The sequence below is a fragment of the Suncus etruscus genome, chromosome 5 (genome assembly GCF_024139225.1).
Source record: "Suncus etruscus isolate mSunEtr1 chromosome 5, mSunEtr1.pri.cur, whole genome shotgun sequence".
Taxonomy (NCBI): domain Eukaryota; kingdom Metazoa; phylum Chordata; class Mammalia; order Eulipotyphla; family Soricidae; genus Suncus; species Suncus etruscus.
Genome location: NC_064852.1, coordinates 55964041 through 56029930, shown reverse-complemented (window position 1 = coordinate 56029930; position 65890 = coordinate 55964041). Strand labels below are relative to the sequence as shown.

The window sequence follows — 65890 nt, the reverse complement described above, 5'->3', positions numbered from 1 at the left end:
GTTTAACATATCTTCAAAAGTGTATTGCTTTTAGTAGTGTTTAGAAGATAGAAGAAAGGTACAGGGAGAGAAAAGAAAGCAGAGGAATAAGGAAAAGAGGAAAAAGAGAATAAAGCAGAAAATCATCAATTATATGACCTCAAATAATTAACAAGGGAAAAGGGAGGGGAGAGGTGGAGAGGGAAGAAGAAATAATTTTAGTGTATTTTCAAAATATTTCCAACTAAAATGAAGATGTTGCACTTGAAATTGCAAATTAGAATACTTGCTTAAGTAAAAATTTTATTTGAAATAATATGGGACAAAGTAGTTCCTTCATTGCTTCATTTCTTCCTTATATCTTTCCTTACCTTCACATTTTTTTATTTTATTTTGTTTTGAGCCTACATTCAGCATGTAATTCTGGATCTTTAATTTAGAAAACACACTCCTGGCAAAATTTAAGAAACTATCTATCTCTCTGGCCCCCTAAAGAAGTCACTTTAGTTATTTCACCAGCACATATTTTTCTTAATAATAATGTACACAATTAATATTATTCTGCATTATTTATTTCATTATTTCATATTAACTCTGGGATTCCTGAAACTAGACTTGGAAAACGTCAATGAAAACATCTGCCTTTCTGCCCACTGAATCACCATTACCTAGACTAGCTGGACCTAAATAAAGCTTAATCGCATGTGAAATTAACAAGCCTTACATGCTCACCTGGGTTTGATCAATCTCTGGTACCCATATGGTCCCCCAAGTCCTGCAAGATACCTGAGCACAGTGCTAGTAGTAGGCCCTGAGCACCTCTATATGGTTAAAAAAAAACAAACAATACACACGTGTGCACACACATGCAGTACTACTGAAGTGACTGTAAACTACAGAATCTGACAATGTACATCTAGATATTAAAAAATTCAGGCAATGGTGTACAAAACATATAAGATTACATAAGCCTGGTTGCTGAGACAGGAAAATGTAGCAGAAGGCCAGTGGATGCAGTCATTTCAGCTTCTTCAGGAGCATAAAACATATCCAGCCTGCTCTCCTAAACTACGTCAGATCCAAAAACTATTGTTGGAGGCCACATGAGAAATTCAATGAGAGATTAAAAAAAACTAAGAGGTGGGAAATATGCACTGATTAAGAGATGGATGTTGAATATTGTATGACTGAAACGTAATTCTGAATAACTTTGTAACTGTGTATCTCACAATGATACAATAAAAATTATAAAAAATAATAATTTTGGTAGGAAAAAAGATTAGCCTGAGAGTCAACTACTAATCATTTTCTACAGATGAAGGAACTAAGACTCAGTATGCTGTTTTAAATATATCTATCTGACCACACTAAAAACTAAACAAATGTCTTATTCATGAAAAGTGCAATGTGTCCTTAGAACAAAGGAGAGGGTGTGCACAGGTAGGGCATTTGCTATTACTTCACTGTACAAGAGGATTTTAAAAAAAAGTTATATTCTTTGGAAAATAAGTGCATACACATGGATATATACATTTGCTTTAAAACTTAAACTGAGGGCCCGGAGAGATAGCACAGCGGTGTTTGCCTTGCAAGCAGCCGATCCAGGACCTAAGGTGGTTGGTTCGAATCCCGGTGTCCCATATGGTCCCCTGTGCCTGCCAGGAGCTATTTTTGAGCAGACAGCAAGGAGTAACCCCTGAGCACCGCTGGGTGTGGCCCAAATCCCCCCCCCAAAAAAAACAAAAAACTTAAACTGAAATGAAAATATTTTATATTCTTATCATATGGTACTGAATACGAACTATTTAATGGATTAATAAGATTGAGGGATAAGTAATTACTAAATTTAACCATAAAAACAGACATTCTAAACTATAAGGTATATTTTATCCATCTTGACAGTTGTAGTTTAATTTTAAATATTTGTGATATTACTTCATAGTAAATATATCAAATTCATAAAAGGTAATATGAATCTCCATTTTGAAATGTAGTGAAGTTTTTGCCACTCAAGTTACATACAAATAGATTTTGTGCAAAGAATAATGGGTTTCATGTAACAATAACAAAATATCATCCATATTAAACTCTACTCTGAAGTTACTACCTAGGTAAGATAAGATATTTTGTGGTATTAGCCAATATATCCTATATTTTATTTATGTTGAATTTAATATGAAACTACAATAAGGAATGATTGTTATATTGTTTTTATTATTTTAATTTACTATTAAAATATATGGTATGATTGTATCATTTCTTATATCTTCATGATCCACTCATCTGTTGATGGACATCTAGGTTGATTCCAAATCTTGGCTATTGTCCTGAGTGCTGCAATAAATATCGGTCTGCATATATACTTTTGAATGAATGTCTTTCTATCCCAGGGACAGATACCAAGAATCGGAATTTCTGGGTCATATGAAAGCTCAATTATGAGTTTACTGAGAACACTCCATACTGTTTTCCATAGGGGTTGGACCAGACAGCATTCCACCAGCAGTGAATGCTGCATTCCCAACAACAGAAATTGGTCCCATTATTTTTGATATGTGACATCCTCACTGGTATAAGACAATACTTCATTATTGTCTTGATTTAAACTTCTCTGAGGATAAGTGATGATGAACATGTTTTCATGTTGGCCATTTACTAGTCTTCTAGAAAAGTATTTGTTCATTTATTCTCCCCATTTTTCTCTGTTTTAGTTTATTGGGTTTTTTTTTAAGGTTTTCTGGAGCTAACCTTTGTGAGTGCCTTGTATATCCTAGATTCAGATCTTTATCTGATATATCAAGTGCAAAATTTTTTCCCATTCCATTAGCTGTTTTCTAGTTTTAGTCTATGTTTTCTCTGCCATACAGAGAATTTTTATTTTGATGTAGTCCCGATTATTTAGATTTGATGCTATAGTTTTCGTCAGTGACATTTTATTGTGAAAAACGTCTTTGAGGTATAAATCGTGGAGTATTCTGCCTATGTTTTCCTCAGTGAACTTTAAAACTTTGGGTCTGATTTCAAGGTCTTTAATCCATCTTGAATTGACTCTTGTGTAAGGTGTGAGGTATGGATCAATCTTTAATTTCTTACAAGTGATTATCCAGTTGTTCCAACACCATTTATTGAAGAAACTGTCTTTGTTCCATTTCAAATTCTTGGCTCAATTATCAAAGATTCATTGACCATGTATTTGGGGATATGTCACTCATTATTCCATTCTTCTGACCCATTAGTCTGAGAATCTGTCTTTGTTCCAGTACCATACTGTTTTGATTACTATAGCTTTATAATAAACCTTCAGATTACGTAAAGAAAGGCCACTCAATTTATTGTTTTTCAATATGGATCTGGCTAACCTAGATCTTTTGTGGTTCGACACAAACTTTATAATTTATTTTTCTAAGTCCTTAAAAAATGATGTCTGGATTTGTGTAGGGATTGTATTGAATCAATATAGTGGTTTAGGTAAGATGGTCATTTTGATGATGTTGATTTTTCTACCCATTAACATGAGAGGTTCTTTCAATACCGTAGGTACTCTTCAATTACTTTCTGAAGCATTTTGAATTTTTCATGGTATAGGTCTTTTACCTCTTTTGTTAAGTTGATTCTTACTTACTTGATGTATTTAGATACTATTTTAAATGGTATGGACTTATTTATCTCTTTTGCCTCTTTTTCTTTATATGTATAAAGGAATGCTACTGATTTAAGTATATTGACCTTATAGCAGAACAATTTGCTGAACTAGTTCATTGTTATTAGGAAATTTTCTGTGAACTTTTTAGGGTTTTTGAGGTATATCATAATGTCATCTGCAAATAGAGATAGTTGACTTTCACATTCCCTATGTAAATTTCTTAGATTGCTTTCTCTTGTCTGATTGTTATTGCTAAGACTTCTAATACTATGTTGAATAATAATTGAGACAGTGTACAGCCTTGCCTAGTGCCTGACCTTAGTGGAAATGCTTTCAACTTTTGCCATTAAGAATAATGTTTGCTGGGGCCGGGAAGGTGGCGCTAGAGGTAAGGTGTCTACCTTGCAAGCGCTAGCGTAGGACGGACCGCGGTTCGATCCCCCAGCGTCCCATATGGTCCCCCCAAGCCAGGGGCGATTTCTGAGCGCATAGCCAGGAGTAACCCCTGAGCGTCAAACGGGTGTGGCCCAAAAACCAAAAAAAAAAGAATAATGTTTGCTTTTCCTGTGGGCTTTTTACAGATAGCTATAACTATCTTCTGGAAGGTTCCTTCCAAACCTATTTTGCTAAGTGTTTTCATCATAAATTGGTTTTGAATTTTGTCAAATGCCTTCTCTGCATTGATTGATATGATCATGTATTTTTTGTCTTTCTATTATTTTGATGTGGTGTATAATGTTGATTGATTTGCATAGTTGTACCATTCTTGCATCCCTTGGATGAAACCCACTTGGTCATGGTGAATAATATTCTTGATGTGTTGTTGAATTTAGTTTGCTAAGATTTTGTTAAAGGCTTTTGCATCCATGGTCACTAGTGAGATTGGTCTTTAGTTTTCTTTTTTTGGTGGTATCTTTGTCAGCTTTGGGAATGAACATGATATTAGCCTCATAAAAGGAAGTAGGAGTCGCCTGTGTTTCTGAATCCCTGAAGGTCTCCTCAGAGACCTAGGGAGTGCACCACCATAAAACTGCATTTTGAAGCTGCCCAGTGAGTAAATTCTGGCTGTGGGGGTCGCAGTCTAATAAGCTGAGCTCTCTGGCCCGCAGAGGCTCCGCCCTGCTGTGCCTTTCTTCGCTTTGAGGACTTCAAGGAAAACTTCTCCTGTGCCTGTCTGACTGTGTTTCTGAATCCCTGAAGGTCTCCTCAGAGGCCTAGGGAATGCACCCCCAAAAAATGCATTTTGAAGCTGCCCAGTGAGTAAATTCTGGCTGTCGGGGTCTCCATCTAATAAGCTGAGCTCTCTGGACTGTGGAGGCTCTGCCCTGCTGTGCCTTTCTTCACTCTGAGGACTTCAAGGGAAACTTCTCCTGCGCCAGTCTGCCTGTGTTTCTGAATCCCTCAAGGTCTCCTCAGAGGCCTAGGGAGCGCACCCCCAAAAAACTGTCAACTAGAGGCAGCAAAAGAGCAATCCGCTTCATGGCCGCACACTCTTTCTAAACAATGAACCCCACCACAAAATGCAGGAAAAACCACACTACAAGCGTGACAATGGGGAAACCTCGCAGGCAAGCACCATGCACAGAGAATGAAGATGAAAGCTCGGTTGACCCAATAAATTCCAACCACCTGATTAACCTCTCGAATAAGGAACTTAAAATAGCAATATGGAAGATGTTTGAAGAACTCAATAAAGCATAGATCGATCTGAACAGAACACAAAGACAAAAATCAGAAAACTCCAAACTGAAATAACAGATCTGAAAAACATGGTAGCTCAACTGAAAACATCAATGGATGGCCTCGCCAGCAGGGTATCAGCAGCTGAGGAAAGAATCGAAGTACTGGGGGATGTGATGCAGAAAAACTCAACACAACAGAAGAAATTGGAAAAGAACATTAAGACAAATGAACAGGCAATAAAAAAGTACTCAAGGAATGCGAACAGATGAAAATAGAAGTCTTTGATAAACTCCACAGAAACAACATAAGAATCATTGGAGTCCCAGAGACCCAGGTAGGAGATCTCCAGGAAGAATCAACTGTCAAAGACACCATCAAAGAGATACTCCCAGAGTTAAAGACTACATGCAATCAAATCCTGCATGCCCGAAGAGTACCAGCTAAAAGAGACCCAAAGAAAAACACCCCAAGAAACACCCTTGTTACAATGACAAATCCCACAGATAGACATAGAATACTGAAAGCAGCAAGATTAAAAAGGGAAATTACATTCAAAGGAGCTTCCCTAAGACTTACAGCAGACATGTCACAAGAAACTCTCAAGGCCAGAAGACAGTGGTCGGATATTGTGACAAGACTGAATGAAATGAATGCCTCACTGAGAATACTGCACCCAGCCCAACTCACAGTCAGGTTTGAAGGAAGGATACAAATCTTCATGGATAAACAACAGCTCAGAAACTTCACAGATGATAAACCAGCCTTAAAGGAAAAACTGACAGGTCTACTCTAAGACAAGAGAGACCAACAAACACAGCAAACTTATCTACAAAGATGACATTAAATCCTATGACAATCATCTCCCTCAATGTCAATGGACTAAATTCACCAATTAAAAGACACAGAGTGGCAAAATGGGTCAAAAAGGTGAATCCAACCTTCTGCTGCCTACAAGAAATACATCTGAATAGTCAGAACAAACATAGACTCAAAATCAAAGGTTGGAGGCAAATCATCCAAGCAAACAACACCCTCAAAGCTGGGGTGGCCATATTAATTTCTGATGACACCAACTTTATACTCAGAAAATTGGTAAGGAACAAAGATGGACACTATGTACTAATCAAGGGATATGTGCAACAGGAAAAAATCAGACTATTAAATATATATATGCATACAATGAAAGACCTGCAAATTATCTAATATAATTACTGACAAATCTAAAAGAAGAAATTAATAATAACACAATAATTGTGGGAGACCTCAACATGGCCCTATCAACACTTGATAGGTCAACCAGACTGAAACCCAACAAAAACATACTAGCCCTGAAAAGAGTTATGGAAGAAAGAGGACTAGTAGATATATACAGGACACTCCATCCCAAAAAACCTGGATACACATTCTTCTCCAATGTACATGGGTCATTCTCCAGGATATACTACATGCTGACACATAAAACATACCTCCGTAGTATCAAGAGGATAGAAATCTTGCAGGTTACCTTTGCTGACCACAAGGCTCTGAAATTAGATGTGAACTACAAAACTACATAGAAGAAAAACTTTAACAATTGGAAATTAAATATCCTGCTACTGAACAACCAGTGGGTCAAGATGAAATAAAAAATGAAATCAAAACTTTCCTGGAAACAAATGATAATGAAGACACAAACTGTCCTGAGAGGAAAATTTATAGCTCTACAAGCACACATCAGGAAGGAAGAGGGTGCATACTTGAATAACTTAATGATGCAGCTCAAAAAATTAGAAAATTACCAACAAAAGGAACCAAAAATAGGAAGACAGAAGGAAATAGCAAAGCTGAAATTGGAGCCAGAGATATAGCATGGAGGTAAGGTGTTTGCCTCTCATGAAGAATGTCAGTGGTTCAAATCTCAGTGTCCCATATGGTGCCTTGAGCCTGCCAGGAGCTATTTCTGAGTGTTGAGCCAGGAGTAACCCCTGAGCACAGCCGGGTGTGACCCAAAAACTAAAACAAAACAAAACAAAAACAAAGGTGAAAGCAGAACTCAATGAAGTGGAAAACCAAAAAACAATCCGAAAGATCAACAAAAGCAGAAGTTGGTTCTTTGAAAAAATAAACAAGATTGATTGACCACTGGCAAAACTCACAAAGTAAGAGAGAGAAAGAAATCTGATAACTCGTATTAGAAATAAAAAGGGGGAGATCACAACAGATATTACAGAGATTCAAAGGGTAATCAGAGACTACTTTGAGAAACTTTATGCTACTAAACATGAGAACCTAGAAGAAATGGAAAAATTCTTGGACACTTATAACCTTCCACAGTTAACTGAGGAGGATGTAGCATATCTAAACACCATCATCACTACTGAGGAAATTGAAACTGTAATCAAACATCTGCCCAAAATAAAAATCCCAGGCCCAGATGGCTTTCCTAATGAATTTTTTCAAATCTTTCAAGAGGAGCTACTACCAATCCTAGCCAGGCTCTTCCATTAAATTGAAAAAAAACGGGAACCCTCCCAAACAGTTTTATACAGATTTAGTGCGATCCCCTTAAAAATACCCATGATATTCTTCAAAGAAGTGGATCAAACACTTATAAAGTTTATCTGGAACAATAAACACCCTTGAATAGCGAGAGCACTCCTAGGGAAAAGGAAAATGGGAAGTATTACTTTCCCCAACTTTAAACTGTACTACAAAGCAATAGTTATCAAAAGAGCATGATATTGGAATAAAGACAGACCCTCAGATCAGTGGAATAGGCTTGAGTTCTCAGACTATGTTCCCCAGACATACAATCACCTAATCTTTGACAAAGGAGCAAGAAATCCTAAGTGGAGCAGGGAAAACCTCTTCAAAGGTGGTGCTGGCAGAACTGGTTAGCCACTTGCAAAAAAGCGAACATAGACCCCAGTTAACATCATGTACGAAGGTAAAATCCAAATGGATTAAAGACCTTGATATAAAACCTGATACCATAAAGTATATAGAACAGCACATCGGTAAAACACTCCATGATATTGAGACTAAAGGCATCTTCAAGGAGGAAACTGTACTTTCCAAACAACTGGAAGCAGAGATCAACAGATGGGAATACATTAAGCTGAGAAGCTTCTGCACCTCAAAAGAAATAATGCCTAGGATACAAGAGTCACCTACTGGGTGGGAGAAACCATTCACCCATCACCCATCAGATAAGGGGCTAATATCCAAAATATACAGGGCACTGACAGAACTTTACAAGAAAAATACATCTAATCCCATCAAAAAATGGGGAGAACAAATGAACAGATGCTTTGATAAAAGAGAAATACAGATGGCCAAAAGGCACATGAAAAAAATGCTCCCATCATGTTTGTAATCACAGTCATTAAATAAAGATAATTGAAAAAAGAAAAAAGAAAAAATGCTCCTCATCACTAATCATCAGGGAGATGGAAATTAAAACAATGATGAGATACCACCTCACACCACTGAGATTGACGCACATCACAAAGAATGAGAACTATCAGTGCTGGCGGGGATGTGGAGAGAAAGGAACTCTTATCCACTGCTGGTGGAAATGCCTTCTTGTCCAACCTCTATGGAAAGCGATATGGAGATTCCTCCAAAATCTGGAACTTGAGCTCCCATTCGACCCAGCTACTCCTCTCCTATGGATATACCCTAAGAAAACAAGAACACAATACAAAAACCCCTTCCTCACACCTATATTTATTGCATCACTATTCACAATAGCCAGGTTCTGGAAACAACCAAAATGCCCTTCAACAGACGAATGGCTAAAGAAACAGTGGTACATATACACAATGGAATATTATGCAGCCATCAGGAGAGATGAAGTCATGAAATTTTCCTATACATGTATGTACATGGAATTTATCATGCTGAGTGAAATAAGTCAGAAGGAGAGAGAGAGAGAGAGATGCAGAATAGTCTCACTCATCTATGGGTTTTAAGAAAAATAAAAGTAATTTTTGCAACAATCCTCAGAGACAAATGAGAAGAGGGCTGGAACTTCCAGCTCACTTCATGAAGCTCACTACAAAGAGTGGTGAGTGCAGTTATAGAAATAACTACACAGAGAACTACCATAATCATGTGAATGAATGAGAGAAATGGAAAGCCTGTCTGGAGTATAGGTGAGGATGGGGTGGGATGGAGGGAGATTTGGGACATTGGTGGTGGGAATATTGCACTGGGTGTCTTTACATGACTGAAACCTAATCACAATCATATATGTAATCAAGATGTTTAAATAAAGAAAAAAAGTTTCAAAAAAATAAAGAAGTTGGGGCCGGGAAGGTGGCACTACAGGTAAGGTGTCTGCCTTACAAGCGCTAGCGTAGGACGGACCTTGGTTCGATCCCCCGGCATTCCATATGGTCTCCCCAAGCCAGGGGCGATTTCTGAGCTCATAGCCAGGAGTAACCCCTGAGCGTCAAATGGGTGTGGCCCAAAAACCAAAAATAAATAAATAAATAAATAAATAAAAATAAAAAAAATAAAGAAGTTGCTTGGTGCAATATCTAGAAAATCTTCCAAGGGGTCTGGTTTGGCAGGCATCCCTTTTGCTTCCCCTCTTAAAAAAAAAAAAAAAAAAAAAGGAAGTAGGGGAAATTCCTGTCTTTTCAATGTTTTGGAAGAACCTAAGGATCAATGTAGTAATTCTTTTCTGAATGCTTGATAGAATTCAGCTGTAAAACCATCTAGTCCTGGACTTTTATTTTGTGGAATTTTATTAATTACTTTTTAATTTACTTAGATGTGATTGGCCTTTTTAGGCTTTCTACTTCCTCCTTATTAACTCTCCAGGGATATTTATCCAGGAATCTGTCCATTTCTTCTAGGTTGCCTAACTTACTTGAGTACAGTTGTTCGTAATAAACTTTCACAATATCTTGGATTTTTTGAAGTTCTATTGTAATCTCTCCCCTTTCATTGGTAATCTGGTGTAATTGGGAGTTTTCATTTTTTCCTTGTGATTCTTTCCAGTAGTTTGTCTATCTTGTTTATTCTTTAAAAAAAAAAGGAGCTCCTGATCTTATTGATTCTTTGTATCATTTTCTTTGTTCCTTTGTTGTTCATTTTAGTTCTAGTTTTTATTATTTCTTGTCTACTACTTGTGCTTGGGTTTCCTTGCTGCTGGTATTCCAGATAGTTAAGGTGTCCCATTAAGATGTTGATTTTGTCATTTTCCTTTTTCCTAACATAAGCTGGTACTACTATAAGTTTCTCCCTATTTACTGCTTTTGCTATGTCCCATAGATTTTTGGCAATTTGTTTTTTCACTGTCATTCATCTCGAGGAATCTTTTCATTTCTTCCACGATTTCCTTTCTGATACAGCTGTTATTGTGCAGCATGTTTTGTTTTCAGATGTTAAATTTTCTCTGCATCCTTTTATAGTCAATCTTAATCTCTACTACATTGTGGTCTGATAGTGTGCTTGGTATAATTATTATAGTTGTGATTTTATGTAAGTTAGTTTTATCTCCTACGGCATGGTCTATTCTAGAAAAGGCTTCATGTGCACTTGAGAAGAATGTGTTTCCTATTTTCTGAGGATGAACGTCACTGTATAAGTCCTTTCTTTCTGTCTTTTTCTGTCTTCTTTCTTTCTTTCTTTCTTCCTTCTTTTCCTTCCTTCCTTCCTTCCTTCCTTCCTTCCTTCCTTCCTTCCTTCCTTCCTTCCTTCCTTCCTTCCTTTCTTTCTTTCTTTCTTTCTTTCTTTCTTTCTTTCTTTCTTTCTTTCTTTCTTTCTTTCTTTCTTTCTTTCTTTCTTTCTTTCTTTCTTTCTTTCTTTCTTTCTTTCTTTCTTTCTTTCTTTCTTTCTATCTTCTTTCTCTCTTTCTTTTTAGCAGAGCCATAGAACATGAATTATTTTGTTCAGCCTCATATTTCTATAGCTTCCTACACATTGAGTAAAAATAAGTAGAGGGTACTAGGGTCAAAGCGGTCTCATGAGCATTGAGAGGAAATAAAAAATGATCAGACCTAAATACCCAATCCAAAGTAAACAACAATAGAATCAACAGAACCGCACTACAACAAGCTATACACAAAAAAAGACTTGTTATACTAGTAGTCCAGGGGCTAAGAGTAGAGGTACAAAATATATGCTGGGAACAGTGGTGGAGGGAGGTCAACACGGGAGGGTGGGAATTGCCCTAATTCACTATCATTATGTACCTTAAATATAACTGTGAAAGATTTGTAATTCATATTGATCTCAATAAAAAAAATTTAGAGGCCAGAGCAGTGGCACAGTGGTAGGGTGTTTGCCTTGCACATGACTAACCTGTGCAAAGGATACTAAAGGACAGACAGTGGTTCGATCCCCTAACATCCCATAGAGTCCCCCAAGCCTAGAGCAATTTCTGAGCGCATAGCCAGGAGTAACCCTTCGACATCACCAGGTGTTGTGCAAAAAATAAATAAATAAAAAATAAAACAATTTTTAAATGTGGTGAGATTTGTGACTTTAACAAGTCACAATTATTTTTTAATTTGGGGAGCACACTTAGTGTTGTTCAAGGGTCTCTCCTAGTAGTGTTCAGGGTAAAATATGTGATGTCCAGAATCAAACTAAAGTCAACAGTGTGCAAAGTAAGTTCCTTATCTCTTTTTCTATTTATTCAGCCCAGAGTTACACATTCTTAAGTAAAAAATTTTTGAAATAAAATTCCTTTTCTTATAGGAGATCATAATGTAATCTTTTTCATATTTGAGGTTAAAAATCAATAAATTTTAAGTGGTTTATATCTTAATAAATACCACAACTCTGATTCTACCACCAGCTGTGAAGAGACCTGGTCTCTGAGCCTAGTGTACTATGAAATATTTTAGAAAAGAAAGCAGAGAACATAACCTTTGACTTCACTGAAAATTCTTACATTGAAAATTTGGCTGTGATTTAGGAAAAGGCAGTAAGGAATCATCACAGGGGTTCTGACTATGTTCACATTTATGAGAGGTTGTTAGTCATATAAACCTTCTGAGGGCTGTAAGTCACATCGTAGATACCAAAGTGAAGATCCGTAGGGAACAGAAGTCTATTTTGACAACACAATAAAAAATGAAATAAGAAAAGTCTTGAAATGCTGTTTTTTGTTAAGAATTAGAAGACAGAGAAGAAATACAAAATAGGATAGCAGTGATATCTACTTCCTTCATTTCATCTGAGAGCTTTTCTGTTTTAATTTTGTTTGGGGAATTTCCAGTCTAAAATCTCTTCATCAAATCCATAGGAAAATACCATGAAATTATTCTTAGTAGACTAAGAATAAGATAATTAGGGAAGTGAAGGAATATATTCCCTCATGTGAATGCACTGTTAGAATTTATATAAAACTCAGAATCATAAATATAAGAAACTCAATGCTTGCTTTAGCAGCACATATAATACAGTTGGGCCATTACAGAGATGAAAGCATGGTTTCTGTGTAAGGAGGACATGACAAATCATGAAGCATCCTATTTGTAGCCTTAATATGGTAAGAACTTAGAAGCAGAGAGACATAGTTAGTGGGAGTGTACTAAAACTGAGGTATCCCACATAAAATGCAAATAAGTACCAAAACATTCTAAGCAGATGACTCCTCAAAATAAAACAAAACAATCAGTGTAGCTTATATCTGGGACAAAAGAATCATGTTATCAGGCTTTGTAATATCAAGAAGCTTTCAAATTAAGAAATGTAAAATCATCTTCAAAAGAAACTATTTTAGTAGTTACATAGAAGCACTGAAAAGAAGAAAGAGGAGGCCAGAGCGATAGCACAGTGGTAGGGTGTTTGCCTTGCATGCAGCTGACTCAATCCTCGTGTTCCATATGGTCTCCAAGCCAGGAGTGATTTCTTAGTGTATATCAGGGAATAACCTTAAGCATCACCAGGTGTGGCCCAAATCCTCACCCCGAAGAAGAAGGAGAAAGAAGAATAGAAGAAGGAGGAGGAGGAGGAGGAGGAGGATGAGGAAGAAGAAGGAGGAGGAGGAGGAGGAGGAGGAGAAGGAGAAGGAGAAGAAGAAGAAGAAGAAGAAGAAGAAGAAGAAGAAGAAGAAGAAGAAGAAGAAGAAGAAGAAGAAGAAGAAGAAGAAGAAGAAGAAGAAGAAGAAGAAGAAGAAGAAGAAGAAGAAGAAGAAGAAGAAGAAGAAGAAGAAGAAGAAGAAGAAGAAGAAGAAGAAGAAGAAGAAAAGAGGAACATCATATAGCTTAAAGTTTTTTCTACTGGCTATACCACAACAACCACTTCTGGTTAAAAGTAAATTTAAAGAAGCATATATGTTATGCAGCTGTAAGGAGAGGTGAAATGAAATTTTCCTATATATGAATGGACATGGAAATTATGCTGGGTTAAATAAGTCAGAGATAGGTAGGTAGGTAGATAGATAGATAGATAGATAGATAGATAGATAGATAGATAGATAGATAGATAGATAGATAGATAGACAGACAGACAGACAGACAGACAGACAGGTAGGTAGGTAGGTAGGTAGATAGATAGATAGATAGATAGATAGATAGATAGATAGATAGATAGATAGATAGATAGATAGATAGATAGATAGATAGATAGATAGATAGATAGATGATAGATAGATAGATAGATAATAGATAGATAGATAGATAGATAGATAGATAGATAGATAGATAGATAGATAGATAGAGACAGAATAGTCTCACTTATCTATGGGTTTTAAGAAAAATAAAAGACATTATTGTCATAATGCCCAGAGATAAGGGCCAGAAGGACCAACTCGCAAAATGAAGCTCACCTCAAGGAGGAGAGAGTGCAGTTAGAACACTAACAACTACCATGACAATGTTAATGAGTGAGAGAAGTAGAATGCCTGTCTTGAATACAGGCAGGAGTTGTGGGTGGAGGGGTATAGGGAGCATTGGTGGTGGGAATGTTGCACTGGTGAAGGGGGGGATGATCTTTTTTGTGACTATAACCCAACTACAGTCATGTTTGTAATCACGGTGTTTAAATAATGATTAAAAAACAAACAACAGCAAAGCAAATATACAGGGCCAAAGTGGTAGGGCATTTGCGTTGCACGTGGCTAATCTAGGATGGACTGCGGTTTGATCCCCCATTGTCCCAAACCAGGAGTAATTTCTGAGTGCATAGCCACATAGCCAGGAGTAACCCTGAGCATCACTAGGTGTGGTCCCAAAACAAAACAAAAACAAACAAAAAAGCACATATATACAGCAAACTTCCTAAGTATCTCTTGTTTTTAAATAGTTGCTTAAAATTTAAAGATAAAAATATTTCTTAACATACTAGACTATTCAAAAATATCAAGAATGAACAAAAAAATGGAGCTATGAATATATTTGCATAGAAGATACTCTTAACAGGAAGTATTCCTTCTCAGTGATGTTAAGCAAACCTAACCTTCATATAAACTATATAACTTGAGACACAATTGACTTTTCTCTCCTCGAGTTATTTTCTAATTCTTTATATATTTTAGGTATTTAGATCATCCAATATGGTCAAGTGAACTTCCATTTACTCCCTATCTGCCTGGCCAAATCCTACTCTGGATTTAAAACCCAGGTCAAGTATTTCCTTCTCCAGTTGATTTTCTAGGACCCATCACTCAACTCTAATCTCCCTAATTGTCCTTCAGTGTACATCATTAGGATAAGAACACTTCAATTTCTACCCTTGACATGGCAGATAAATGATTCATTGTGTGTGGGTCTTGCTAGGTTGCAATCTTTTTTGAGACAAGCATTCTATCTTAAGCATCCCCCACCCCATCAGTGTACCCTGTAGACAGACTCAGCACAGTGTCTTATACAGTTGTAAATCCTAGAAGCTTATAAAACTCCATGCTCTACTTCCAATATGTCATGTCTCCTTTGTTCCACAAAGTTAGATAACTTGAATCTCTCTTTGTTTCACAAAGTTGGATAAATTATATCTAATCAGACAAATATTTGTTACTATTGACGAATAAAAGCATTCATAATTGTTGAATGTGAATGTGTGAATGAATGAATATTTTAACCCTATATTCCAACTATAAATTACAGTGAACACCAAATACATAAAAAATTGTAACAAAGTTTTTTTATTAACAACTTTTATTAAAATTTGCTCTCAAAATGATAACATAAATTTTGGGGGTGATTTTCCAAAACAGAACACATGTGTTAGCCTAGAAAAAGAATGTGTCTGTGATCACAGGTGGACATCAACTTGAGAATTTTCAGATACTTCACAGATCACTGGTTTTTAAGTGTACAGGAAGTCAACAATAAAAGGTACTCCAAGTACAACAATAATACTATCAGATAAGATGAAAAAAAAAACATTGCTAATCTTCATTCATTCGTTCATAATGTTAAGCTACATACATTTGGGGCCAGAGAGATAGCACAGCGGTAAGGCGTTTGCCTTAGATGCAGAAGGACAGTGGTTCAAATCCCGGCATTCCATATGGCCCCCTGAGCCTGCCAGGAGTGATTTCTGAGCATAGAGCCAAGAATAATCCCTGAGCGCTGCTGGGTGTGTCCCAAAAACAAAAACAAACAAACAAACAAAAAGCTACATACATTTACTGAATTTCTCCCTAGGACAGGTGAGGCTCTGTGACAGCTGTTAGGGTAATGAAGATGATCACAAACACTAGCACTTCATGACTTCAGAAACTAGAGGAAATTTACATCAATAGAACCATCTTTATTCTGTATGGTAAATGCAACTTTCACAAATGAAGGCTATAAAAGCAAATATAGACTTAATTACCCTGGAAAATTCTCTTACTTTCTAAATAATCAGAGCTCAATGTAAGAGTATGAATGTAAAAGATATCTGAGCTGGCCACTGTCTTGATTGAAAATCTGATTGCAGTAACATAATATGAAACAAGAATGAGAAGGTTATAAATTATTATGTATATTAGTATTGTACATAGGATGAAACCTGGGAGATCATAACTGTGCTCCTACATGCTGTGAGATTTTATCTGCACAATGTAGGAACTAGTCTCTTTTTCCTGATTTTCCAGAGAGCATGGTTTTAAGGTTAAGGTGAAATATATTCTCTCTAGAAAAAGAAGTAATTATAAATCTTTCTGTCTTTTTTTAAAACGATGTATTGGTTAGTTGGTTTGCTCTTCTGAGAGATCATACTTGGCAAAATTCAGTGACTAAGCCTGGCTCAGTGCTAGGCAATCATTCCTAGAAGGACTCAGTGAACAGTGTGGTGATGTAGATGAACAAAGCATCTTCATGCAAAGCATGTTCCTCAGACTGTTGAGCTATCTCTCCACTCTCTTGTCTTTTGCCACCGAAAATAATTTCTGTAACAGATATTGAAGTAAAATAGTTTTAATAAGAGAAGCACTGATTAAAAGGAAGGTAAAAGTAAAGTAATGCACAATGTAAAAATATAACATGCTTTTATTAATATGTTCTTAGGTTCCACCTTTTTTACCCCAAACAAAGAATATCCCTGGTTCCATTATATCTATTTGTTTATGACTTGGTTTTACCCCAAAAGAGTGATTGTCTTACATGTACACTTGGGTGATACTGCCTCAAGACAGTCTGAGTTTTCTGTACTTACTCTGTCTTCACTCCTCTCATGTGGGTATGGTCTCTACTTAATAAAAATGACTATTCTGGCAGGCATCTCACTCTTAATACGAGGAAGAAGATCGCAAGTCTACACATGTTTCATCCTTAGCTGATTTTGATTATTTTCTGTTTGACTCTGCTTTAGACTCATTCACCTAAGGTTGGAGAAATGGTACATGGGGTAGTTTTACAATATTTTAATGACTCCAGAATGTAATGGGTAGGAAATTGCTTCAGTAGTTTCCAAGATGCCTGAGCCTAGGGTTCTATGTAAGGAAGAATCCTGAGATGTCCTGTACATTCAACTCTCGGGGTCTTCATTCTGAATTTTAGTAGGCCTAATATTTCTGCTATGTTGCCCCTGGAGTGGTCAAACCTACAGGTTTGGGATGATTTAGACATAGATTAGAGCCTTAGTCGGGTCTAAAAGTTGGGTTGCTAATCTTACATCTTAAATTTAAGGTTTCAGGTCTAGATAATTCCTTTTTTTTTTTTTTGTTTTTGGGCCACACCCGTTTGACGCTCAGGGGTTACTCCTGGCTATGAGCTCAGAAATCGCCCCTGGCTTGGGGAGACCATATGGGATGCCGGGGGATCGAACCTCGGTCCGTCCTACGCTAGCGCTTGTAAGGCAGACACCTTACCTCTAGCGCCACCTTCCCGGCCCCGATAATTCCTTCTTAAAGTAATTCTTTGTCTCATGGATTCTGAAAATTCATTGCCAAACCCCACCCACAATCTCTTACTTTATTGGGATTTTCCTTTAATAGTCAGAAGATATAAACAAAGACTTCTGAAGCTTCTAGGCAGCCCGGTAATAATGCAGATATTCTTTGAAAGGAAAGGAAGGAAAAAACTTGAGATTCTGCATTTCCAATAATTTACAATGTGATGCTAATACTGCTGATCCCCAAGCCAGTCTTAGGAGCAAGAATACAGAAAACTCGGTATTCATTTTCAAAGACTAATGGACCTGTACACAAACCCCAAATGTATCACTTATTATTTGTATAGATCTTGCTGAATTACTTTCGCTTTCTGAGCTTCAATTTACAACATTAGTGAAGAGGTAATAAAGTACACATATTTAGGTTGCTGAGAATCAAATGAGATTATTTAAAATAGTCACTGAAAATCATAATGGTATTTATTATTCAGAGATTTTTATGTTTTCTTCAAATACACTGGAAAATTACCAAGAAAAAATACCTTTAACACTCAGAATTTGACTTACTTTTTGATCTGTATTCTGTTATGTGGGCCCATTGTCTGAGATTTCCTTTTTAGTCCCAACACCTCTCCAAGTAATCTAAGATGCTATTCCTGAACTAAATGACTTGTTTATCTAGATTATTAATGAACTTGTTAAGTGAGGCTGTAGGGGAAAGCCAGAAGCATCATCCTCCTTGCCTCCCAATAAATCACCACCCTGAGCTGAGTCGATTGCTGCCACTTGTCAGTTCCTATCATCCTACTCATCTCAATGAATCAGAATAAATTTCATGATTAAGCTTTCATGAGATTCTACAGTAAACATTCTCTAAATCTCAAGGTCTAATAGTTCAACTGCACTTGTTCATTGTATTCACATTTTCCAGTATTATTACAAAGAAAAAGATACTGAAATTCTTTATAGGAGAAGATTTTTTTCTTCAGACACCCCCATGGTTAATTCCTTATAAAGCTGTTATCTCTTCACTGAGGAGCAGCTAGCTTTCACCCTCAAATCTCTACCTAGCAGATGACCAGCTGGCTGTGTATATAATGTATGACTTTTACATCAGTAATAAATCTGTTGGCCATGTACATGACAGCCTGCTCAAGGCTCCTTTCACCTGCATATTCATGTTGGAACCAGGCTGGCTTTCCTCATCTTCCTTGTAACACAAGCAACAAACTCCTCCACATACATACAGTCTTTGACTGCAAGAGACACAAGATGACATTTCTGGTTTTGTAGTCAAGAACTGGACAGTACCGACTGATGAAGGATCTGAAGTAGGTTAATAAGATGACTGAGGACATCTATCCAGTAGTCCCTAACACTTTTACTGTGCTTTCTCTCTTAAGGCCAAAGAGGACAGTCTATATTGTCCAGGTCCTAAAGGATGCATTCTTCTGCCTCCCACTGGCTATGTGCTCCCAGTCAAGCTTTTTATTCCGAGTGCATGGATCCTGATGAGGACTATAGTGAATAGCTAATATGGACTAAGTTGCCACAGAAACCCAAGAAACCCTCACAATATTTGAGGAGCCCTCCATGAGGACCTTGGAGAATTATGGGATGAAAATTCTTATATAATCCTCCTCCAATATGTTGATGAATTATTGTCTGAAGAGGATGTGAGCCCTCCTACAGACCTTGCAGAACAAAGATTATAAGGTGTCAGTGAAAAAGGCTCAGCTCTGCCAGGAGAAAGCTTTCTACCTTGGCCATAAGCTGCCTGGAGTTGTGAAAATGCTATCCTCTTTCCAGAAAGCTGTCATCACACAGTACCCTATTCCCACATCCTCCAGACAGATGAGAGAATTCCTGGGGGACAATGGGGGTATTGCTGGCTCTGGAATCCCTGGTTCATGGCACATGCCCTAAATAACTTGACAAAAAGAATAGTCTTCAGAAGCCTCCAGGTGGCCCTTTGAAAGGCCCTGACACTGGCTATTCCCAATGTGACAAAGCCCTTCCAACTCTATTTGGATGAGAAACTGGGGCTTATGAAGAGAGTCTTAACCCTAACACTGGGACCCTGGCAGCAACTGGTTGCTTATCTAAACAGAAACCTGAATCCAGTGCTACTGGGTACCTATGCATAGTAGTATCTTTGGCAGTGCTGGTCCAAGATACAGAAAAACTCACACTGGGGCAGCGAGTGAGGCTCATACTCACCCTACAATTAAGGGAGCCATGAGAACCCCACCAATTAGATGAATAAGCAATACTAGAATCACTGGGCCCCAGTTTCTACTACTGAATGAGTCCCGCGTCACCATAGCACCCCCAACAGTGCTCTGTGCTGAATCTTGCGATGTTGCTTCCAGACTGACTGAAAGAACAACCCCACAACTATGGAAAAGATATTGGATCACCTGACAGGACTGAGAGATGACCTGAAAGACCCCCCACACCCCAATTTAGAAACTACTTACTTCATTGATGGAGGCAGCTAAGTGAAAAACAGTGAGTGGTAGACAACAAAAGCATCCTCTGGAAAGCAGCCCTACCAAAATCACCTCTACCCAGTGGGCCAAATTGGTGGCCCTGATGTAGACCTTACACCTGGGAGAGGGAAGAGAAGCAACATCTACACTGATTGCCAGTATGTATTTGCAACATTCATGTTCACAGGGCCATTTATAAGAGATGGGGCTTTTGACTGCCTAAGGAAAAGAAATTTGAATCAAGCAGGAGATTTTAGATGTTCTTCAGGTCATGTGGGAATCAAAAGCTGTACCAGTGATTCACTGCCCAGGACATCAGAAAGGAGAAAACTGGGTCTTAGCTGGAAACCAGCTGCAAAACTGGCTGACCAAGTAGCTGCCAGAGAGACACCAAAGAAGCCCTCCTGACCTTGCCCAAGCCCATGTGCTGGAAAACTCTTACTATAATATAGAAGATGAGAACTATTTTAACTAAAAGGGGAAGTTGAGGGAGGATGACTGGGTTCAGGACTTAGAGGAAAGGATAGTTTGCCCTGAAGCCTGGGGACCTGTTAATCAGACAGGTGCAGCTGCACCCACCTGGGGAGTAGAAAGGTGAAGAAACTCCTAAAGGGACAGTCTGTGAAGTTAACCTCCCAGAACATTCCTGATGCCCACCCCCTGACCCCGTGAGCACTTCCCAGGTCTGGCCTTTCTTTATTCTGCATTCACTTTCCTACAAACAACACATCTAGCAGCCTCGTTCCACAAGCTTTCCCACCCTCTCTATGACATATGGGGGTGGAGCGATGGCACAGCGGTAGGGTGTTTGCCTTGCACACGGCTGACCTGGAATGGACCTCGGTTCTACCCATGGCGTCCCATATGATCCCCCAAACAAGGAGCCATTTCTGAGCACATAGCCAGGAGTAGCCCCTGAATGTCACCTTTATTTATTTTGGGTGTGGCCCAAAATAATAATAATAATAATAATAATAATAATAATAATAATAATAATAATAATTCCTTCATCTTTCTACTTCCCAGGTGGGTGCAGATGTTTAGCTCCCCCGGCCTTTGGGGCAAAATGGTCCCCACCTTTACATACCGCACCTAGCTATTTTCCCCTAACTTCCCCTTTTTATTAATATAGTATCATCCTCCATGGTATAGTCAAGTTTCTCTGGAAGCATGGGTGCAGGCAAGGAGGTCAGAAAGGCTTCAAAAGTCTCTCTGGCAGCTGCTTTGGCATCAGTTTCCAGCTGCAACTGGACCTTCTCTTTTCTGAATCACTGCCAAAGCCTTTGGCTCCCACACAGCATGAAAAAGGTATAAAATCTCCCGCTTGTTTCGAATTTCTTTCCTTTAGGCAATCAGAACCTCCCTCTCCTTATAAATGGCCCCATGAATATGAATGGTGGCAAATGCACATTGATTATCTCTATAGATATTGATTCTCTTCTCTCTTCCCACATGTAAGGCCTGTGTCAGAGCCTAGTGAAAGAGACTTGCTGGGGTGGAGATGCCTTTCGGGAGGTCTGCTTTCCAGACAACGCCATTGTGGCCCACTAATGCTTCCCCTGCACACCTCTCACTTTCCTCTATGTAGCAGCTTCTGTTAGTGAAATAAGTGGCTTCAGCAACTGGATTGTCCTTTAGGTCATCTCTTAGCCCTGTCATATGTGATCCAATACTCTTCACATTTGTGGGGGTATTCCTTCAGTTGCAGGGAACAAGGTTGCAGGGTTCATCAGAGCAGGGGGTTATATTGATGCAGGGCTCATTTAGAAGGAGAGAATGGTCCTGGCGATTCTGACATTACTGATCCATCTACTCTGGGATAGGGTTCTCAGTACTCCCTTTATTGCATGGTTGGGAGCGAGCACCACCTATTGCAGCAGGATGAGTTTTTCTGCAACTTGAACCAGTGCTGCCAAGACTGCTACTATGCATAGGCATGGTAGGAACCCAGTGACAACTGGGTTTAGTTTTTTTCTTAGGTATGCATCTGTTTTTTGCCAGGGTCAGAATTCTTTTCTCAAGCCCCGATTTCTCATCCACATATAGTTGGGAATGGCTTTGTCACATCAGGAATAGCTAGTGGTGGGGCCTTCAAAAGAGCCACCTAGAGGCTCCGGAGTGTTTGTTACTACTGGGAGCCCCAGGCAAAGATTGTTCCTTTGGCGGGGGGGGGGGGGGGGTCACACCCGGCAGCGCTCTGGGTTACTCCTGGCTCTACGCTCAGAAATCGCTCCTGGCAGGCTCAGGGGGTCCCCATATGGAATGCTGGGATTTGAACCATCGTCCTTCTACATGCAAGGCAAATGCCCTACCTACATGCTATCTCTCCTGTCCAAAGTTTGTCCATTTTTGTTATGATATATAGGTGCTGTTCCACTTCAGTGAACTGGGGAATTCAGAGTCAGCAATACCCCACTGTCCCCAGGCATTCTCCCACCTGTTTGGTGGATATGGAAGTGGGATATCATGTGGTGACAGCTTTCTGGGAAGCAGACAGGGTTAAAACACCTCCATACAGGTCATAGCCTAGGTAGGAAGCATTCTTCTGGCAAATCTGAGCCACCTTTGCTAACACCTTATAATCTCTGTCCTGTAAAGTCTGTAGAAAGGTTCACATGCCCTCCAGGTTTTTGGCTATTAGTAAGTCTTTGACAATCTGAAGGAGTGTTACATAAGAATGTCTCACCTATAATTCCTAAGTTCCTCATGGAGGGCTTCCCCAAATACTGTGGGGGAGTTCTTGAACTACTGTGGCAATTGTGTTCAGGTTAGCTGTCCACTATTATCATCAGGATCCACCCACTCAAAGGCAAAAATTGTCTGGGAGAAATTAGCCAGTGGAATGCAAAAGAATGCAACATTTAAATCCTTTTGGGCCCCAACTGGAAAGCAAGGTGTAGGGATTGGGGACCACTGGGTGAATAAATTCAGTTTCCTTACTAGCCTCTTGCAGAGCCCATAATTGTCTATACTGTCATGTTTCCTTGACAGGTATCAGGGGTATGTTCCAGGGTTATTGGCATGGGACCAAGACCCCTGCATCCCAGAGGCATTCAATATGTTTCCTTATTCTTTTCTTTGCCTCCAATGGGATGAGATATTAGTATACCCAGATGGGGAATGCAGAGGGCTTTAGTTTCACCACCACCAGAGACCAACTTGCCAGCCCCAGTGGTCAGCCCTCAGCCCAGTCCTCAGGAAACTCCCTCAATAAATGGCAAGGAATAATTTGGGTTTCTTCGAGGCAGCAGATCAAAAATTAAGTGCTCATATGCTGCTGCCAGTATTACCTTGGCCACTAGCATTTCTCCAAATTACTTTTATATCAGTTACTGAGAACTGGATCCCAGCCTGAAGTTTATGCATGAGGCCTCTCCCTAATAAACTATAGGGAGTTGTTGGGAGCCTGATTTCAGGAGTCAGTTACCTGACTCATTGCCAGATCCAACTTGCAGTGCATGGTCCACTCATGTAGCTCAGTCCCATTAACTCCTTGCATCAATATTGTTTCTGCTGAATTCTGGTCTCTGTATTTCTGTAGGTATGTAAACTGGACACAAGTGTTGGCCAGAAATTCCACTGGCCACCCATCCACAGGGATGGGTACTTTATTTAGATTTGCAGAGGGGTTCCAAACTCCGGCCTCATCATTCTTGGGTAGTCAGGGCCTGAATCCTTCTCTCAGGGCACTATCATGCCCAATGTGTCATCTTCCTACAATGGGCACACTACAGTAGGCACGCTACAGTAGGCACACTGATCTTGGCCAGTAGCTCTCAGCTTGGTCCTCTGTCTTGCTTCCACAGTGGTAGTTGAGAAAGACAGGATGCCTTTAAGGTAATTAAGTCCTTCTCATCCAAGTATAAGCTAACTGGTGTTTCCTCATGTTCTTCCAGACAAAGACAGAGAGATATAAAACCCAACCACAACCACATAATCAACACATGATTCTCATGATGGACATAAAAAACCCCTAACACTGGACACAAAGACAGACAAAGAGCGACTAAAACCAGATTCCAGTGGGACTCAAACCCATGGGGTACCAGTTGGTACTCGAACTCATGAGACACTTAGTGGGACTTGAACCCATGGTGTGTCATTCGTAGAAAGACAGGGCATCCCCACAGCCCCCTGCCCTGGGGAACAATTCCCTGTCTGGTTTTTCTCCTTTGAGAAAACCCCGGATTCCTTTTCCTTAGGCCTTCACCTACATGAAGGGGGTTCGAGTGTATGTTCATGAGAATTAGGCAGCTTTGTTGGCAACTGAGTCACTGTTGTTTGAATCCTGGACAAGCTCCCAAAATGCTAGGGTATAGAATCAAAGGATAAGACCACACAATTGGAATAAAGCTGAATAAAACTTTATTACACCTTACAATGGCTCCTAACTGGTCAAGTTAGAACTCTCTCTCACAAGAGATTAACCCCTCTCAATTTCATGAATGGGATAATATAGGATAGGGATATGGGAAGATTCTAGCTTTTTGATTATCTTTTCTTTGTTTTGTTTTTTGGAACACATGTGGCCACACTTAGGGGTTACTCCTAGTTCTGTTCTCAGAAATTGCTTCTGGCAGGCTCAAAGGACCATAAGGGATGCCAGGGATTGAACCAACATCCATCCTGGGTCAGCTACATGCAAGGCAAATGCCCTAACACTGTGCTCTCTCTCTGGCCCCTTTCCAACAATCTTTAAAAGGATTAACTAATGTTTAGAGGTACTTTCCTACTTCTGTCTTTTGTCCCTTCCAAATAGGTTACCTGGTAAGGCCAGATAGCTTGGGGTGGGGTAAATGGAAAAGGGCTTGAGGAACCTAGCAAGTGGCTCACACCATATGTTCCTTATAAAATAGCATTTCTCTTTTTTCAAAACTTAAAAGAGGCCTGCCATGTGGCCTTTTCAAAATGGCCTCCCTCCTTGTTCAAAACCAATGTTCTTATAGTTCAATCTTTTTACAGAAATACAAAATGATTTATTAATTCAAACACTGAAATAAGGTCTCTACAAAGTCAAAATGTGAGTATACACATTTGAAAACTGTGCTCTATATAACCGTATATAATTTTTAACTGAACTTTAATCTTTATTTAAGCACCATGATTACAAGCATGATTGTAGTTGGGTTTCAGTCATAAACAGAACACCCCCTATACCAGTGCAACCTCCCCACCACCAATGTCCCCTCCCTCTTGCCCCACAAATGCCTGTATTTGAAACAGGCATTCTACTTCTCTCATTTATTGACATTATCATGCTAGTTGATAGTGTAATTATTTCCCTAACTGCACTGACCACTCTTTGTGGTGAGCTTCATATTGTGAGCCGGTCCTTCTGGCACTCATCTATATTGTCTCTGGGCATTATTACAATAATGTCTTTAATTTTTCTTAAAACCCATAGATTAGTAAGACCATTCTGTGTCTCTATTTTCCTCTGATTTATTTCACTCAGCATAACAGATTTCATGTGCATCTATGTATAAGAAAATTTTGTGACTTCATCTCTCCTGATAGCTGCATAATATTCCGTTGTGTATATGTACCACAGTTTCTTAGCCATCCATCTGTAGAAGGGAATCTTGGTTGTTTCCAGAGTCTGGCTATTTATAAATAGTGCTGCAATGAATATAGGTCTGAAGAAGAGATTTTTGAATTGTATTTTTGTGTTCAAAAATATTTGAGCAGTATAAGTGGATTATATGAGAGCTCAATTTTCAGGTTTTTGAGGAATCTCCATGTTGTTTTCCATAAAGGCTGGACTAGATGACATTCCCACCAGCAGTGAATAAGAGTTCCTTTCTCTCCATATCCCTGCCAACACTGATTTTTCTTGTTTTTTTTTTTTTGTTTTTTTGTGATGTGTGCCAGTCTCTGTGGCATGAGGTGGTACCTCATAGTTTTTTAATTTGCATCTCCTTGATGATTAATGATGTGGAGCATTTTTTCATATGTTTTTTTTGGCCATTTGTATTTCTTCTTTGAGGAAGTGTCTATTCATTTATTCTCCCCATGTTTGATGGGTTTAGTTTTATTTTCTTGAGTTCTGTCAGTACCTTGTACATTTTCAATATTAGCTCCTTATCTGATGGGTTTGGAGTGAATAATTTCTCAACTTTTGTATCCTAAGCACTATTTCCCTTGAGGTGCAGAAGATTCTCAGCTTATTATATTTTTATCTGTTTATCTATGTTACCACTTGTTTGAAGAGGTGCGTTTTTCCTCCTTGAAGATGTCTTTAGCCTCAATGTCATGGAGTGTTTTACCTACATGTTGTTCTATATACTGGTACCTTATGGTTTCAGGCCTGGGAAAGTGTTTACAATTTGCACTTTTTGTAAAAATTCAAACCTGGAAAATATTTTCTATTTCAATCTCCCCAAAGGGTTTAGAAATATTGCTTTTTAGTTTGTCACAAAAAGGAAGCATGTGGAGCATGAACAGCTTGGAAATGTCACATATATTCAGAAATCAGGAAATCACTTATCTCCTGAAAATGCTGAAGCTGAGTGAAGTCCTCTGGTTTCAGGAAACGTAATATCTAAGAGGACATTAACCAAGGGCCAAGCTTCTGAGTCAGTTAAATTGCACTACATCTCCAGCTTTTGTGTCTTTGTCCTTGATCTAAATTTTGATATATTGCCTGCATTAAAAGAAAATTAATAGGTGGTCCTGCTTTTGTCTTTTAATGCATATTAAATAAGGTCAGAGTTATGTGTTTTGTGTTTTACCTAGTGCATTTTTAATCTCAATAAATGAGTACTACAGTGATACCCCATACTCTCATTTTCTTCTGGAAATTTGAATCCATACTTGAAATTGGTCCTTTAAAGTCATAAGACCAGTTATGTCATAAGTTATAACTGTATGTGAGATATTTTGACCAAGTAACTGCTGATGAACAATTAAAGATGATATGACATGAAAATAGCAATGACATTTTTAAATGCCACAAAGGATGTGTGTCTTCAAAATTCATTAACTCTCAAAATAAGGGGAAATTTTTACTAAGAGAGATTAGGTCTACTATCACTAGTTTATTCTGAAAGTAGGATATGCTTCCAAATATATCACAAGTCCTTCTCAACTCCAAAAGTTGGTCTTGATTATTAGATTTTATCCTTATAAGAAAAGATTACGTATTCAGAATTATTTGGGCCAAAATTTGTATTCTTTTTTAAACATAAAAAGAGGACCAAATAAAAATTACCAGGAACTCCTTTTAAAGATAGAGGCTCAGAAAGAAACCATCAAAGTCTATTACTATATAATTAAAATGTACGGCTTATAGAATGACTATGTTTTCTCACAAAATTTTCTATCCAAATTTCTATACTCTACATTGGTTTTGTGTAAAGACATTGACAACATTACACACAAACACATGCATACACAGTTAATTTTGATTTGTTTCATTCATGTTCAAAAATTTCTTTGAAAATTAAGGCATATCTAGGTTAATAAACCATAGTTGAAGCTGTGTTTTTGTTTGTTCGTTAAACTATAAAGCTTTTTGAAACTACAATTAAGTCCCTTAAATTAAATTTATGGCACCTCTGTGGTACAATCACAAACTTATGCTACTATCTTAATGTTTTTAACACTATATTATCCTGCTGAAAGTTCTAACAGCCATTCATATTTATAAATGCTTTCTAGAATTTTTGTGGGACCTACCTAAGTTGTCAAGGCAATAATAAGCTGACTTTTGGGAAAAATTCAAGTCAGAGTTATTTTTCCATGAGGTACTTAAGACTCCACATAGCAGCTCCTGATTAAATTGGCAGTAGGTTTGTATAATTCTTGGTTTCCTGTAGTATAAATAAGTGAACTACTAAGAATGCTAATTGTCTTACTTTGACCAAGAAAAAGCTCTCAATTAATGACAAGGAACTATCCTCATTGGACTACTTAAATTTTCTCTTCTTTCTTTATTTTTTTTTTTCATTTTAAGGGGTAAGCTAAAACAAAGCAGTAGAAAAAGGTGATCATAGAATTCCTGCTACCAATATGAGATCATTCTAAAAGTTACAACAAAAAAAGTTCAGATTGTTTAAAGGCCTTTCCATCTCCCAAACTCAACTGCAAAAGGGTCATAAAGGTCATCTACCTCATCATGGCAGGCAATATCCAGTAGTGGCTAAATGCAGCACATAGAGAGCCAGTCTTTACTCTGAATCTTTGAAAAAGAAGAAAAAGGAATCCTTGGACATGTAGAGAGAACAGATCAGAGGCATAGTTAAGGTAGACTGCAGAGGAGAAAATATAGCAAGAGAAGAGTGTGCATATAGAATTCTACAGTGCAGTTACTCAGAGTGACTTTGCTTCCCACCAGCTATTAGTTAGGCCAAGAGTAGTATAGGAACTCGGTAGGGTGAGATGTTAAGGGAATTGTACAGATCATTGTGCCTTAAATGTACTGCTGAAACTTGCAGTGGTTTACACTTTCATATACAATCCAGTTATATTGGCAAAAATGAGGAAAATGTCAACCCTGCATGTCTTCTGTCATGGCAACTCCTTATTTTCATATCCTCACTTGCCCTTTTACCCACTTATTTTTGTTGTTCTGTGAATTTTATTTGTCTCTCTTCTCTACTAGAATATGAATAGTTCCCCAGGGTAAAAGCATGGCTTAAGTGATTCTTTATCCTTACAACCTAGCCTGGTAATAGTATATAGTGTTGACTCCTGGGGAATTTATTTTGAAGGAAAGAGAACACTGTTAAATGGAATTTTTGTTTGTAACAATAGTAACTTTATTTATATGTTACTTTTTGATGAAATAATAATGTGTACTCTAGTAAATCAATCATTTTATAGGGCTTTTCTCTTGTTTTCTGTGTAACATAGATTGAACCCTGGTCTCAAGAATTTAAAGTATGTGCTGAGGTAAATTTGGATTTCCTAATTATGAAGTACTTTCTAAGTGAGATCATGGTAAATCTATATATCATATATGTATTTATATACAGTGTATACATATAAATATATTAATAATAAACTCAATTTCAAATTCAAGTTAACTATTCTATCATTAACAGTACGAGTTGAACACTAATCTTCTTGCCATTTAAAAACTAATTCACAAATTTTTAATTCATAATGAATTGTTTACATTCATTATGAACCTCTCAGTCACAAGAAAAATATATAAATAATATAATAAACTCTATGAGCTAACACTTTTCTTTTTTTTCTCTTTTTTCTCTTTATTTGAATATCTTGATTACATAAATGATTGTGATAAGGTTTCAGTCACATAAAGAACACCCCTCTTCACCAGTGCAATATTCCCGCCACCAAAGTCCCAAATCTCCCTCCATCCCACCCCACTCCCACCTGTACTCCAGACAGGCTTTCCAGTTCCCTCATTCATTCACTTGATTATGGTAGTTCTCAGTGTAGTTATTTCTATAACTGTGCTCACCACTCTTTGTGGTGAGCTTCATGGAGTGAGCTGGTGTTCCAGCTCTCCTCTAATTGTCTCTGAGGATTGTTACAAAAATGACTTTTTTTTTTGAGCTAACACTTTTCAACACTTAACTAGTCTTATTTCTTATAAGACCTCACTTAACTCTATCCTAAATTACTTTGCAGTTAATTGCAGACATTTCATGTATAACATTTAAATAAGTAGCTTTAAAGCACTCCTTTTAAAATGTAACTTCAATATCCAAGTTAAAGCTTAATAATTACTTCATATAAAAATTCACATATGTGTTCAACCTTCAAATTGAAACATACTTGTTAAGTATTTTATTTGTAAAATTAGAATGCAAATAATATCTATATAGTATGACTGGCTGATAAATTTCTTATTGTTTTCAATCCAGGGGTTCCTATTTTATCTCTCTCTTATAATTCATTTGTTGGTAAAACAATGTCATTTTTTGGTAGAATCTCCTAGTCTAGGTTTTCCCAAATCCATTAGTCTGTTGTCCTATTTAATGTGAAGCTCTGTTCTCTCTGCATTTCCTTTAAATGCATTGTTTTATCTAGAAATTGGATCAAACCCATTGAAGTAGTAAAACTATTTCAAACATAGTATACTCTATGATCACCACTGTATGATTGCCTTATTTTTCCCTTTCTGTGAAATTAACAGCCACTCAGTTTCATTGCTGAGATTCTCTTATTCAGCATTTTCCAAAGTTTCTATACTTGTGGCCTGATACCAGTCCATTAACTGGTTTTAGAAAACAAATGTTCAGGGGCTGGAGCAGTGGCACAAGCAATAGGGCATCTGTTTTGCATGCACCTACCTAAGACAGACCACGGTTGGATCCCCAGGCATTCCATATGGTCCCCCAAGCCAGGAGCGATTTCTAAGTGCATAGCTAGGAGTAATCCTGAACATCACAAGGTGTGGCCAAAAACAAAAAACAAAACAAAACAAAAACAAGAAAGACAAATGCTCAAAAGAATCAGCATGACCATGGTGATTTTCCAGTGCTATTCTCAAAATCTCTTCTACATTTATTAACAGATACTTTGATGAATATAAATTTTCATTATTAATATTTCTTTATCCACTGATAGTGTTTGTATAAAAAAGAAAAAGAAAAACTTGATTTTTTCCCAATAGTTAGTGTCCATATTAATGAATTACTTTCTTAACTTTCCTCAATGGTTAGCAACTTACATTGTTTTTTCTCTTACAAAGTCATTTACAGAGTCAAAGGGATAATACACTGCTGTTTTGTACACAAACAACCCAGGCTTATTCTTTGGCATGTCTTATGGATTCTGAAATTTCCTTAGGAGTGATCCTTGAACTTTAGATCCAGGTGCAAGCCCTGAGCACTACCAGCTATACACACTGCCTCCTCTTGAAATAATATCATTGAAACCTGAGGATTTAATTTTATTTGTTAAAAATCAATCTATTGTAGCTGAACAACTTTATTTTTTGACCTTTAAATTGTTTTATTTCTGACAAGTAACCTGGTGAAAATTGGCTCTTGAATTCTTTTGCGTGAACCCTAGAAATTCATGTTTTTTATTTTCCTACAAATTAAAATTTAATTAATATATTTATTGAAAAAGTGTAAATTCTATATATACTCTGAACTAGAGCCAGAGAGACAGTACATAGGGCACTTGCCTTGCATGCAGTCTGCACAGATTCAATTCCAGCACCCCATGTGGTTCCCTAAGCCCAGTATGACAACTGAGCACAGAGCCAGGAGTAAGCACTGACAACCATAAGGTGTTGGCCCAAAACAAAACTAAAAATTACAACAAAATCTCTGAACTGTGTTTGTTTCCTAATTCCCTTGAGAAATACTCAGAAAAGCAATTTAAAAATGAAGAAGAATTCGGGCCCGGAGAGATAGCACAGCAGCGTTTGCCTTGCAAGCAGCCGATCCAGGACCAAAGGTGGTTGGTTCGAATCCCAGTGTCCCATATGGTTCCCCCCCCCTCCCCCGTGCCTGCCAGGAGCTACTTCTAAGCAGACAGCCAGGAGTAACCCCTGAGCAATGCCGGGGTGGCCCAAAAAACAAAACAAAACAAAAAAAAAATGAAGAAGAATAAAAAAAAAATCTCCTTTTATCCTACGCATAATTCTTCAAACACTGGAATAAAAGGTTTTATATTACTATTATATTTATCATAATATAGATTAATATCATTCTTAATAAATATATTGTGATTTACTATTATCATTAAGAACTTTTCTCTTTGGGGGGGTTTAGGTCACACCCAGCTGCGCTCAGGAGTTATTTCTGGCTCTACGCTCAGAAATCGCTCCTGGCAGGCTCAGGGGACCATATGAAATACTAGGATTCAAACCGCCATCCTTCTTCATGCAAGACAAATGCCCTACCTCCTTGCTATCTCTCCAGCCCCAATCATTACTAACTTCTTAGTTCTCAGGGTTCATTATAATATTCTTTATATTTCTGACAAGTTCATTATGAATTTTTTTAAATCACTGTCTTGGCAAGAATAGTATTCAACTAGTTTTGTTAGTGACAGAAAAGTTAACATGACTAACCAATAACATTTTTGTTTTGTTAAGACCAATAGTATTCAAAATTAGACAATTACAGTCAATTTAACAATAATCCTTTTAAAAAGTTAATGTTATAGAAGTAAATCCAAAATTTCAAAAGACAAATGGATGATCCCTGGATATGGGATCTCTTTGCCTCCTTTTATTCTTTCTAATATGAATAGAAAGTAATTATACTTTCTATATCTAAAACATGGACCAGTCCATATCTAAGTCATAGACTCAACAATAAGAGAGCACAAATAGGGACAGGAAGGAGACATGTCATCTCTAGTATATAAAGAATACCAATTTCTAAAAATGTTTATGCTGCATGGGTTTGATTTATGGCAGGTTCATATTCCCTGGCCTCACAAAATGCCCCATACCAGAGCAACCTATGGCTCTTAACTATTGTGTGACCCTTGACAGTGAGCAACAAGCACTGAAGTGGACCACATGGTGAAAATATAAATAATAATTACAATTTAAAAATAAACATATTTATTAACCATGGAGAGAAATATTTGTCTTGAGTTACTGATGTGTTATAATTTGACACAAGAAAGTGATTTCTAATCTATAGGTAATTAAGCACAAGGAACAAATATAAAATTTCTGTTTCCTGTTGATCACTTAGCATTTCATTCTTTTCCCCTCCTTCACAAAGATATTTAGGGAGCCAGAGAGAGTAGGGCATTTGCCCTGTAAGCAGCCAACCCAGGACCAATGGTTGTTAAAATCCCAGCATCCCATATGGTCCCTTGAACCTGCTTGGAATGATGTCTGAGTGCAGAGCCAGAAATAACTCCTGAGCAACACTGGATGTGCCCCCCCAAAAGACATTTAATCATTCATCCATCTATCCATTCAATTGTCCTTTCATTAATTCATTCATGAATTAGTGATAGAATATGTCTAAAGGCCAGTAATTGGGATACAACAGGATGAAAACATAATGTAAAAGCTCTGCTTTTAAAGAGTTTTTCTTCTACTATATAAAAATATAGTTAAATTTATAATTTCATAAAATACAAGTAACTTATAACAGTTCAAAGAGTAACATGCTATAAGTTAAAATATACAGAATTTAATACTTGAAAACCACCATGGGACTATCTAACACTGCTAATTAGAGAGGGTAATAAATAAACTAGATCTGTAATCAGTAATTCTTTCTGTGACTAAAAGTAAATATTTTAGTCAAGACATGGTCATGACTCAGCTTTGCCATCGTGGAACAAAATCAACCGTGGATAGCATTTAAATGAATGAGTAAAACTATGTTTCAATAAAACTGTTTTTATGAAAGGACTGATTTGGTCTCTAAAATATGTTGTGCCTACTTTTAGCCAAAAATTTGTTTCATTGATGACGTGGTGATCTTCTCTAGAAACTCAGTCCTCTTTCCAGAAAAACTTCTGTAAACATGTCACATCAACCTATCATTTTAACCACCTTACAGATAAAGTTGTATGTCTTAAATAACAGACTTACATGGCTCTAGTCTCCCTACCTGAGTGTATAATTGAGAATTTAAGGTAGTTCCCATTAGAAAAAAAAAAGAAGATAATTACAGTTTGACTTGACAAGCTGTTGTTATTGTAACAATTGATATGTGCCTCTAGAAAGCCTTGAGGTGCCTTACATTGTGTCTACCAATTTACCAAAATTTTTTCGAAGTCTATTAAAGATCCTAATAACTCATAGCTGTCTTTTTATAACCTGTTCTCTGTATTTTCTCCAAGTATTCACTCTTTCTTTCTCTCTCTCCTTCTTCCTCTCTTTCTCTCCCATTTTCCCATCACATTTATCAAACAAGGTTTGCCCTTTATAAAGCCATAATGACCAGTTTTTGTCAGTCCACCTTTCTCCAGATGTTTTGTGATCACATTTCACTAATGTCTCAGTTCTGCCTATTTTCTGAGTTTAGATGGACAGTCAATTTTTCCTTCACTACCACTCTAAATTGGTCCTGGATTAATTAAAAGTACCCTTCAGTGAGCCGTTAGAGAATATTATGTGTATCACAAACTTGCCACAAGCTATTCAGTAGAGTTTCTATAATTCAGAAGGCAAGGGGATTTGATAGAAAAATACATACCGGGATGTTCTACTATCCAAAGCTTAACAAAGTCAACTGCTACAAAAAAATTGTAACCAGAATTTTGGCATCTATAAAGAGAGGAAAAAATATTCTCCTCTCTAGTTCTTTGAGGTCCCTAGAATAAGAAAAGAAATGTTATATATGGTTTCCTTTGAATTTTCTTTTTTTACTTTTTTTTTTCTGTACTTAAACATCTTGATTAAATATAAGGTTGTGATTAGGTTTCAGTCATGTAAAGAACACCCCCTTCACCAGTGCAACATTCCCACCACCAAAGTCCCAAATCTCCCTCCATCCCACCCCACCCCCACCTGTACTCCAGACAGGCTTTCCAGTTCCCTCATTCATTCACAGATAGAGATAGAATACTGAAAGCAGCAAGATCAAAAAGAGAAATTACATTCAAAGGAGCTTCCCTAAGACTTACAGCAGACATGTCACAAGAAACTCTCAAGGCCAGAAGACAGTAGTGGGATATTGTGACAAGACTGAATGAAATGAATGCCTCACTGAGAATACAGCACCCAGCTCGACTCACATTCAGGTTTGAAGGAAGGATACAAATCTTCATGGATAAACAACAGCTCAGAAACTTCACAGATGATAAACCAGCCTTAAAGGAAAAACTGACAGGTCTACTCTAAGACAAGAGAGACCAACAAACACAGCAAACTTATCTACAAAGATGTCATTAACTCCTATGACAACCATCTCCCTCAATGTCAATGAACTAAATTCACCAATTAAAAGACACAGAGTGGCAAAATGGGCCAAAAAGATGAATCCAACCTTCTGCTGCCTACAAGAAACACATCTCAATGGTCAGAACAAACATAAACTCAAAATCCAATGCTGGAGGAAAATCATCTAAGCAAACAACACCCTCAAAAAAGCTGGGGTGACCATATTAATATCTGATGACACCAATTTTATACTCAGAAAAGTGGTAAGGGACAAAGATGGACATTATGTACTCTAATCAAGGGATATGTGCAACAGGAAGAAATCAGACTATTAAACATATATGCATCCAATGAGAGACCAGCAAATTACCTAATACAATTACTGACAAATCTGAAAGAAGACATCAATAATAACACAATAATTGTGGGAGACCTCAACATGGCCCTATCAACACTTGATAGGTCAACCAGACTGAAACCCAACAAAACATTCTAGCCCTAAAAAGAGTAATGGAAGAAAGAGGACTAGTAGATATATACAGGACACTCCATCCCAAAAAAACCTGGATACACATTCTTCTCCAATGTACATGGGTCATTCTCCAGAATAGACTACATGTTGATGCACAAAACATACCTCCATAAAATCAAGAGGATAGAAATCTTGCAGGCTACCTTTGCTGACCACAAGGCTCTGAAATTAGATGTGAACTACAAAGCCACACAGAAGAAAAACTTTAACAATTGGAAATTAAACAGCCTGCTACTGAACAACCAGTGGGTCTGAGATGAAATCAAAAAGGAAATCAAAACTTTCCTGGAAACAAATGATAATGAAGACACAAACTGCCGGAATCTATGGGACACAGCAAAAGCAGTCCTGAGAGGAAAATTTATAGCTCGACAAGCACACATCAGGAAGGAAGAAGGGGCATACCTGAATAACTTTATGATGCAGCTCACAAACTTAGAAAATGACCAACAAAAGGAACCAAAAATAGGGAGACAGAAGGTAATAACAAAGCTGAAAGCAGAACTCAATGAAGTGGAAACCCAAAAAACAATCTGAAAGGTCAACGAAAGCAGAAGTTGGCTCTTTGAAAAAATAAACAAGATGATAGACCATTGTCAAAACTCACAAAGAAAGAGAGAAATCTGATAACCCTTATTAGAAATGAAAAGGAGGAGGTCATGACAGATATTGCAGAGATCCAAAGGGTAATCAGAGACTACTTTGAGAAACTTTATGCTACTAAACATGAGAACCTAGAAGAAATGGAAAAATTCTTGGACAGATAACCTTCCACAGTTAAGTAAGGAGGATGTAGCATATCTAAACACCCCCATCACTACTGAGGAAATTGAAACTGTAATCAAACATCTGCCCAAAAAGAAAAGCCTAGGCCCAGATGAATTTCCTAATAAATTTTTTCAAATCTTTCAAGAGGAGCTACTACCAATCCTAGCCAGGCTCTTCCATTAAATTGAAAAAAAAAAAAAAAAAAAAAAACGGGAACACTCCCAAACAGCTTTAATGAATCCTTTGAATTTTCTTATGATTTCATTCTTCTCTTTATTAGTCCATAATGTCAAAAGAGTCTCAGAAGTAACCTCACTAGTAGTTGAGTTTATTTATAAAAATGAAATATAAATTTACTTCGAAGGATTGTGTACAGGAGATAAAACTCCCAAAAGGTTAGACACCATTGTGGGAAAATCATGCACCGTTACACACAAACAGTAACGTTAAAATAAAATCAACAGCTAAAGTGAATATAGATAATGGGAGAGAGCCTAAAATGGGCTTTCTTTTCCTGGCTGTATAGTCAGCTGAGGGGCATTGAGTGTACAGTGCAGTAGGCAAGAAACCAGGGCCAGGACTTTTTAGTCAAAGGATTGCAAATCTTGTCTCTGTTACATGAGGTTTGCAGTACAGTGCCATTTTACTCTGATCATTGTTCTTTTACAGTGTAAAAGTTTCTTTCTTTTCTTTTTTTTTTCTTTATTTTTTTTTGTTTGTTTTCAGCCACACCAGGTGACGCTCAGGAGTTACTCCTGGCTATGCACCCAGAAATCGCTCCTGGCATGAGGACCAAATGGGATGCTGGGGGATCAAACCATGGTTTGTCCTAGGCTAGCATGCACAAGTCAGATGCCTTACCACTTGTGCCACAGCTCTGGCTCTGTAAAAGTTTTTTAATTTAATATAGTCTTATTTGTTTATCTTCTGATTGCTTAGCTAATGGAATTGAATCACTAAAAGTACTTCTAGGTTCAATTTCTTCAAGTATTTTGCTTATGTTTCCTCAATATATTTTATGGATCCCATGTCTTATATTGAGGTCTTTATTCCACTTTGAGTTGACTTTTGTGTCTAGTGTGAGGAAAGGGTCTGTGTTTATTTGTTTATAGGCAACCAATCAGTTTTCCCAACAACATTTGTTAAATAGATTTTCCTTGTTCCACTTCATACTCTGGGTTTCTTTGTCAGATTAACTGTTTTATATTTGAGGATTTGTCTCTGGGTTTTAATTTCTATTTTATTGGTCTGAGAGTTTGTCTTTACTCCTGTACCACAAAGATACAATGCTCTGTAGCATATTACCAGGTAAATTAAAATTAAAACAATAATGAGCTATAACACCAGTGATATTGGCACAAATCACAATCAACTATTGAAGTTTATATGGGGGGGGGAAGGAACCATTATCCACTGCTTGTGGGAATGCCACTCCATTCAATTTCTTTGGAAAATAACATGTACAAGTCTCCAAAAACTAAAAGTTAAGCTTCCATATCACTTAGAATTCTGCTTCTGGGTATGTACTCCAAGGGTTAAAAAACTCTTATTCAGAAAAAATATCTGCACTTCTATGCTCATTGCATGATTAATTTATAATAACAAATATTTAGAAACAACCCTAATGTTGAAGAACAGATGACTGAGTGAAGAAACTATGGCATACTCAATTAAATACTCAACTATCAATAAAATACATAATTGTGCCATGTGAATGGATCTAGAGAGTAAAACTCTAGAGAGTAAAAATAAAGAAATAGATACAAAATAATCTCCCTCCTATGCAGGACATAAAGAAACATAATAATAAAATAACTAATGACAAAGAAGCCATAGAATTTGAGAACTGGTTACAGAACTGATCTTAAGAGAAGGGAACTGAGACCATCTTGGGTGAGCGAAATTTCTTGTGAAGAGTGTGGTTATGAAACATTGTGGCCATAAAATCATATCATCAACTATATTATAAATCACAGTGCTTAAAATAAAAATTTGAAAAATAAAGGTTGTAATAATCTTGCTTAGACATAAGACTTTAAATTTCACCTCCTGTCCCCACCTAGATAATGCTAATACAGAGATAGTAACTGATGAGGGGCAGGGGATGGAGGAGAGCACATCAACTCCTTTCTATTGCTAACTTTGGACTTCTCCTTTTCCTCTCTAAGGAATAAATCACTTCTCTTTGTGGGGAGGAGAGGAAATAAATGCTGGTGTTCAGGGGGTGCTTCTACCTTTGTGCTTGGTTGTTGTTCCTGGAGGTATTCTGGGAACTAGGCAATGCCAGGCAACAAACTGGGGTCAGCCACATGAAAGGCAAGTGCTTTAACCCCGTATTATCTCTCTAGTTCAAGGGATATAGCAGTGCAAGAGGAATGTAGGGTGAAGAGTCTCTGTCAGGGGAGCGTGTGAAATAAATGACTTCACCCATGAAAACAAAGGATCTGTCTTGAATCATTAGCATTCTGGTCCCATGTACAACTCGGGTGTTGCAAGCTGGCTGGTTCAAGTTGAAACAATAGCTCAGAGTCATAAAAACAATGTTGACCTATTCACTCTGAAATTGAACTCAGCACTGGATCACACTACTGAACTTTCTGAATGAATGGGACTTTCGGAATAAGCCCCAGATTCTGTGTTCTGTCTACCATGCTGTATTTCTAAAGGGGAACTTGGACACTGGTGAAATTTTTGTGGTTTAGTATCAAAAACATATAGGAGGGGAGATTTCTGGAAACAAAACAGGTCAGTATATAAGTTAAAATCTTAGTTTTGGGGCCGGGCGGTGGCGCTGGAGGTAAGGTGCCTGCCTTGCCTGCGCTAGCCTAGGACGGACTGCGGTTCGATTCCCCGGCGTCCCATATGGTCCCCCAAGAAGCCAGGAGCAACTTCTGAGCGCATAGCCAGGAGTAACCCCTGAGCGTCACAGGGTGTGGCCCAAAAACCAAAAAAAAAAAATCTTAGTTTCATAGTTATTATATTATGAAGTTTAAATATAATATATTACCCTAAAGTAGGATGTATACAGGTATAAATTGTTAGAGACTCTTTGTATCTCTTATTAATTCACTTTATTACAAGGATGAGATGGTTCTTCTCACTGGAATGTTTCTATCGATAGCAGTGATGTCTGCCTTCCTTCCAACATATTCTCAAATTTTTACCTATTCTCGATGCTTCTGCTCTGCAGGGAGGTGAATTGATTTTGGTAGTTATGCTAAAGACTTCTTAATCCATTTCTCTCATAGGAAACATTTTCATCTTTCTCACAGCCCATCAGTGGCTTAACCCAGAAAATGTTAAGAAGGTGGAGCTGTTTCCAGCCCTTTTTGAGCAGAACAATTAAGAGGAAAAAAAAATTTAGATTAAAGTAGAATAGTTATGGCTTCAAAGAATGGCATTCTGTGGGGTGGGGTGGTAGTGTGTTTGAGCACCCACTTGGGAAAATTTGTTCTTTGTAAGATCCTCCCTGCATGTTCAAAATTCTACATTTTAAGAACAGTCTTAAAAAAATCAGAGAATTCTAGAGATGGTGATTACTTTAAAAACATAATCAGATGATTTGGGATGCTCCTTTAGAAATTGTTTTAATGAGCAAAATTTTCACCAACAGAAAAGTCAATTATTTAACGAAAAAATATTAAGAACTAGAAAGAATTTGCAAGTACCTAAGAGTAGTATGGTATATGTGAAGATGAATAAGAGGAACAGCCAGGAATCTTGAAGCAAGTTTCTGAAAAAATAACATGAATTAAAAAAATAGGTTTGAAGAAACCCAGTTTCTGTGAAATGCAGCTAACTTCTGTATTTTTATAGGGAGAGAAAGATGCTCAAGTCTCCTTACTAAAGAAAAGAGGCTTGGTGAGGCAGAAAGAGCTTGAGCCTAAAAGTTGAACTTAGGGAATACAGTCTGAAGTCTGAACAACGGGCTGAATGGCTTGATCCTAGTAATACCATACATCACTACACCTGCAGCCAAGGCCTGTGGACATCTATAGAGAGTCCTGAATCTCTTCCCTAGTTCCAGCGATTACAGGCATGCAGCTTTCCCCAAAAGAGCAATAGAACAACCAGGGTGTTCTTGGCTAACAGACACAATGAAAGTTCAGATTTCCCTCATTCTGTCCAAATAAAGGCAATGGCTCTCTGTCCATCTTTTGTCAATAGCAGTTTTATGCTATCACTCCAGGGTCAATTTTTGTTCTTGAACTGCTTTTCTGGAAAATTTTATTTTTTTCCCTCATTCTCTTTTCTTTTTTCTCTTTTTCTTGATTTCTTTCTTTCTTGATTTCTTGATTTCTTTCTTTCTTTTCTTTCTTTCTTCTTCCTTCATTCCTATTTCTTTTTCTTCTTTCTCTCTTTTCTTCCTTTCTTTTTTCTTTCTTCTTCCTTCCTTCCTTTCTTCTTTCTCTTCCTTTTCTTTTTTCTTTCTTTTTTTCTTCTTTCATTTTCTTTCTTCTTCCTTCTTCCCTTTCTTCTTCCTTAATTCCTATTTTTTCTTCTTTCTTTTTTCTTCCTTTCTTTTTTCTTTCTTCTTCTTTCTTTCCTTCCTTCCTTTTTCTGTTTTTTCTTCTTCCTTTCTTTTTTCTCTTTCTTTTTCTTTCTTTATTCCCTCTTTCCTTCCTTTTTTCTTTCTTTCTCTTTCTCTTTGCTTCCTTTTTTCTTCTTTCTCTTTCTTCCTTCTTTTCTTTCTTTCTTTTTCTTTCTTTCTTTCTTCTTCCTTCATTCCTATTTCTTTTTCTTCTTTCTCTCTTCTTTTATCCTTTCTTTTTTCTTTCTTCTTCCTTACTTCCTTTTGTCTTTCTCTTCCTTTTCTTTTATTTTTCTTTCTTCTTTTTTCTTCTTTCATTTTCTTCCTTTCTTTCTTTCTTCTTTCTTAATTCCTATTTCTTTTTTCTCTTTTTTCTCCTTTCTTTTTCTTTTTTCTTCCTTCTTTCCTTCCTTTTTTCCATTTTTCTTCTTCCTTTCTTTTTCTTCTCCTTTTCCTCTTTCCTTTTTTCTTCTTTCTTTCTCTCTCTTTCTCTTTGCTTTTCTATTTTCTTCTTTGTCTTCCTTCTTTTTTCTTTCTCTTTCTTTCTCTTTCTCTCTCTTCTTTCTCTCTTTCTCTCTTTCTTTCTTTCTTTTCTTTCTTTCTTTCTTCCTTCCTTCCTTCCTTCCTTCCTTCCTTCCTTCCTTCCTTCCTTCCTTCCTTCCTTCCTTCCTTCCTTCCTTCCTTCCTTCCTTCCTTCCTTCCTTCCTTCCTTCCTTTCTTTCTTTCTTTCTTTCTTTCTTTCTTTCTTTCTTTCTTTCTTTCTTTTCTTTTCCTGCCAGATGGAATCTGCAGTGAATTTAGAAGAGTCTCAACTGCACAAGATTTAAAAGTGATAAGAAAAAATAAAAAGGATCGCAACATTAAACCAGTCTATCCCATACTACATTGTGGCAAAAAAAGAAGAAATGGAATTTGGTTTCCTTCAGCTCTGAAATTCTCTACCATTAAAGAAGAAGGGATAGGTTAAAAGCACAAATATTTGTTAAAAGAAACAAAAAAATTAAGTTTCTGGGTTTAATTTATTCCTCTTTACCATCCATTCAACCCAACCAAAATGCAGTGAAAGGTTATTCTAAACTAAGTTAAGGATGGTGTTAGCAACTATAAGAAAGAAAAGACTGAGGCTGTCATTATTGTACAGCATGGAAGGTGCTTCCTTGCACACAGTTCACCCAGTTTCAACCCTTAGCATCTCAGCATCACATATGGTTCCCAAGCATGCTAAGAGTGATCCATGATCTCACAGTAAAGAGCCAGCCCTGAGCCCTACCAGGTATGGTCTCAAAACAAAACAAAACAGAAAAAGCAAAAAGTGGAGAAGTTCCTTTTTTTCTTCAAAGAGATCCTAGTTTTTCTTAAGAATAAACATAGCCCTGGGGCTGGAGCAATGTTGAAGTGGTAGGGCATTTGCCTTGCATGCCGTTAACCCAGAACAGATGGCAGTTCAATCCTCTAGCATCCCATATGGTCCCCCAAGCCAGGAGCAATTTCTGAGTGCATAGCAAGGAGTAACACCTGAGCATCACCGGGAGTGGCCCAAAATAAATAAAAAATTAATAAAGAATAAACATGGCTCTAACTGAGCAGAATAAAAATCATTTTTTATATTTTGAGCATTTTTTCCTTATATAGACCAGTGTTGTTATATCTGCTAAGTATTAGGAGAAAATAATTAATTCTTAAAATTCAAAGATTAAATAAACCAAGATCACAATCATCTATAATTCATAGTCTTATTTTGAATACATCTATGACTAGTGTCATGAAAAATAGCCACTGGGGTTTTGAGAAAAGAGAACTATTATTCTGAGGTGATTAATTCAGCTCTTAAGCAGAAGTAGCATTTAAGAAAGAAGTTAAACATTTTCTATCCAATATTTTAATTTAGTGATGTTTACAAAGATTGGTATCCCAGGTGAACAGGGACAATAACACAGAGATGGGTGAATAAAATGAAGGGACAATTTTGTGGGTGCCTGTCAGGGTTTGTTAGAAACTGGTAGGATCATGCTGGGAAAAATATTGGAAATGTAATGAAATGGATCCACAGAAGGAGAACCCAACTAACTCTGGGATTCAGAAGGATTTGACAGTAAAAAGGAGAAATAGTTGTAAATCATATAGGAATCTGAAGCTGACAAATCAGATTTTCTGTAATATTATACTTAAAAAAGTAATCACAGGCCAGAGACATAACTCAAAGGATTAAGAACATGTTTTATATGCAGAAGGCCTATGTTCAATTCCCAGCACTGCATGGTCCTTGGAGCACACTGGTGAGATCCATAAGGACAACGTTGGAGGAACCTGACCTCTACTAGCACAACAGCACACACATATCCACCATCACCACCAAAAATAGTGTGAAGAATTCTGGTATTCAAACTGTACTTTTAAACTATTTTTCTACTTTGAAAATAAAACAGCCATGAGTAGGAGACCTTGGAGACATGGTTGACTCCAAACATAGTAAAGGAGATATACAATACATGTTACAAAATACTTTTAAGCTTCAGAGGTGAGTTGGGACATACACACACTGATTCCTGCTGGTTTCTGCCGGGAGTCAGAAGGGTGCAGAAGCCATCTTGGGCCATGCGGTTTCCAGCTGCCTGAGACTGGATTTCATCAGTGTTCCTGACGGTGATCCTGCCTGCTTCAGAGGAGGATCAGGATGTACACACACTGATTCCTGCTGGTTTCTGCTGGGTGTCAGAAGGGTGCAGAAGCCATCTTGAGCCATGGTGTTTCTAGCCGCCTGAGACTGGATTTCATCAGGGTTCCTGCCTGCGATCCTCCCTACTACAGAGAGTTATTGGGTGGCTTCGTCCTCCTGCTATGCCTTGGATGACCCTGAGGACTTGAAGGAAAATCTTTGCTTTGCTTGTCTGTCTTTCCTGAATATTTGAAGCTCTCCTAAGAGGCCTAGGAAGTGCACCCCCCAAAAAAACTGTCATCTAGAGGCTGCAGAAGAGCGCGGCTGCTCCACTTTGCTTCCCGACCACGCACTCTTTCTAACCAATGAACCCCACCACAACATGCAGAAAAAATCACACTACAAGCGTGACAATGGGGAAACCTCACAGGCAAACACCATGCACAGAGAATAAAGACAATAGCTCGGACGACCCAAAATTTCAACCATCTGATTAACCTCTCAGATAAGGGGTTTAGAATAGAAATATGGAACATGTTCGTAGAACTCAAAAAAAGCATAGATCGATCTGAAAAGAACACAAAAACAGAAATCAGAAAACTCCAAACTGAAATAACAGATCTGAAAAACACGGTAGCTGAACTGGAAAATTCAGTGGATGGCCTTGCCAGCAGGGTAACAGCAGCTGAGGACAGAATCAATGTGCTGGAAGATGAGATGCAAATAAACTCAACTCAACAGAAGAAATTGGAAAAGAATCTTAAGACAAACGATCAGGCAATGGAAAAAGTACTCAAGAAATGTGAACAGATGAAAATAGAAATCTTTGATAAACTCAACAGAAACAACATAAGAATCATTGGAGTTCCAGAGGCCCAGATAGGAGATACCTAGGAAAAATCAACTGTCAAAGACATCATCAAAGAGATACTTTCAGAGTTAAATACTACCTGCAATCAAATCCTGCATATCTGAAGAGTACCAGCTAAAAGAGACCCAAAGAAAAAAACCCCAAGACACATCCTTGTTACAATGACAAATCCCACAGATAGATGTAGAATACTGAGAGCAGCAAGATCAAAAAGGGAAATAACATTCAAAGGAGTATTCTTAAGACTTACAGCAGAGATGTCACAAGAAACTCTCAAGGCCAGACGAGAGTCTGGGATATTGTGACAAGACTGAATGAAATGAATGCCTCACCAAGAATACTGCACCCAGCCTGACTCACATTCAGGTTTAAAGGAAGGATACATTGCTTCATGGATAAACAACAGCTCAGAAACTTCACAGATGAAAAACCAGCCTTAAAGGAAAAACTGAAAGGTTTACTTTAAGACAAGAGAGACCAACAAACACAGCAAACTTATCTACAAAGTGTCATTAACTCCTATGACAATCATCTCCCTCAATGTCAATGGACTAAATTCACCAATTAAAAGACACAGAGTGGCAAAATGGGTCAAAAAGGTGAATCCAACCTTCTGCTGCCTACAAGAAACACATCTGGGTAATCGGAACAAACATAGACTCAAAATCAAAGGTTGGAGGAAAATCATCCAAGCAAACAACCCCCTTAAAAAAGCTGGGTGGCCATATTAATTTCTGATGACACCAACTTTATACTCAGAAAAGTGGTAAGGGACAAAGATGGACACTTTGTACTAATCAAGGGATATGTGCAACAGGAAGAAATCAGACTATTAAACATATATGCACACAATGAGAAACCAGCAAATTATCTAATACAATTATTGACAAATCTGAAAGAAGATATCAATAATACCACAATAATTGTGGGAGTCCTCATCACGGCCCTTCAATACTTGATAGGTCAACCAGAGTGAAACCCAACAAAAACATACTAGCCCTGAAAAGAGAAATGGAAGAAAAAGGACTAATAGACATATACAGGACATTACACCCAAAAACCTGGATACACATTCTTCTCCAATGTACATGGGTCGTTCTCCAGGATAGACTACATGCTGACACATAAAACATACCTTCATAAAATCAAGAGGATAGAAATCTTGCAGGCTACCTTTGCTGACCACAAGTCTCTGAAATTAGATGTGAACTACAAAGCCACACAGAAGAAAAACTTTAACAATTGGAAATTAAACACCCTGCTACTGAAGAACCAGTGTGTCCGAGATGAAATCAAAGAGGAAATCAAAACGTTCCTGAAAACAAAAATAATGAAGACACAAACTGCCAGAATCTATTGGACACAGCAAAAGTGGTCCTGAGAGGAATATTTATAGCTTTACAAGCACACATCAGGAAGGAAGAAAGGGCATACCTGAATAACTTAATGACACAGCTCACAAAATTAAAAAATGACCAACAAAAGGAACCAAAAATAGAGAGACAGAAGGAAATAACAAAGCTGAAACCAGAAATCAATGAAGTGGAAACCCAAAAAACAATCTGAGAGATCAGCTAAAGCAAAGTTGGTTCTTTGAAAAAAATAAACAAGATTGATAGACCATTGGCAAAATTCACAAAGAAAGAGAGAGAAATCTGATAACCCGTATTAGAAATAAAAGTAGGAGATCACGACAGATATTGCAGAGATCCAAAAGGTAATCAGAGTCTACTTTGAGAAACTTTATGCTACTAAACTTGAGAATCAAGAAGAAATGGATAAATTCCTGGACACTTATAACCTTCCACGGTTAAGTATGAAGGACGTAGCATATCTAAGCAGCCCCATCACTATGCAGTCTAGTCCAACCTCTATGGAACACGATATGGAGATTCCTCAAAAAACTGTAAATTGAGCTCTCATTCGACCCAGCTATTCCACTCCTAGGGATATACCCTAGGAACACAAGAATACAATACAAAAACCCCTTCCTCACACCTATATTTATTGCAGTACTATTCATAATAGCCAGGCTCTGGAAACAACCAAGATGCCCTTCAAAAGATGAATGGCTAAAGAAACTGTGGTACATATACACAATGGAATATTATGCAGCTGTCAGGAGAGATGAAGTCATGAAATTTTCCTATACATGGATGTACATGGAATCTATCATGCTGAGTGAAATAAGTCAGAGGGAGAGAGAGAAACTCACAATAGTCTCACTCATCTATGAGTTTTAAGAAAAATAAAAGTCATTTTTGCAACAATCCTGAGACAATGAAAGAAGGGCTGGAACTTCCAGCTCAGTTCATAAAGCTCACCACAAAGAGTGGTGAGTGCAGCTATAGAAATAACTACACTGAGAACTACCATAATCATGTGAATGAATGAGGAAACTGAAAGCCTGTCTAGAGTACAGGTGGGGGTGGGGTGGGAGGGAGGGAGATTTGGGACATTCGTGATAGAAATGTTGCCCCGGTGAAGGGGGGTGTTCTTTACATGACTGAAACCTAATCAAAATCATATTTGTAATCAAGATGCTTAAATAAAGATATTATAAATAAAAATATTTTTAAGGGCTAGAATTATGGCATAGCAAGTAAGTGTTTGATTTGCATGAAGCCAACCAGGATTTGATTCTCAGAATCTCATATGGTCCCCCGAGCCTGCCAGGAGTGATATAGCCAAGAGTAATGCTTGAGCACTGATGGGTATGGCCCCCAAACAAACAAAAAAACCTTTTTATTTCAGCTAATAAAAATATTATCAAATATTTCTAGTTTGTTATAAACATTGAAACCAGTGTGCAGAGACTATAATAGGTCAAACACAGATCTCTAGTAACAAATAAAGATCAGACATAAAAGGAATTGAAACATCATCTATGTTAAGTCCACAATTTTATAATGACTAAGGAAAAAGGGTTATTTGCTATTAAAAAAATGTATTCAGAGATGCATGAAACCAATTGATAAGGAAGGGAAAGAATCATGCATTTCTTATGTCACTGAAACCTGGAGTATACTGAAAACTACATGTTAAGTGAAAGAAAATCTATCTTCATCCAGTATGCCTGCCTATGAACACAGAAAGACAGATTATCAGTGGTTTGTTATATGAATAAATGGCTCCAAGCAACAATGATGTCTAGAAAGAGATAGAGTATTTGAAATTGCTTCTTGTGCCATAATGAGGTGGTCTTGCCATTTCAGTCAATAAAGCAAATCTGTTAGCCAATTTATAAAAAACATAAAGGCAGAGAAACATATATATTGGCCTTATACAGATACTATTAGAAAGATACATATTGTGGGAAAAATTTAAGAACAAATATATTCTTCAACACATTGTGAAGTTTGGGAAAATAGGGGTAAAAGAGATCTAAGATAAATACACCTGAAATGTAAAGTAACAAAAGAAAAGACAAAACCCAATCCAAAGGAAGCTTTGAATTCTGATTAGAAAAGTGAGAATATCAGAATGGAAAGTGAATTGTAGCAGTGTGTACTTAAGATCATGGATCATGGTAGAGAGTTGTTCATGGGTAATTTGTGCTTGTGATTCTGATGTTATAGCTTACATTTAAATGTTTGTAGCTATAGTTCTAAATATATGCAATTATATAAACCAATTTTTTCTCAAAAGAGAAAATATAAATACATAAATAAGTAATGTACTTAAGAAGTATAAACAGATCACAAATATGGTCTTTATTTGAATCCTCATAAAAGCTAACTGTAAAAGTTTATGAGATTGAGTATTTGATAATATTTATAAAAGCTGCTTTCTTCCTGGGCCCAAGAGATATTACCACAGGTAGGGCATTTTGTTTTTCATGACCAGGGTTTAATTCTCATTACATCATTCTATATAGCCCCCAAGACCAACAAGGAGTGATCACTGAACAAAGAGCCAGGAATAAGTCCTGGTTGTGATCCAAAAACCAAACCAAAAAAAAAATTCATTTCCAATTTTAGCTATAAATAATATATTGTGGTTATATTCTTAAAATACTTATGTAATATGAATATTCATTAGTATACTAATACTTTGACTTGTTTCAATATAATACAAATGAGAAAGCTCTAGGTGGGACAAAGGATTGATATCTCATACTGGATGAAGGGAAGTTCTTTACAGTATATATTCATCCATGTGTTTTAAATATACCATAAAGAAAGATTGATACTAAAATCAAAACAATAATAAAGCAATAGAGGATTAAAAAAGATGTGGGGAGAGAAAGGCAAAGACAAATACCAAAGACATATATGTATAGGCCTGCAGGGAATCCTGGCCCCTGGCAGAGTGCCTAGATGGGGAGGTGGTCAGGTCCTGACAGCTCTTAGCGGTTTCTCTGCTCTTGCTTAGATCAAATTCTCCTTTGTTTGGAATTTCTTACCTCTTTTTAAAAATCTTCTCACCTGTAACATTCTGGTCAAGCCTCATCTCTTTTTTTTTCTGAGTTCCTACCTCCCCTGCCCCAGGCTGACAGACACTCCCTCCTCAGAGTCCTGTCCTTACTTGTCAGACTCTCTTCCTCTCCAGTATCTCTCTCCCTTGTTACTAAGTTCATAGACTAAGCTGAATGCATGCTTAGATTCTACATCTATCTCATAATGTTAGTCATACAAAAGCATAGGGATGGCTTGATGAGAAACAAGTGGGTGACACAGAGCTTGGGTAACTGACTAGAGCAAGAGTGGCAACCTTTATTGATTTAAGAGTAACGAGAAATTAGAGTTTTTAAAGAATCATGATTGTTTTTAGCTGTTTACAAACTATAAGAACACAAGTTTAGAAAGAAAAGTTGCAGTTCATCTACATGTTGAAGCCTCTTTAGAAGAGGTACATATTGAATGTAAAGGTTAGTTGAGACAAATATTGAATAATAATTCAGGGAGGATAGATTTGAGCATCTTAAGAGGACATAACAGGAAAACATGTTAAAAAATGACTTATTTGGGGGCTGGCGAGGTAGCGCTAGAGGTAAGGTGTCTGCCTTGCAAGTGCTAGCCAAGGAAGGACCGTGGTTTGATCCCTTGGCGTCCCATATGGTCCCTCCAAGCCAGGGGCAACTTCTGAGCACTTAGCCAGGAGTAACCCCTAAGCATCAAATGGGTGTGGCCCGAAAAACCAAAAAAAAAAAAAGACTAATTTGATTTTTACCCCCATTTTATTTTTTCTTTTCCTCAAACAGAACTACATAACTTGAACCACATTGTTTCACCTCTCAAATTGATGGGGAAACAATGGAGGGTACCAAGACCAAACAGTTGTATGATCACTAAGTAGTAATAAAAATGATTGGACTTAAACACCAAACCCAATCCAATGACAACAGAATCAATACCCAACCTACAACAAGCTAGACATAGAGGGGACCACTTATACTAGCAGCCCGGGGGGTAAGGGAGGAGAATATGGGATGCAAACTGGAAACGGGAGTGGAGGGAGGACAACTTTGGTGGTGGTAATTCCCCTGATTTAATGTACCTAAAATATTACTGTGAAAGATATGTAATCCACTTTGGTCAAAATAAAAATTATTATTATAAAATATGATGACAGAAAAGAAGATGATCCAAACTATCAGACAAAAAGTGAATATGGATTATTTTAAATAAAATGATAGTCATATACAGATGAACATTGCTAGAGAGGAGACTGTCTATAGGAAGTGACTTCAGAAAAGAAGAGGGAGTGAAGGCAATAGAAAGTCAGTAACTAGACTTCTAGATGTTAAGTTATGACTCCCTTTTCAAAAATTTAGTGTTGAGCTCAAAGATATAGTATAGCAAGTAAAGTTCTTCCTTTGCAAATAATTGACCTGTTTTTTTTTTATCCCCACCACACATATGGTCTCCTGGGTAGGGCTGGGAGTGATCATTGAGTTCCCTCCTAAAACCTGATAGACAGGGATAAGTCTTGAGCATCATTACATCATTTTATAAACTCTATTAGACACAGGAATAAAGCAAAGAATATGTATATAAAATATATATATATTCAAGATAGTGTTATAAACAGAATTTTGTTAGATTTTTGGTTTTGTATGGTGGGCCACCCTTGAAGGTATTCAAGACTTATCTTTATTTGAATCTAGGAGAAAACTCAATGATCACTTGTGCCTCTGCTCAAGGAATGCTCACCACCATATGTGGTGGGGAGGTTAAAACCCAGGTCAGCTGGTTTTTAGTATTACTGCGTTTTAGAATTATAACCAAAATAATACCACAAAAGGTAATATCTAGAAACAATTAAAATATATTGTCACATCAATCCATTGATTCCTCCCAAATTAATCAAGTTGGCATTACACTATTATTATCTTCCCAATTTAAAGAAACCAAGGGATGCAAAATTTAGGTCAAGTTCACAAGGGAGAAGGGAGATTTGGAACTTGAACCTTAGAAAACTACTTAGCATTAGTATTCTTATTACTCTATGGTCTCTTACATGAGTTGAGATAAATTTATTACAACCACTTATAAAGAAAACTGGTTCAGTAAAGTCAAGCAATTTGCCAGCCAGTCAGAAGCATGGACGAGTTCCAAATCCACATCTTCTTTTGCCAAGAAGATGATTCTTTCCATTACCTATTATTACGTCTTGTTGGTAAAAGAGAAAGATTCTATCTGTGAGAAATGAGAAAGGTTTCAAGGGAATTGGCACCTGTAGTGAATGATATTAAAGAAAAAAGTTTTAAGAGATTTTGTGACTGATGTCATAACAAGTCAACTGAAGATACAATTTTAATGCATATTCTATAACCAAAAAGTGAATTTTAACAGAAAGAAAAAGTTTCTATAAATATTAATAGAATTAATAAAACTGATAAAGACATCTTCATCCATCCAATGGATTCCAAAATCAAAATTGCTGTATCAATAGAAATTGTATCAGAATTTATTGAAGCATATTGTATTCCTAACACTAAGTCAAACTTGTTTATGTATAATCAGACTTAATTTTTGTAACAGAGATATTGAACTACATTTATTTTACAAGGAAATTAGACATACCGCTATCTAAAAATATAAGACTACTAAAATGGTGACTAAGACTTAGGTTGATACTACAGTTTGTGTTCATAATCACTAAATTATAGTGTCTGTCCTATAGAGTCAGTCTTTGTCCTGTTTACAAGGCTTCTAGGTGACATACAGTCCAACTTAAATATTCAGATCTCATTTTTATTTTGTGATTGACTTAATTTAAATTCTTTACAATGACTGAAAGCTGGGAGATAGATATTTAAGTCAATACCTGATGATTTAAAAAATATGAATTGACACTGCTGAGTGTAGACCCCAAACAAAAATAATTTATTTTGTGACAATTAAGAGTTGGGAAAAATGGAACTAAGCTGCTAATTAGAAGAAAAAAAATATGAGCATAATTAGCATTGGTCAGAGAACTTTTGAAGAGTTTAAGTAAGCCACTGAATTGAACAAGGAAAAGAAGTGAGTGAAAGGATAAATAACTAGAAACCAGAACAAAATATTAAATGTAACTGCTGTGACTTAGGAAAAAAGCCAAATACTCCTAAAAGAGTCAATTAAAATTTATGCTTAGGGTAAAAGGAATAATTTATTGAGCTAGAGCAGACAAATGCTTTGCCTGTAGGAGTCTAGGGTTCAATCCCCAGCATCACAGTCTTTTGAGTGCTGTCAGGAGTGACATCAAGCACAGAAGTAGGAGTAATCTCTGGTTAATCTTGACTGTGCCCTAAACCCAAAAAAAAGGTTTTGGTGGGGGTTTCTAAGTATGTGATCTGCAAATATCAATAATTAATATTATTTTAAATTTGTATTCTTTTATTTTTTGTCTAATTGCTGTGGTTAGAACTTTTAAAACTGTGTTGATCAAAAATGATAAGAATGACTTGTTATTTTTATTCCCATTTGCACCAGTAGTATGTGACATTATTCCTCTTTGCATAGGCACATAAAAATGGAAAAATATTCTATATAGAAAGAAGTTCTTATCTGATATGGATAGGAACTCATCAATTTTATATTTCAGGGGGACCTTTCACATTTGTCATAGTGACTTTACTTATGCTTCAGTCTATTGGACAGAAGCCATTCACTCCCAAACTTTGGATCCCCTCTTTAAAACAGGCAGTTTTCTGCACCAGCACCATGAATTAGAACTTCTACCAGGGAATGCTCTAATGCTGCTTTAGCACCAACTTGCTAGAAGGTGGGTTCACCTGACACCCTAATGACTTGGAAACTGCAACAATTTGTTTTCAGGGCAGGTATCCTTGCCTCACCATCTAATGGTGAGATGAAACCAGATGACGCTCTGTGAAACCCTGACTTCAACATAGGATCTATGTCTCACTGCAACAACCTTGATTGAGAACTTATCCTGGAACCGTGAATAAAGTCTTTGGGGTTAGACAACTTAGTATTCTTGGAGCCTGTTGGTCTTATGGCAGGATGATTCATGGGTAGGGACACCTTTTTTTTAGGCCAAAGGTTTTTTTTCTTTCTAATTTCCCAAACTTTTGCTGCACCTATGCAAAAACTGCCACCCATTTTTTTTTTATTTTTTTAGATAGGGGATCCTGCCTTTTTCATAGAACCTTGGGACACAAATTACTTTGTTCTATCTCATATTTCTGCATTTTTCTGCAAAATTAAGAAAATTAAAAGAAAGTATGGGGGCCAGGGTCTAAGTGGTCTTACGTGAATTGGTATAGATAAGGACAGAACTAAATATCCAAGCCAAAGTCAACAACAATAGAATCAAGAAACCCAAATAATAATAATAATAATAATCTAAACTTAAAATGGGCCTGTAATACTGGCAGTCCAGGGGACAAAAGATTGTGATAAAAGATGAAGTCTGGCCTCCTGCATGAAAGGCAGACGACTTGCATCCATGTGATCTCTCTGGCCCCTTCTTTTCCCTCTTCATGGGCTCTGCCATGATGCCTATCTCAAGACCACGGCATTTTTGTTCGTTTGTTTGTTTGTTTTGTTCTGTTTTTGTGGTGATTAGCGTTATTGTTGGAACTCTTAATAGATATTTGACACTTCATTTCGTAGGGGTGGACTGTTTCACCTTCTTTTTCTCCTTCGTCTCTCAAACCGATGGCGAGAGCCTCTAGAAGAATTCTGCTTATTTCCGGCGTATTAGACTTTTACCCCAGTTTATTATTTTTCTCCTCTTCAAACAAAACCACATAACTTGAACTTGCTAGTCCTGCCCCCCAATTAGAGGGGGAAATAAAGGAGGCATCAGGACCAAACAGGTGTAAGACTACGAAGTAATAAGATAGGTACAGAGGGGACCACATATTCTAGCAGCCATGGGGGTGAGGGAACAGGATATGGAAGGTAGGACAAAAACGGAGGAGTAGGGAAGACAAACCGGTGATAGGAATCCCCCCTGATTTTATGTAAATATGTACCTAAAATATTATTGTCAACAATATGTAAGCCACTATGATCAAAATAAAAATTATGTTAAAAAAAAAGATGAAGTCTGGGAAAATTGGTGCAGGGAGGTTAACACTGGTCAACACTGGTTGACATCAGGTCAACATTAGGTTGACAATGGCCCTGTTTTACTGTATGTCTGAAATCCAACTATGAAGGACTTTGTACATGACAATGATTTCAATAAGATAAGATTAAAAAAAAGAATGGACTTGTTCTTGATCTTAAAAAATGCTTTCAAAATTTCACCATTAATATGATGTTAGCTGTGAGTCTGTTGTACTATATGGTATTTATTATGTTGAAGTAAATCCTATCAGTTTTTAAAATCTTGATTCCAATGAATGCCACCAGTGGCTCACACTTGAATGTGGTTTAATTAACAGATATTCAGCCTTATATCAATATGGTAAAGAGTGTTTAGCATAAACAGTTGTTGAATCTTGTCAAAGACAAGACTATATGATTTTTATCTTTCCTTTCATTTATATGCTTTATTGCATTAATTGATTTGTATATGATGAACCTTCGTTGCATCCCAAATACCTCTCTCTTGGTTCTGATTTATGGCCTTTTTTAAAGGACTTCTTTGTTGGATTTGGTTTGCTGAGATTTTTATGAGGAACATTGCATCTATGTTAATCAGAGATAGTGATCTATAGGTTTTTTTCCCCCCATTTGTTTCTTTTTTATTTCCTCTACTTTTGGCTTTGGGGTAATGTTGGCCTCATAAAAACTGGAGAAATTCACATGTCTTTAATTTATTGAAAGAGCTTGAGAAGTATAGATAATAGGTCATCTTTTAAGATTTAGTAAAACTCTCTCACTCCCTAGTTAAACATATCTTGACCTGGGCTTTTGTTTTGGGAGAAACTGTTTTGGGGTAAGGGGAACTCCCAGAAAGTATTTTAAAGGCATGGGTGGTACTTCTCATAATAGTTACTCAACTATTCAGTTCAGTTCTCAAGTGTCTATCTATGCAGCACTCCATGGGCCCTGCTGTACTGAAGACACTAGAGTCATACCCAGTGGTCCTACAATACTTCCATGATTATACTTGGAGGTGCTTGGCGAGCATGGTATACCATGGATTGAGCTTGGTTCTTTGTCTCTGTAATTCATGTGACCTTGACCCCTGAATGATCTCTGCCACCCCTGGGAGAAAAGACTTCCTATTACTACTTCAATTTTTTTTATCAGATTTTACGTTTCCACATTATTCAGCCTTGTTAATTGATGACTCTAAAAATTCAGATATAGTTACATTGATAGGAGTCTCTACATGTCTTTGTATTTCTGCAGTCTGCATTGTAAAATCTCCCTTTTCGTTTATAATTTTATTTATTGGGTTTTTCTCTTTCCCTCACATTCATTAAAGATTTTTTATTTTAATTTTATGCATTCTTTCAAAATGCTCTTTTCTGGGATGATAGGTCAAAGGGTTGGAGTGCATGCTTTGTATCTAGGAGGGTTGGGTTTTATCCCTGTCACTACATGTTTCTCCAAGGATCTGCAGGAGGGACCCATTAAACTGAGTTATTCCCTTAACACTGCTAATGTTGTCCCTGACCAAAAACAGAAAACAAAGAAACAGCTCTTTGTTTCACTGATATTTGTGTTTTATACTTCTATTTTGTTTTGTTAACTTTTTAATAATTTCCTTTATTCCATTAACCTTGGATTCCATTTAATTCACTTTTTCTAGTTTCTTAATATGCTAGTTAAATTGACTTTTTTCTTTTACTTTGCCATACATTTTTATTACTTTTTATCATAATTCTCATTTTTCAGAGAATTAAAATTTTTTTAGATTTTATCTTTACCCAATACTTATTAAAGAGCATTTGCTTAATATCCAAATATTTTATTTTTTCCCAGCCTTATTTTTGTTTGATGTCTAGTATTCCATTATGATCCAAAAAGATAACATATGGTTTAAATCTCACAATATAGATATTGTTTTTATATCTCAGCAAATGATTTGTCCTAGAAAATGTTCCATATGTACTAGAAAATAATATACATTTGGAATAAGGAGCGTAAGATTGGAGAAAACTCTGTTTCTTAAGCCCAGTTTCTACAATTTATCTTTTAATGCTAATGTTGCCTTGTTTATATTTCTAATGGTAATGACAAGAAGGTAGTGTTAAAATCATCTACTGTTATTATATTACTATATATGTCTCTCTTTAGTCATGATAGTAGTTGATTTAAATATTTTGATGTCCATTTATTTGGAATATATGCTAATGAATGTTAAATACTCTTAATATATAGATTCCTTAATTATTCTATCATACCATTCCTATTTTCTAGCAGCCTTTAATTTATAGCATACTTTCATCTGATCAAACTGCACTAATTCTTGTCTTTTTTTTCATAACTTTATTTAAGCACCATGGTTACAAACATGTTGTTTTGGGGGCGGAAGGGTCACACACAACAGCTCTCAGGTGTTACACCTGGCTCTCTTCTCAGAAATAGCTCCTGGCAGGCATGGGGGACCATAAGGGATGTCAGGATTCAAGCCACTATTCATCCTGAATCAGTTGCATACAAGGCAAACACTCTACTGCTGTGCTATCTCTCTGGCCCCCATACATATTTGTAGTTGTGTTTCAGTAATAACCCTTTCCTGATTCTTGCCTTTTATAAGACTATCATTTAGCTAATTGTTTAACAACATTTTGCATTTAGTTTATATTTATCATTGAAGTTCAAATGGGTGAGCTGTAACTAGCAGAAGTTTGGATTTCTAGCTCATCTGGCCACTGTATGACTTTAGGTAAGTTAAGGTCTTTTATGTTTAATTAAAATATTTATATAAAATAATTTATTCATCATTAAATATGTATTTGAGATTTTGCATTTATATATGTTTATTTCTCTTATATTTTACACGCTTATTATATGAATTTTGTTTAGTTATCAGGTAACTTGTCTGCTTTTTCTAATTATTTTATTTTAAATATGCTTTAATTTACCAAGAGGTAAATTAAATTGGCTTTGATCCCTAGCATCCTCTACTCAAAAAAGAAATTAAAGCTGACTCTATATCTTAATAGTACACAAGTCAATTCAAAATCTAATACCTTGAGATCAGACATGAATTTATACAGTACATTGAAGAAAACATAAGCAAAACACTTCAAGACATAGACCGCAGAGGAGTCTTCAGCAATATGTTGCCAATGGCAAGGGCTATTGAATCAAATCTGAATACATGGGACTACATTAAACTAAAAAGTTTCTGTATGGCAAAAAAAAAGGCAGCTAAAACTAAAAAAATTCTGACTGAATGGGATAAGTACTTTTACTTAATGCATTATATAAAATGTTGGTATCTAGCATATGCAAATTACTCACAAAGATTAACCCTGTAAAATCTAAAACCTCATTTAAAAATGGGGCTAAGAAATTAACACACACCTTTCTGAAGAAGACCAACAGATAGCCCAACAGACACATGAATGCTCATCATCATTTATCATTAGGAAAACCAAATCAAGATGACACCAAATATCATCTTAGACCCATGAGAATGGTACATATCAAAAATATTGGGAACAATCTGAGTTGGCAGGGATGTGCTGAAATGGAACTCATCAACTGCTGATGGTAATGCTGCTTTATCCAACCTCTATGGAGGGTATCAGTAAACTCAGAATCAAGCTGCCATATGACTATGTAATTCCATGTTTGGATATATATACCCAATAGAGAAAAACATTCATCCAAAAGGATGCATGCACACCAATATTCACTGCAGCACTCAATAAAATATATTAGAGTAGGAATCAACCTAGATATCCAGTAATAGATAAGTGGGTCATGAAGATATGGTACATACACAGTGGAATACTACATAGCTGGAAGGAGTGATGTAATCATGGACTTCACTGCAAAATTGATGGAACTAGAAGATTTTATGTTAAATGAACTAAGCTGAAGTAAAAGGATAAATACAGGACGATATCACTTATATGTGGTATTTAGAATAACTATGAACAAGTGCAATGATTTAAATGGGGGGTCATCGAAAACACTCTTAAGTCCCTGATATAGTGAGGAGAAGAAAAGAAATTGGATGGAGGAGAAGAAAGACGTATGAAATAGTGGAGGGATTGCAATCAAGGGGCTTCATGTGCATTTGTGTTGTTAAGAAAGGACAGAACTAAATATTCAAGCCAGAGTCACCAACAATAAAATGAGGCCCAAGTTTTAACAACCAAATTTAAAACAGTGCCTGTTATGATGACAGGCTGAAGTGGGGGTGGTGATGGCATAGGATGGACTCTGGGAACATATATGGAGGGAGGTTGACAATGGTGGTGGGATTGGTCCTGAAACATTCTATGTATCAAACCTAAATTTGAATAACTTTTTTAAATCACAATGGTTTAAATAAATGATTATAAAAGAAGCCAAGAGAATCTGTGTAAAAATAGAAAGTTTCTTCAACAAATGGTGTTGTTTGCAGATATAGCTCTAGGGACTGAGCACATTCATTTTAGAACACAGGTTTGTTACAGTATCTTATATACTTCTGAGCATCAATGAAATTGGCCCTCCCAACCCCAAATTAGAAAAAGCTGCCAAGGATCACCAGGTATGGCCCAAAACAATGAAAAATTATGTTGTAATAGCTGAATAGACACAAACAAAAGAATGAAATTGAACCACTATCACCTTTCATGCACTAAGGTTAACTTTAAATAAATTCAAGACTTAGATATTAGACTTCAATTTATAAAATATTTAGGTGAAAACATAGATGATATATTCCATTTGGCTCCTATGATATATTCAGGGATTCAACTCCAAGTAAAAATAAATAGGATCATATCTTAACAATGAAAAACTATCACTAAGGGGAAAATATGTTCACATCATATATCTGACAAAGGCTGATATACAAAATATATTAAATTTAAAAATATTCAAGAACTAATTAGCAAACAACCTCTACAAAAGTTAAGAAGAACTAAGCTCCATAAACAAGGTGAGGACAGGTAACTATGTAAACCATGACCATAAAATATAAACACTAATGCAAATCTTATAATTATATTAAATTTTGTATTATATCATTAATAAACAAGACATGATGTTTTCAAAATCTCATCACTGATTGTTGGAAAAATGCTAATCAAACCAAAACAACAATGAGAAGTAAAAATGGCCCAGCTCTTCTACTAATCTCCAAAAGAAAATTATGGCCACTGACTCTTCCAAGGTAGTATGTTCTAGGCTAAATACTATGGGGCCTTCTCAGAACAAGGATGGGCATACTCATCTTCCCCTTTCTGTCTTAAGGCACAGAAGCCCACAGCCAAACATGACACTCTCCTTTAGTAGAGGTACACAATTTAATATATTGAACTACCAAGCCACAAAATTTCTTCTAGATCTATACCTTAACTGCAACACCTCAAAATTTCACAGTAGAGTCAGCCTAGAAGATTCATAGCAAATCTGATGGGAAAATTGCATAAAAGGCCACAAAGCTCAGTGAACCTAAACAGTAACACAGAAGAATCAACTACCACGAACCACAGCCCTGAAAATCCTTAAACAGTGGCTTTAGTACCTTCATTGAGAGAGTATTACAAATAATTACAACTATTATAAATGTTTATTCAAAATAATCACAATTATAAATTGACCTTTATGGATCTGTTTTGGTAATTCTATTTGCTTATGTGTTATAACAAACAATATGAAGTAAATTTGTTTGTGTCTGCAAAGGGGTAGGCTAAGGTAGTGGGTGAAGAACTGGAGAACAGGTGGAAGAAGCTCAGAAGCTCATACTGGTGATGGGATTGGAGTTTTAATATTCAATGCCTGAAACAATTGTCTTATAAAAAAACTTGGTGAATCATGGTGCTATAATAAAACAATGAAAATGATCAGTATCTAAATGCCAAAAATAGCAAATTCTGGTGGAAATGTGGAGGGGAAAAAAAACAAAGAAGCAGACCCCTTTTTCATTAGTAACTGGAATGTAAAGGAGCTTGACCTCTTCAAAAACTGTATGTAGATTTTTCAAAAGTTCAAAATGGAACTTTCATAAGATACTACAATTTGCTTCCTAGGCATCCATTTTATTTTTAAAGAAGTAAAGTACAATAACACAAATTTAAAAATATATGGCATTATTTACATTAGGCAAGAACTAGAAAGAATGCAAGGTGACTGAATAAATATGTGGTATACATACACAATGGATCTAAGAAAAGCTTTTGCCACAATGTGGATGAAACTAGAGGAGACCTGGTTCAGTGAAATAAGTCAGAAGGAAAAAGACTAGATGACCTAATTCATATGTGGCATATAAAGAAAGGAAGGAAATAGAGAATGTCTAAGGACAACAATTCCATAGATTCTGACCAGAGAACTGAGGTTACCATTAGTAGGCAGGAAGCGTGGGCTGAAAGATTGTGGCTGAGGAACATTGGCACTTTGGTGGTGGGGGTGATGTATATCACTGAATCTTTAATGTTTATAAATTGAAAGACTAACTCATTCAGATTTAAATTTTAAAAAATTGAAATAGGGGCAGGAGCTATAGTGCAGCGGTAAGGTCTTTGCCTTGCACACGGCTGATCCAGGATGGACCTGGGTTCAATACCCTGCATCCCATATTGTCCCCCAAGCCAGGAGTGATTTCTAAGCACATAGCCAGGAATCACCCCTGAGCATCACCTGGTGTGGCTCAAAGAAACAAAAAAATTGAAATAGAAAGATTTGGAAATATGTAGTCTTTGTATTCTTGTTCTAATGAGAACTGAATATTCCTTTCTCTGATAGCTCATCTTCAAAATGGTATTTACAGATTCCCACTTCCTAGCACTTACATTTTTGTAGTGCCTTCTCACACAGGTTTTTTAAGTATAATAAACAGAAAATGACAAACTTTATATTATTATAGGTTAGATTTCCATTGAAACAAGATACTAAAAATTTGGGTTTTAAAATTTTTTAGATAATAAAAGACTGTGGCTTCTATCTTGGGAATTATCTATCTTAGATATAATTTTCTATTTTAGATAACTTATTTTGAGTGGTGGGGGCCAGCACAGTTTCCAGCATATAACTGAGATAGGAAGCAAATCTTGCCTCATGAAGACCACTAGACTGTAGCCTCCTGAAGACCTTGAGCCAGACATAACACATTGGACTGTTCTCAAATTACTCACCTTTTCCAGGGAGTTTCCCTAAGATTTTTTTTCCCAAAAATTACCTTTGTATAAGCATTTTTGTTGCATAACTTACTGACCACAGAAAAACCTGTCATAAAAATAAAACCATCTGATTGCTAATTTGATTCAACTGACATACCACTCATATTTTCCTATTAATGAAGATGAGTTTGCATAGTGCTAGATAGTAAATTGATGCAGTGGTCTTAAAATGTGAAAGCTAACAGCTACATATATAGTCTTATTTGAAAATGTACCAATACAACCTACTAGGAGTGTGATATAAGAAAGTATAATCCAAAATGTATTTCTTGTTATAAAATAACTACATAGCAGTCTGCAAATTTTTTAGTGAATACATTAATCCTTTCATCCATAAAAGCTGAAAGATTACACAGTGATGGAAAATATAAGGGTAACTTATATAATATATAAATATAGGAGTGACTTACTGCAGTCTTTAAAATATGAATTATTAGTTACATATGTTAGTTACAATAGCTTGTTCTTAAATAACCAAATATATTAGGTAATGTTAGAAGTTTATAATAAAAGAAGAATCAATCTCCTATTGCCACCTCCACCTGTAAAATGAACTTACAATTCCTGATGAGTATGGATTTTTAAAATGGTACTTATTTTTTATATTTTTGCAGTGGATAATAAATTCTTTATGTTTCATTATGTCCTTTTCAATTAATGTTGATTTTTTTAGTCTTAGTAATTTTATATTTTTAATGCCAATATTGCCTCATAGCCAATTTGTATGATGATAGAAATCTTGCAGTGAAAATACTTTGAAACAAAGAATTTACAACAAAACTATTAGATACCTTCTGAACCATAGAAACTGTGAGAGATAAATGTTTTTCTTTGAAATTAAACACTGGTAACATTTTTTATATTTTATAGATAATTGAAACACTTTATTAGCTCCTGGGAGGCCTCAGTTTCATTTGTTACCCTATAAGATTCCATGCAAAACATGCCAATTAGGACCCTAGAGATAGTATAGCAGTAGGGCATTTGCCTTGCACATGGCTGACCTAGGACTGACCTCAGTTTGATCCCTGGTGTCTCATATGGTCCCCAAAGCCATGAGCTATTTCTGAGTGCAGAGCCAGGAGTAACCCCTGAGCATCACTGGGTATGTCCTTCCCCCAAAAAAATAAAGAAAAAAAAAACATGCCCAATTCTTTGGAATAGTTTGGATATCTGTTGCTCTGGCCAGAAGAATCAGATTTGAAACTGATTCTACTAAGTCCTTAAGGCAAATTTCCCTGGAGCCTTCACAATTTGTCTTAATTCCTAATACCATTTCATTCATCTGTTTTGCTCTAAAAGCTGCCTAGATTTGGACTCATGTTGTTCACTTCTTGTACCTTGTACTCATGTAGTTTTAAGCCTGTTGTCTAACTTGAATTCACTAATAGGCTGAGCACTTGACCCTCACCCCCAATTATTTCATCTGCTTCTCCCCTAGACTGGCTGGATGTATGCACTACTATATTTTTGATATTTCTCTTCAGTCTCACAATACTAATCTAAACTAAGTTTTCTCTCTCCAACATTGCAGTCTCAGTCTTAAAGAATATTTACACATTTGTTTTCTACACTAACTTACTAATATCCACTGGCATTTTCAGTATTAAATAAATCTCCACATGTAGATAGAATATAACAGGCATTGTGCTAGTTATTAATTACATATAGATGGACTAAGACACAATACTTGTCATAAAGGAATTTTCTAGCTAGCTAGAGAAACAAGTGCATAAATCAGTAATTTAACATGATGTAAGAATTTTCACAGAGATGGTAAAATTTTAGTTACCAGAAAAGAAAACTAAGAATTCTCCAACTAGAGAGTACTTGAATTGGATTTCAGCAAAAAGAAGAAAATTTCTGCATTATTATGTAAATAAAAAATCTTAGCATGCAGGAAAGTTACCTATAAGAAGTAGGGCATTTGCAAATGATCAACCAAGGTTCTATCTCCCAGTATCTTCTATGATCCCCCAGTACTTCCGGAATGATCCTGAAGAGTAAATCCTGAACACAGCCAGTTGTGCCACCCAGTTAAAAATGAAGGAAAGAAAATAAGAAAAAAAAACATACTCTCTTTAGAATTTGCAATGATTATTTTTAAAACAGTCGTTTTACAGGCATATGTATTGTTTTTAAAGTAATCCCAAGACTTTTATTTCATAGATATCAATGAAGCCAACCAGAAATTATTTTTGATTTTTTTAAATAGTAATAACATTGGTCAATAACCGGTATGCTCCAGACATAAAGCCATACACAAAAACATCTCTGTCTACTATAGTGTGTTGGACAAAATTATAGTTATCTAGTTATATAATGGGAAAAAAATTAAAAAGCTATAGATACACATATATCCTTGTATTTCCTTTATAATGGAGGAAAAATGGTACACAAGATGTTCATTATTATGTTTAGTGAACTGGCATATGCGATTTACATAATTCCTACAACAAAGTAATAGGAATTGTTGATAAAAAGAGGCAACTCTATATATTTAGCTTTTATATATTCATATTTTTATATATACATTTCTTTAAACCTTGTTTTTATCACTATATATTTATATATACACATGTTCTGTATTTTTAATATATACATATATATAAAACAAGGAAAATAGATGTGTATTAGTAGATGATGATTTTAGTTGTACTTACATTCCTGGTTTGGGGGGAAGGTGGGTGAAGACATACCTGGTGATCCTCAGGGGTGGGTGAATTCAGTAATTCAGGAATTACTTTTAGCAGTGCTCAGGAGACTATATGGAATGTCAAAGTCAGAATCTGAGCTGGGTATGTGCTAGGCAATTATTCTATCTACTGTACAAGTGCTCTGGTTCCACATTTCTGTTCATTTACTTAATTCATCCAAGATACATCTAATATATAGGTATATATATATATATAAACTATATATATATATCCCTCCTATAAACCTGGAAATTAGATGTTCTGTTGTGAACAACCCAAAATGTAAGTTCCACTAAGCCTTTATTCTAAACATAGGTAGTAGTAGTAGTAGTAGTAGTAGTAGTAGTAGTAGTAGTAGTAGTAGTAGTTAGGGCATTTGCCTTGCAAGCTACTCACCCAGATTTCATCCCCATATGGTTCCCTGAGCCTGCGAGGAGTAATTTCTGAACTGAGAGCAAAAGTAGCCCCTGAGTGCCACCATGTGTGACCCCAAAACTATAGCCATTTATTATCATGAAACTACTTGCAATAATTCATATTAAATATTATTTTAATGTGCATTCCATACTCCCTAGTCAAATCCTTGTAGAATTCTCAGAAATATATTAAACAATAAATGATGTTAAGCAGTGGTGGAGGATCCTGGGCTCTCATGAATAAATAAATAAAAATAATGCATTAGTTTGGGGGCAATATCCAATAATATTGAGCACTTACTTATTTTTGGTTCTGCACTCAGAAATCATTCCTTGTAGTGCTCAGGAGATGATATGGGATGCTGAGGATCAAGCTGTACCAGTCAAATGTAAAGCAAACACACCACCTACTGTAATTAAGGCCCCAAAATAATGATTTTTAAGAAAACATTGATCCTTAAAGTCACCAAAAAAATTTTTATGACAGAGTCTGAGTTGATTAATAAAACATAGTCTCCTTCTTGTGTGAAAGAAATAAGAGTTGGACATGGTTAGTATCATTCTAGTACCATTGCCACAACATAACTTTACAAATGATTCCCAGCAATGAAGCAGAAAGAATGTGCCAAGAATCCAGTAGCAGTTCTAATAGCTGGGTTTTGCAATGGTTCAAGGGAGGGCACTTGCTGAAATATTAGACATTGTGTTTTCATTCAGGTACTCTGGGAACATCGAGGGCTCCCTTCTCCAGCTGAATTGCCTGCTAACAATATATTACCCTCATCTTAAACCAACATAATTCACTAATAATATTACAGGTCAAGAACTAAGTTTAGGCATGTATTTGGATTAGGCGTGATCTGTGATGACAAAAATTTCAAACTAAGCACAAATAACAAGGATGGATTTATGTAAGCCAGGATGTCCACTGGGGTTATTTATCACAATTACATCATTTTGCTTTGGGGTGGGGAAAGGGGAAATAAGAAGCATGTGAAAGAAACCTCTGACTATCCTGGATAGGTTCCAGCCAGCACAGAAAAGCACTGTTTTAGAGGCCTCCCACATTCTTACTGGGGCTCTCCTGATATCCGACATCATCCTGGCTGCTCCTGTCAGACATCTGTCTGTAAATAGAGTCTGCTTTTCAGACCAGGTCAGATGAGAGCCTTATGATACTTATCTAGGTCTCTCTGGAGTAAATGAGGACACCAAGAACCTGAGAGTGTCACCTCTATGATTGGAGGCAAAGATCCAGCCTAAGATTCCAGCATTCAAGCTTCTATCTGCCAGGCTCCATTGAAACACCCTCTGAATTACACGGATTTCAGTGTCGCTTTTTGTTCATTTCCACTGAGCTTTATAGGCGGTGTAGTTCCCTCTCTGCTGGATCTGAGATGTTGTGGCCTCTCTGGGCCAAAACCACTATTGGCCCACAAGGCTCATACTTGGCTCTCAATCCTGGCAGACACTGCCCACAATTTGGCTCAAAGCCTGCTGTACAGACTTTTTAAAACAGTGTAACCAAAACAAGGCCTCTTCAGAATGTAAGAGCTAAATATTGCAGGTTGGGTTCACAAAATTTAGAGAATAAGGGAAATATTGTATTTGATGTCAGCTGTATTACTTATACATGTAACATACAATTATTCTAAAGGAATAAAGCATTTCAGAATATCTGACCTCTTCCTCAGCAGAGACTGAAGTAGTCATGAAAAACACTGTTGTTATACTATGTATCACAGACTAAGAGAAGAAAACTAGTGTCCTCAGATGGATCAGCCAATATTTAAAGCATAACCAGACTTTGCTTTATGTCAGGTACTGTTCAGATATTATGGAACAGACATGTATATTGTAACTCCTGACACT

The 65890-nt window shown here is 36.7% G+C and overlaps 2 non-coding genes across 2 annotated transcripts; both read left to right on the top strand.

Moving 5' to 3' along the window:
• The first annotated feature begins 12682 nt into the window (after positions 1-12682).
• LOC126009906 (U6 spliceosomal RNA) lies at positions 12683-12784 on the top strand. Its single transcript, XR_007496074.1, has one exon. It is a non-coding gene; the product is annotated as a U6 spliceosomal RNA (small nuclear RNA).
• A 19604-nt stretch (positions 12785-32388) lies between these two features.
• LOC126009970 (small nucleolar RNA SNORA42/SNORA80 family) lies at positions 32389-32521 on the top strand. The gene has a single exon (XR_007496118.1). It is a non-coding gene; the product is annotated as a small nucleolar RNA SNORA42/SNORA80 family (small nucleolar RNA).
• The last annotated feature ends 33369 nt before the right edge of the window (positions 32522-65890 follow it).